General features: G+C 40.5%; 1 protein-coding gene across 1 annotated transcript; it reads right to left on the minus strand.

Annotated features, from left to right (window-relative positions):
• Positions 1–13827: 13827 nt before the first annotated feature.
• LOC143360810 (juvenile hormone esterase-like) lies at positions 13828–60372 on the minus strand. Its single transcript, XM_076799965.1, has 9 exons — positions 60045–60372; positions 56588–56725; positions 46575–46728; positions 44485–44670; positions 40958–41157; positions 37153–37312; positions 20842–21141; positions 20425–20557; positions 13828–14163 (listed from the first exon to the last, which is right to left on the minus strand). Exons 1-9 carry the CDS (start codon positions 60258–60260, stop codon positions 13959–13961), a joined length of 1692 nt encoding a protein of 563 aa, XP_076656080.1. The 5' UTR covers positions 60261–60372; the 3' UTR covers positions 13828–13958.
• Positions 60373–72089: the final 11717 nt, after the last annotated feature.

The raw sequence follows: 72089 nt of genomic DNA on the forward strand, positions 1-72089 counted from the left end.
GACACCCAATGCTCAAAAAAGGCGCGGCCGACCGTCTGAGCGGACGTCTCCTTCAGGGGAACGGCCTCAGCCCAGCGAGAGAATCTGTCGATCATGGTAAGGCAGTATTGAAAGCCTTCGCTGACCGGCAGCGGACCGACAAGGTCGATGTGTACGTGAGTAAAACGTCCGTCGGGCGCGACGAACTGGGACGGAGTCAGCTTGACGTGTCGAGAAATTTTGGATTGCTGGCAATCAACACACGACTTACACTGGCGAGCTATGTCGCGGTGCATGTCGGGCCAGACATATCGCTGTCGTATGAGTCGGTCAGTGACTTTCGCGCTCGGATGTGCGGGAGAATGAAAGAGCTTGAACAACCGCTCGCGCATGGAGGCGGGGATATACGGACGGATGCACTCCTCAGATACGCTGCAATACACAGGAGAGTGATCTGTGCCCCACGTGAGCCTCTTAAGGGAGAGAGAGTGGTCTGGCGATGCAAGAATTTCCCTGAGCTCGGGGTCGTTTTCCTGCTCGCGAGAGAGCTCATTCAAATCGAATTGCGTCGGCAGACGGATTGCCTCGGTACGCGAGAGCGAATCGGCAACGACGTTTTCATTTCCGGGCAAGAAGAGAATCTTCGACGTAAATTGCGCTATATAGCACAACTGCCGAGTCTGCCGAGGAGACGCACGCTCAGAGTTCTGCGCAAAGGCGTAGATGAGCGGTTTGTGGTCGGTGTAGATAATGAATTCGCGACCTTCTAGGAAGTGGCGAAAGTGGCGCACAGCTTCGTAAGCTGCGGTAAGCTCACGGTCGTATGTGCTGTATTTGCACTGAGCCGGGGAAAACTTTCGCGAGAAAAAGGCGAGCGGTCTCCAACTATCGCCACACAGCTGCTCGAGAACTGCACCCATGGCCACGTCGGAAGCGTCTGAGACAAGGCGCACGGTGGCCGATTCGCAGGGGTGCGTTATAAGGGCAGCGTTCGCAAGATCATCCTTGCATTTAACGAAAGCCGCTTCGGCTTCGGGCGTCCATACGATGGGTCGCTTATCACGTTTACGCGCGTCCTGCATGTTCGCGTTCAACGGAGCTTGAGTGGCGGCAGCGTGAGGAATACAGCGCCGGTAAAAATTTACCATTCCTAGAAAACGACGCAGGTCGTCGATCGTGCGCGGGTTGGGGAAACGACTAATAGCCTCGACCTTCTCTGGAGTGGGTTTAAACCCCTCAGAGTTAACTAGGTGTCCCAAAAAAACTAACTCGGATACGCCGAAACGGCATTTATCCAGGTTCACGCGCAGATGAAAGTCACGTAAACGCTCTAGGACGATCGCCAGATGGGTCTCATGCTCTTCCGGAGAGGAAGAGGCGATGAGGATGTCATCGAGAAACGTGAAAACGAAATCGAGATCGCCGAGAGCACGGTTTATATATCTCTGAAAAGTTTGCCCCGCGTTGCGGAGGCCAAAGGTCATTGCACAGTATTCAAAAAGGCCGAAAGGAGTGATGACGGCAGTTTTTTGAATATCTTCGCCAGCTACGGGTATCTGATGATACGCTTTGTACAGGTCTAGCGCCGTGAAAATGGTCTTGCCGTGAAGGTTAGCCGGGAAGTCGTGCGGGTGAGGCACGGGGTAACGATCGGGTATCGTCACGCTATTCAAACGGCGGTAATCTCCGCATACCCGCCATTCACCGGACTTCTTTTTGACTAAGTGGATCGGACTAGCCCAAGGGCTGCTAGAAGGCCTGCAAATTCCTGCCTCGATCAGGTGTTTAAACTCGGCCTTCGCGGCCTTGAGTTTTTCAGGCGATAGACGCCGAGCACGCTCCGCGACGGGGGGACCGGTGGTGGAAATGTGATGATACACACCGCGCGACTCGAGAGGAGTCGGTTGCTCGAGTCCGATGACTTGCGGGAAACGAGCTAATATACTAGAGTACTTGAACGACGGTCCAAGGACGTTCACGCATGAAGAGGGAGAGCTCGCGATACCGGCCAAAACAAACAAACCGGTAGCAGAATCTATCAGGCGACGCCTCTTCAAATCTACCGTGAGACCATGATGCGTAAGCAGGTCGGCTCCTATGATGGGATACGGGACTGCTGCTACGCAAAAATTCCACTCGATCGGGCGGCGCAATCCGAAATCGAGGGCAACGCGAATATCGCCATACGTATCGATACGGGTGTCGTTCGCGGCAAACAATTTAAACGCGCTGGGACGCGCACGCGACGCAGCTGAAACCGGCAGCAAAGACAAATCCGAACCTGTGTCTACGAGAAAGGTACGGCCTGACTTACGGTCGCGTATGTGGAGACGTTTCGAGGACGCATAACACTCTCCAACAGTCTCCGAGGAGGAGGGTGGCCTCAGTTTTCCGACGCTCTAGGAGGACTGGGCCACGCGCACGGCTTAATGCAACGAAACGCGCGTTCGCCGAACTTCGCATGCAGACGGCAGAGACCGGAAGGGTCACGACTCTGGGATCTATTCCGCGTTCTCGAAGCGACATTTCTCCCGGGGCTACGCTGGCGTGTCCGCGAGACACGCTCGATCGCGGTATTCAATCTAGCTACCTCACGGAAGAGTTTGTCCAACTGCTCTTGCATGGAGCCCGGCCGTGATACGTCGGCAGCTGCTGCGAGGACAGAAGCGCTCGCTGGCTGTATCGTCTCGACGATCTTGTCGGCCAGAAGGGCCATCTCCTGCAGGTCGTCATGCTTGGACGCGACTAGAATTGCGCGGCACTGCTCGGGCAGCAGGTCGAAAAAAATCGATTTAAGCACATTATCTGCGCAAGCACCATTGTTTAAATTACGCATAAGTGACAAGATATGCCAAGGTTTGCCATGTGACGCTACCTGCCCCTTGAGGAGCTGCCGGAGTTTCGTTTCGGCCGAAGTGGAGAGAGTGGAAATAATGCGCTCTTTGATTCGATTATACGGCGCGACGGGATCCGGCGACAATATGAGATCGGATATAACCGACGCGGTATCCGCATCCAGGCCGGCAATTACGGTGTCGGCCATTGTAGTCTGGCTCGTAATTCGTGCGTTTCGAAACGACGCCTCGACCTGTCCGAACCATAGCGCAGGGTCGTTCTTGAAAAATGCGGGGAGTTTCGGCGCACGATAACTATCTACGCGGTTCGCGAACGCGTCGGCATCCGATGCAGAACGGGCGTTTAAAAGTTCGCGCGCGGCCTCGAGCTCCGCCTCTAACCGTGCGATTCTATCTTCCGGCGTGGGTTGCGACATTTTTCACACGCGAGACTAGAATTAAAACGGAACGAAAACGACTTAAAAAAATACGCTCACTTCACCACGACGGCAGCTTTTCACGGCTTCGGCAGCGGCGTCAGCAACGGTACCCACGTGGCGGCAGCAACGGCAGCGATAATGGTACCCTCGTAGCGGCAGCAATGGCGGCGACGGTGGTACCCACGTGGCGTCGATGGCTTCACGCTCGGCGGCTGCAGCGTGCAGCGAGCGGCCTGCTCGCCGCCTGGAAACAGGAACGGCGGATTGCAGCGAGCGGATTGCTCGGCGCCAGGAAACCTCTTCTTCGTCAGATCTCCGAACAACGTGCACGGTTTCCGAGCACGTGCAGCCAGGCTTTTCGGTACGAAAAGCACGTCGGCGGAGGTACAACGGCAGCAACAGGCAATGTCCGTTCCACGAGGCGTCCAATGCCTCGTCACAGTTTCGAAAATTTTCCGAAAACACGACTATCACGTCGGCAGCGATCACGTCGGGGTCACCAGATGTAGGTTTACGGTCTGGGGAATTTCCAGACTGCGGCCTACTACCGCCGGGAAACCGGAAACTGGATGGAAGGCACTGTTGCGTGTTGTAGTACAGAAAACTTTATTACGTCTTATCACGACGAAGGTTGTTACAAGAGAGAGATTGTGTAATCTCGGCGGCGGCAAATCCGCCTTGGGTCGTCGGACACGTAGAGTCGAGAACGGCGACTCGCTCTTGCCGCTTGCACGCGGCTGATGCCGGCGATGCTAGCGCTGCGGCAAGGTACGGCAGCATACGTAGCCCCTACAAGAATACGACGATAGCTCCATCTCGTATTCATCAGTCAGCTACACATTTGTAGGTAATACCATTTCTGTAAAGGAAACTGTACGGCAGATACCGACCACCGAATCTTGAAAAGTCACGTGACTGACCCGGGCCCTTAAACCACCGAAAAACCGGGGCCCTTGACAAAACACTTTTTCCATAGGCCTGCCGAAGTTTTTCAAATGTTTCTGTTGCATTGTGTCCAAGTTTGAAGCAAAACTTGATAGCAGGAATTTGACCTTGACTGTCACGCCAATTCTCGAACGGTCCTCGAACGGTCAGTAGGGAAAACTCATTGTGGTATGGTTAAAATTTTTTTGTGGAACTACGTCGCGTCACCGACGAGATATGTATAAAGACTGCCAGCCTTACGGGAGAATGTGTCGCTCGAAAAATGCGGTGTTTTCTACCGCCCTCTAGGATAGATTTTGGCTGGAGTAAGAAACAGAAGGCCAACGACGGTATTTCGTCGGTGCAGAAGCCCACTAAGGAAATTCTCGTCGTTGAGATGGTGAATCATCACGGACCCATGTGTGGGGCGGCTGCACGGTGGCGCGTAGGTTGCACGTTGTGCGCCTGCGCCAAGTCGCAGGCGGATGGAACGAGTCGCGTTCGTCGTCGATTCTTCCTTCTTCTCCGGGTCTTCTTCGAGAGAACCTCGCTGCGCACAGACACGTCTTGTCTTCAAAAAGTTAACTCTGCGGCGTAGTACCGCACGACCGTGCCGACTCCGGACATTGTTGTCGCGATTCGTTCTCGAATGTCGCGAGCTCTCCTTCGGAGTTTGTTCAATAAACCTCGTTATTTCGGTTGCTACCCGACGTGTTCATTACTCGTGAGGAGTGGGCCTCACGCGCATAACCTAGTTCCTCCTTGCCGCGACCACGTGGCGCGTCCATCTTGGGCGCAGTTCGTCGGGACATTTATTCCGAGCGTTCTCGCGAGAGGACGTGTGGCTTCCGGCCACTGGTGACCCCAATCTCTCGTTCGTTACGAGATCTACGTTCCTGGTCCCCACATCCGTGGAGGACCGTCGGAACACACCAATACGTACATCGGTACCCCATTTTTTCCCACACGTGTTTTTCGAGCGACACATTCTCCCGTAAGGCTGGCAGTCTTTATATATATCTCGTCGGTGGTCGCGTCTACGAGATATCGGTAAAAAAGAATATATGCAATGCCGACTTGAGTAGTAGCAGAAGAGAGAAACGAAAATTGAGAGAGATAGCTTGCGACTAGACATGGTTGCCACATATCATCGTTCGCCTCACTGTTGCCATGTCGTCAAACCCGTAAATGTACAAGCGTTTCGTGAAACTGATTCCTGCCTCATGAGCCCAATTCAGCCGACCAACTCATGCTAACACATACATTGCCACGGGCGCGTAGATATACGCAGGACTTGTTGTCACATTACCTCTGCAGTTTTTCGCTAATATCTCTGAAATGAAACTCGAATGGCGGTCACGTGTGTGCAAAAGCTAAGGAAATCATTTGATTTATATTAAATTGCATCAGTTTATTCTTAACATTATAATAATTTTGTACATATTACCAGGATTCCTTGAAAATGAGCAGGAATTTACTTCCTGTCAGAAAGAAAATTATATTCAAATCTCATTTAAATGAAATTTAAAGCAACTCTTTTTATGCCACGAAGCGCATAAATGTAATAATATATTTATATTATTATATATATGTATATTTATTGTGACGTTGCACAAATCACGTCGCCCTTTGGCGCCCCAAACAACCGAACGAAGGGACCGAACTGCCCGAAAACAACGTTATCGCGAATAGAACCACGGCTCGATAGGTTAGGAAGCGCTCCCCGAGGAACTCCCGAATCGACAGGAAACTCGCACTTTCACCCTTTCGCGCGCGCCGAGCCCGGCAAGTTTCAGGTAGGCGAACGGCACCCCGGTATCCAGCCGACCTGAGGAAAGGGCACAGCGCTTCGCGGGACCACCTACGCCAAACCATGGCCAATACGAAAATCCGGTGCACCGGTAATAACGAGGAATGGGCGACGCCACACACGGGCCAGACAACCCGGAGGTGACGAAGCGGGACGAAAGCCCCTGTCGACCAACCGACAACCTATTTCGCGGTCCTGCCGTCGCCTCACCTAGCCAATTGCAAGGGGCCTCGGCGAGGGTGGTGTAGGCGCCCCCCCCCCTCCATACCGGGGGAGATCGCAGATCTGCCCCGCGTTTCAATTTCGGGATGATTTTCGCGTAAGGTCTGGGGCCTAAGGACCCGACGTAGACACGAGCCTGCGAGTTACGAATTTCGCGCCAGTCGCGCGCCCTATTAGAGGAAAAGCCGGACTAGGGCACGGAGTGGGGACACGAGGACCCTGCCGTAACGCGAACGGACCAGGACGAATTACTGTCGCGGTGACTTCCGTATCGAATGAGACCCGAAAATATCGAGCCAGAGTAGACCGCCGGGTAGCTTGCGATACCGCGTGAACGATACCGATTGCCGTAAACGCGAAGTGCGTGCATTCCACTACCGAGCTGCAGCGGTCCCAAGATCTCGATCCCGTCACGAGGCAAGCGCAGAAAACCGGAGACCATCCCGAGCGAGACGGGCAGAATCGCGACCGAAGGCGGAATTCTATCGGGAGGAACGGTGAGTCCCCTAAGTGACCGTATTCGTTTGTTTTTCGCGAGTTGGTTCGCCAGGCTCTACCGGGGAACCGACGAGGTCGGCCGACGACGATTCCGTGCCCTCGCGGCAACGCGAGCTCGCGGATCGCCCGTCGGGCGCGTAATATCGCGTCTCGTTCCCCGCGTTTTCGCGTGCCGGGACGCTTCTTGCCTCGGACATTCCGCTCGTACCGAATCCATCGGTACTTTGAACCGCGGCACCGGGTTCCCGGAAAAATACCGTGCGGAAGTCTTCCTCGGAGGAGCTGCCGCCGTTAACGTTTGCAACCGTCCGTTCGTTACGTTACTTCTCGCGTTATTCCTATCGAGCCGTCGCATAGCCTATCGTGAAGTTTTCGCCGAGCGTTCGCCGTCCGTCGGAACCGAAACCGCGCCGCGACAGTCATACCGTAATCGCGCCGACCACCTGCGTGCCGCGAACCTCTCGCTTCGGCGAAGGGCAATTCTCGTGCCGATCTACCGCACCCCCGCGGCGTATTTTACCGATCGACAACAGCGCGTTGCGAGCCCTCCACCTTATCGCAAACTTTGTACGAAGAGCGCGGGCTCTCGGGTGCGGCCACGTGGCCGCGGCTTTGTAAAATCCGATGCCAATAAAATTGTAGAGCCCAGCCCGACTATCGATCTTTTCACCTGCGCGATCCGCCCTGCCGTGAGGACTGTCCTCGCTCCCTTCCGTGTCCGAACCCCCGACCCTTTTCGCGCCTCTCGACATTCTCGCGGTTCCCGAAGGTTCAACTCCCGCCCCCAGCTTCGGCTAAGGGCGGGCTTCGTCCGCGTTTCGCGTGGCACCCTTCCGGTGCCTGGCGCCCAAGCAGCAGGCTCTTTTCGATTTCCGAGAACCCTCGGGAATCTGTTACTACCGGGAGGACCGCGTATTCATGGCCGTACGCGGCCCGGCCTCTGAGCCCATAAATTCCCGGAGTGGACCCCGCCCCCGCCTTCCCACGCGGCGAGTGGAGGTCCACGTTACATTATATATGTCTCATATTGCGATATTATAAATTGTATATATATATATAAATGTAGATATCGTCTATGTCATGCCGTATTTGTTCTAGACTACAAAAACTGGTGTAGCGCGACGGTAGCGTGCCAAGCTTTCACCCCGACGACCAGAGTTCAAGTCCTGCCTACTAACGCGTTTTTTAAAAAATTTTATTATGTTTTATCATTATGTATTTATATTTTCAATCGATTAACACGCATAAAATTGCATTCTGAATTATAAATAACATGTATTTATTTACTAACAACAGGATTATTTACTATTATTATATATTATTATTTATATAATAATTATATATTAAATTTTATAAATTTCCTGTGATTCTCCGGATTTCGAACAAGTTACTATTACGTTTATATGATGTGACATAAGTTCAACTACCTTTTCTTGAACAAGTGCGGTCTTTTCTCCCTTATATGATATTATCCTTTCGAACGTTGACTGATACTGACATCCTGTCTGATCCGTAATTAGAATTGCGAGGTGATATTTTTTACTACTTTCCGATAATTTTCGGCGGCCTGCTATATTTTATTCCGCGCTTCTTCATTATGGACTTCAAGCTTCATGCATCAGTCATTTGTGTACCGAGGTCATTCCACGCGAAATCGGGCACATTTTCGAGTACTGCTGTGGGATTTTGTTCAAATTTGAATATGTTGTAGTCTTTGGCGACCTATGAACGAATGTCAAAGGATTTCTCGATATCTTAAAAATTGTTGATTTTAGATAGACGTGTTAAAAAAGGATCACCCTTTCTTCATTACATTATAAAGTCAGAAAAGTAAAACCATAAAAGTATCTACTAAAAATGTTTCCCCTTCGTAATGACCCCTTTAGAAGGATGGAGAATTGAACATTGGCTTCACAATGAGCTGGAAAAGGACGCGGAGTGTCCCCGTTTCAGGTAGGTGAGTGGTGCGCTCCGCAATACCTGCAGACTAGACATGTGCGGGCCGCCCGATATTCGGGTTCGGGTCGGGTCGCAGAAAGTCGGGCGGGCTCGATTCGGACTACCCGAGAGTTTCGGGCTGCCTGCTCGACTTCGTCGGGCGGGTTCGGAATGAATCGGACAAGTTCGAGCGAGCGAGTTATCGCGATACCTGAGATTCAACTCTGCGTTCTTATGAAATACATAATGGAAATAATGATACTTCTTTCATAGCTTAATTAACGTAATTTTTAATATACTTGGTTTTTTCATAATTACCGTAGGTATAATTGGCAAACATATGCATAATCTTTATTTGTATTAAATTTTGAAATAATGCACGTTACACGTGAAAAATTTAAGAGACAATATTTCTGGCATTCTGACGAATTTGTTCCTCCGAATGAACTTGCATATGTATCGATAATGTCGTTAAAATATCCTTACGAAATTACATACAACTAGAACGTATGAAAATAAGGTAAACTATGACAATTTTTTACATTTTAAAACGTAAACGTGCATTATTTCGAAATCATATATCATTGTTACCATTATGTATTTCATAAGAACGCAGAGTTGAATCTCAGGTATCGCGATAACTCGCTCGCCCGAACTTGTCCGATTCATTCCGAACCCGCCCGACGAAGTCGAGCAGACAGCCCGAAACTCTCGGGCCGCCCGATGTGTCATGAAGTATCGCGCGCCCGACTTTCTGCGACCCGACCCGACGATTCGGGCGCCCGACAATCGGGCGGCCCGCACATCCCTATTTACGACTAAATGACCCTTTTTTTACCTCGAGAACTATGGGTCATCCCTGTTGTAGTAATGTTTCGGCTTTTATTCAAATTTTAATATATGTAGTGTTTAGTGATCGAATCTCAAAGGATTTTTCGATCTCTTATAAATTGTTGATTTTACAGACATTTCAAAAAAACGTGTCGCCCTTTTTCCATTAAATTCTAAGACTAGAACTCCCAAATCGACGATATGACCTTCGAATGACGAATAAAATTTTTTTTATCTTTTATTCGTTATTTGAAATTTTTATTTAAACATATATTTTGCAGACAGTACCTTGCAGACTGCAAAGCCGACAACATAAAATTCTGGTTTTGAAGTATATTTTATGAAACCCTAATTGTCAAGTAAATAATCACCACGTTCTCGTGGTTTTCATTGAGAAATGACACCTTTCTTGTAGAACATATTCAATTCACATACAAACTAACATCTATATATAATCAATCAGAATTCTCCATTCTTCTGAAGGGTTCATTTTGAAGGGGAAATTTCAGGGAATGTGACCACATTTTTTCCAACATGTGAATCACTGGCTCATCATCGAGAAAAAACGCAAAAAAAGAATTTGTTTACACTTTCCTACATTATAAAGTTACTTGTCATGGTCGAAAACATTATTTTACAACAGCCGTATCCTTTCTAAATTAAACAAAAAGAAGTGTAGCTGAAGTGGAGAAACAGTTCCGGTGATAATAATTCGCAAGCGAAGCCCGTTCATCGACAATGTAGGCAGAAATTGCAAACTTCGCCTGTAATTTATAAAAATAGGTCTCAAGCTGCAAAAGAGAAATTATTGCTAAACCTCTTCTACTGTCACATGGACTACAACATATTTCATTCAAGTTAGTTACTGCAATATAACGGATATTTCGAAGCAACCTGACGTTACGAGACGCGTAGCGACAAGTGCAAGGGTCAGAAACCTTTTCAAACTATCGCTTCAATGTTGCACCGAGCAGTTTATAAATGGTCAATTTTCATTCCCAAAGGTTCAATACATGTCTGTACAGAGCCCAAATTTCGAATTTCCACCTCATCGGGGAGTAATTAACAATATTCGGCAGCATGCCGCCGGTCGCGAGGCGTACGAAACAAGCCTGACGTTACGAGCCGCGTAGCGGCAAGTGCAAGGGTCAGAAACCTTTTCAAACTATCGCTTCAATATAGCAATGAGCAGTTTATAAATGGCTAATTGTCATTCCCAAAGGTTCAATACATGTCTGTACAGAGCCCAAATTTCGAATTTCCACCTCATCGGGGAGTAATTAACAATATTCGGCAGCATGCCGCCGGTCGCGAGGCGTACGAAACAAGCCTGACGTTACGAGCCGCGTAGCGGCAAGTGCAAGGGTCAGAAACCTTTTCAAACTATCGCTTCAATATAGCAATGAGCAGTTTATAAATGGTCAATTGTCATTCCCAAAGGTTCAATACATGTCTGTACAGAGCCCAAATTTCGAATTTCCACCTCATCGGGGAGTAATTAACAATATTCGGCAGCATACATATCGTACATACATAAACCTGTACTATCGATCTGCATTATCGACCGTATTCTATCGCAACGTACAGTGTTTGTCGCGGAGAGACCGTGGCGCTAGTAACCGGAACCGCAAAATTGTGCCTTTTTTTCTAGTCATTTTACGTCTTAAATAAGTAAGTAATAAATTAAAAATGCATACCACCGTGTTTGTACATGTCTTCGCTATGTCTGTATAGAGCCCTTTTTTCGATAAGAACACTAAATCTCGCGAAATTAAGAAAATCTCTCAGCGGCAGCCATCTTGTGACGTCATACTTGCTTCAGAATTCGAATTTTCTGCCGAATATTGTTAATTACTCCGCGATGAGGTAGAAATTCGAAATTTGGGCTCTATACAGACATAAATTGGACTTTTAGCAAACACAAGTGACCACTTTTAAACTGCTCATTGCAATATTGAAGCGATAGTTTGAAAAGGTTTTGACCCATGCATAAGCATATGGATTTCAAAACCTGCCGGCCCCCTTAATATTGAATGGACGCGGGACGCTTCGCTTGCCGTCTCTGGCCAGGCCGCGGCGCACAGTGGTGCCAAGGCGGCAAAAAATCCATTTTATAAATTTTCGATTTTTATAAAAAAAATTATTTTTGTATAGCCTAATAGTGCGTGCATGATGTGCCAAAGTCAGATTTTCGAAAAAAATTTTTTTACGGAGATATACGCATGGTAAATAACCATTTCCTCGCTCCTGGGAATTCATCAGTTTTCAGTGCGATAGTTATGTAATGACTCCGCCTATAATTGAATACTTAGGGGTCTACAAATCATATGGGTTATTGCAAATGGCTTCAACTTTAACTGGCAAAAAAAAATTTCGAAAAAAAGTTGTTTAACATTAAGTTTAATTAATATGGACTAACCTGAAGCCCCTTGGCGTTACGCTCACTTTTTATTTATGGAGGAATATAAAAAATCCTTTGAATAGCTTCGATCTGGAACTAATCGTTTTGGCAAGTTATAATATTGATCTAGCTTTGTGCAAATTTTCATGAGATACTTCGAGATGCTTTCGCCGCAATTTAAGTTTAAATATCAACTTTCGGAATTTCCAAGAATGAATTGCGCGTATGTCACGATTATTTGATGTTTCAGGTGAAATTTTTAAGGGCTACTTATCAGATAATAAAATAAATGTGACATTCGTACATATAAAAAAATATTTAATAACAATTTTTTATATTAAATAAACAAACATTCGTTCACTGGACCACTGTCGCAAAAATGCAACAGGTATTTTTTGGTAGTGCTCCAATGAATTCTATAAAAATAATTTATGTAAGATAAAAAAATTGTTATTAATAAATCATATGCACTTCACATTTTTCTTTATTATTTAGAAATTTTCCTAAAGAATTTCACCTGGAGCATCAAATAATCGTAACTTCCGTACGATTCACTCTTGGAAATTCTGAAAGTTGATATTTAAACTTAAATTGTGGCGAAAGGGTCTCGAAGGTGCTCATGATTTTTTGCACAAAGTTATATCAATATTACAGCTTGCCAAAACGATTAGTTTCAGACCAAAATTTATTAAAGGATTTGTTGTATGCTTCCATTAATAAAAAATGGGCAGAAAACAGAGATTTTCGATTAGCCCATATTACTTAATGTTAACAACTTTTTTAAACAATTTATTTTTGTCAAATAAGCGTTGTACCTGTGGCAATCTCTTCACAAATTTTCAAACAAATTCGTTGGATAGTTTCGTTTTTACAGATTTTTTACCGCTTTTTGGCCATTTGGTACCACTGTGCAGCGCGGGTTCGCAGCACAGGACGTAAACCCTAGCGCGTACTTGCCCGACACCGTTACTCGCTCGCGGGAGTATCCCACAGGGCGAGCTTCGAACGCGGCTGCGGTCGACCGTCGACTAAGCGTACGAGGCGCGAGGCACGGTCGCGGATCGGAGAGCGAGTCGCAGGAATCGGGAAACGGATCTCTAGGAGGGGGGAAGAAGAGCCGGAGTGTCGCGGTGTCGTTATGCTGAGAAGCACTGCCGACGAGCGACTGCCAACCTCTGGGCTTGCTCGCGGTCTTGACTTTCCTCACACAGGACGTAAATCCTAGTGTACGTACGGCCAATCCCGGCGTTTCCACGTACCCACACGGTAGTATACCGTAGTACGCACGCTTCCACGCGGCTGCGAGAAGTCCGGAGCTCGGACATGGTACCCCGAGAGCTGCTCCAGGTCAACTCCACTTCTGGCATGTTTCGACGCGATATTTATAGGCGAGGCGCGGACCTTGCGAAATGTTCGCGAAGCTTCGGCGCTTACGGATTGGTCCGCGCTTGGGTCTACTTCGCGAATCGGTTCGCGGCTGGGTCTCGGCGCTGATTGGCGCGCGCCTGGTTCGCAAATACGCGACGGAACGCGGACGACGTCTCGTCGCAGAGTCACGCAACGCGACGCGAAAATATCGGTTGGTGAAGAACGGAAAGTCGTCGAACAGTTCGACGGAACAAAGTAGCAATAAAATCGCGGAACGAATGCTAATAAAACGAGAATTGAACCTGAAAATTACCCGAGCGAGAACTGAGAAGAAGAGAGCTGCTTCGCCAAGGGAGAGCCGTTTAAATGTTCTTCAACTAGCAGGCGTGCTCATACGTGATTGGTTCAGGATCGATCGCATATACATATATTACAATATATGTATATGCATATATACAGACAAATATTATGCGACCCCGCCCAACGGTAACGAGTGATCACGACGTGACTCTAAACACGGTCGAAAAAAAGGTAACTGGAGCAAACGCTCGACGGTGGTCGTAACAGCCGGCAAATCCACAATTTGAATCCCCAACACGATATATATGTATATATTTATATGTTACATGTATGTTTATATTAAAGTCACATCAATACTTAGACAATTACCATATGATATTATATATAATTTATATATAATTTATTATATATAATTACAATGGTGTACGACGGCAGCCAGATTCTCCAGGAAGCCTAGTGGCGTATCCTTGCTTATAAGCCATAGTCAGTCCATCAATCAAACGATTTTTCATAACTGCTACTTCGTTAATATCCAATTGCACACCTGTCTTAGTACTGTCTAACCAATTCACGCCAAACTCTGCACTGTCGTTTGTAACGTTCTTTGGTGTTGGATTCCTATACAAACGAAAGTAAGATATGAACTCATAATCAATTCTTTTTTTGTTTCATCTGCAATATACAGTTTTCTTTCGATATAACGGATGTGTACATCAACTGACATGCGATAACGTAATGACGGACGTATATGCGATTGCGGCGACCGTGCGTTCCTTTGGGGAACTGCGGGAAATATTGCACGTAAGAGCGACATGCGACACCGCAAGTACGGTTCAAACAAATGTGCAGCGTTTAATTGAATCCATAGTGCTTAAAATCGCAGTTCCGGTACCGCACGGTTGCCGCACGTTAAAACAACGAATGTGTGTAGCGGGCCTGAGACGGCGATGTTTTTTTTGCACAAGAAAATCTCTATCTCCTCTTCTTCTTTTGTCCGCTAGACACCGCATAGTGCCAGAATACAGTGTTGCTAGATTAAGATTCGTCTCCCACTCTACCCTCCCCCTTCTACGACGCTATTTCTCTGCGCTTCCACCACGACCCGGTCGCGTAACGCGTTTCATATCTTACGTGCATGTGTGACAATATCATGTGACCAATCCGGTACTGGCTGGAAGAAGGTAGTTTATTCCCCTCAAATCGAATCAATTCCCCTGATCTGACGACACTGCCAGAACGAGAGGGTATGTTATATCCTATTCTTTCCCAACCAAAGATATCGCTACCGGACAATTTTATGGGACCCATACACTTTCAGTCCACTCAAGACCAATGTCAAGCCGAATAAGTACCTTCATCTTTAATACGTCGAAAGCCGTCCGGAGCCATCGTCTTATATCGAAAGGAAACTGTATTTCCTAATTTATTTTATTTATAGTCGCTTTTACAGAAACTCTATTGCTCGACGCCTAATTGGATAAACCATCTCCATTACCAAAATTTGCAAGATCAGTTATTTCTGTAATTTTTTATTTATAAAAAGTTAAACTAGAAATAAAATATATAAAATGACTGGATACTGAAATCTTTATGTTCTCTCTCACTTCCTAAAATATTCTCAACCCACACGTTGGGAAACTATAATTTATTTATCTATTTAATTGTTCAGTATCAATTCAGGTAAATGAAAATGTAGTTTTATACATTGGTAACTGGTTGACTTCGTTTCCGGTTGTGTGAGAGGTTGTCGTAAGAGTGAGATGAGCGAGAGTGTTGTACGAAACAGTGGTGTTGAAAAAAGGCCGAGTGGTGAAAGTGATAGAGAGGGGTTAGTGGGGTATAGGGATAGAAGAGTGAGGAAGGGCTAAGAGTGAGGGAGTGAGAGAAGGAGCAGTAGGGAAGGGAAAAGCGAGTGGAGAGTGTAGGTTAGGTTACCGTGGCGGTAGACAGGTGGGCGCGGGAAAAGAGAGTAGGAGCGAAGGTGGCGCGATATGAAGGGAGAAAGTCAGACTGGGAAGCGGGAAGTTTGAAAAGGAGTAAGAGGGAAGAAAGGTAGAAGAATATCAGAAAATGAGTGAGAGAAGAGAAGTAGTCAAGGAGATGGGGAGGGTGGATGGGAAGGAAGGGAAGGGTAGAATAGGGATGATATTGAAGGATAGCAATATAGAGCGGTGGCTTAGCACAGAAAGCATGGAAAACGTTGGTAGGAAAAGGGGAATAGGGGATGTAGAGGGAGGGGGGAGGTTGAATATGCAATCTTCAAAAAAAGTGACACGACTAAAAGGTCTCCGCAGAAAGATAAAAGGGATGGGGTAGGGGATTTTAAAGAAATGGAGGAAATGTTTAGGGGGTTAATGCGGGAGGTGAGGAGGATGAGGGAAGAAATGAGGGGGAGAGGGAGGAAGGGAGAAAGACAATAGAGGAGTGGAGGAGGGAAAGGGAGAAGTGGAGGGAAGAGAGGAGGGAGTAAGAGTAAAATAGGGAAAGGGTGAAGAAATGGATAGAAAGCATAGAGGGAAGGGCTGTAAAGGTAGAGGGGAGAATAGAGGAAATGGGGTGGGGGAGGGGGAAAGGGGTGGGAGGGAAAAAGCAGAAAAAAGAATGGAAAGAGTAGAGGGAAAACTGGAAAAAGTGGAGGATTGGATAGGGACAAGGAAAGGGGGGAAAGAGGGGGGACTGGTTAAGGAGAGAATGGGAAACGGAGGAGAACAGGAGAAGATTAAGGATGTTGGAAATTAGGCCGGACAAGAGGGAAAGAGAGGAGAAGAGGAATAACGTAATAATTAGGATGATAAAGGTGGATTGTAATGATATAAAAGTAGAGATCAGGAGACTATGGGAAAAGATGGAGTTGAAAGATGACAGAATTAACGAGATTAGAAAGGTAGGGAAGGTAGGAAAAGACGCAAGGGGAATGGTGCTGGTGAAATTAGCGGGCAGGGAGACCAAAAGAAGGGTAATGGAGGGGAGAAAAATGCTTAGGGGGCAAGAGGAAAAAATAGATGATGATCTAACGGAAGATGAGAGGAGGGCAAGGTGGAAGATTGAAAGAGAAGCGGAAAAAGAAAGGAGGGAGGGAAGAAATATTCAGATCGGGTATATGAAATTATGGGTAAATGAGTAGGTGAAAAGATGGGATGAGGTTGAGGAAAAATGGATGGAGGAGCAGGGAAACGAATAGGGAAGGAATCGGGGGGGGGGGGGAATCTGGAAAAGGAGGAAGAGGGAGAGGAAGATCTCAGGGAATAAAATAGGGTTCTGGAATGTGGCAGGGCTGATGAATAAGGACAAGGAGTTTTGGAAAGGGCTAGAAGAATGGGACGTCATTATATTCATGGAGACGTGGGTAGAAGAGGAGGGATGAAGCAGGGTAAGGGAAAAACTACCAAGGGAGTTCTATTGGGAGATACAATGGGCAACGAGAGAGGAAAAGAAGGGGACGGCAATGGGGGTCTGGCATTGGGGGTGAGGAAGGAGTTGGATATATAAAGAGGAGAAGTAGAAGGGAAGGAGGGTATAATGATGGCGAGAATAAAGATGGGGAGGGTTGGTGAAGGGTGATAGGGGTATACGTTAACAGGGATCTGGATAGAAAATTGGAGGAGGTAGGGGAATGGATAGACGCGAGAGAGAAAGGAATAAGGGTGATCATAGGGGGGGATTTTAATGCGAGAACGGGACGGGAAGGGGGGTGGTTGAGGAGGCGGAGGCAGGGGGAAGAGGGAGCAGGAGGTCTAAGGACAAGAAAGTGAATACGGAAGGGAGGAGGCTTTGTGAATATATAGGACAGAGGGAGTGGGGAATACTGAACGGAAATACGAAGGGAGACGTGGAAGGAGAATGGACGTTCGCGGGAGGAAGAGGGAATTCGTTAGTAGACTTTATTTTAGGAAACGAGGAAACAAGAGAGAGGGTGGAGAAGATGGAGGTAGGGGAAAGAATAGATTCGGACCACGCACCATTGACGGTATGGGTAAAAGGGGAAAGACGGGAAAGAGGAAGGAAGGTAGGGGGAGGGAAGGGGTTGGGTGTAGGAAGCTGGTCGGATGAAGGGATAAAGGAATTCAGGGAAAGATTCGGGAGGAGAAAAGAAGGGGAAGGGGGGCTAGAAGAAGACTGGAAAGTGCTAAAGGAGAAGATTCAGGAAGCGTTAGGGGGCGAGAAAAAGGAAAAAGGGAGGAGAAAAGGGTGGTGGGATAATGAATGTAGAGAGGAAAAAAGGAAGGTGAGGGAGGAAATGAGGAGATGGAGGAAGAAGGGGGGAGGGTATAAAATATAGGGAAATGAAGAAGACGTACAGGGCGATGTGTGAGGAGAAAAAGAAAGAGGAGAGAGATAGATGGGAAAGGGAATTAGAGGGGTAAAACGGAGAAGCAGGTGTGGCAGATAGTGAACAGGGAAGAAGGAAGAGAACTCGGGTGGACGAAAGAATAAAAATGGATGAATGGAATGAGCATTTCAGGGGATACTGGGTGGGGTGGAGTGTAGGGTGAGGATGGGAGGAGAAAGTAGAAGGAGGTATGACAGGGAAAGGGATAAAGAAAAATGGGAGGTAATGAGGGTGATAAAGGGGCTGAAGGAGAAAAAAGCGGCGGGAGGGGATGGGATCAGGAATGAGGTATGGAAGTATGGAGGGGGCGAGGTGGAAGAGGGACTGTGGAGGGTGTGTAATAGGGTATGGAGAGGGGAGGGCTGGGTGGAGGAGTGGTCGGAGGGGATAGTGGTACCAATTGCGAAAAAGGGGGACAGCAGGTATACGCAGCGATTCTGTCAGAGAGGTTGAGGGAGGAGGTGGAGGGGAAGGGATTGTTGCCCGCGAGCCAGACGGGTTTCAGGAAGGGAGTGGGGTGCGTGGACAACATCTATGTGCAAGATAGAAGTTGGTGATGGAAGATGGTGATATTTTTCGTAGATCTGAAGGCAGCATTCGATTCGGTAGATAGGGAAGTACTGGTAAGGGCAATGAGAAAGAGGGGGTAACGGAAGGGCTGGTCGAGAGATGCGAGGAAATTCTGAAGGGGACGAAGAGTAAGGTTAGAGTGGGGGAAGAGAAAGGGGAAAGTTTTTGGACGGCAAGGGGGGTGAGACAGGGGTGCCCGTTAAGGCCGCTATTGTTCAAGCTGCTGTTGGTGTACATGGACGAGGTGCTGGTGAAGGGGCGTTGGGGGGGGGGTATAGTTAAAGGGAAGGATAATATGCACACTGGCGTACGCGGATGACGTGGCAATGGTAGCGGAGGAGGAGAAGGGCATGAGGGGAATGATTAGGGGGTTGGAAAAATATCTGGACGAGAGAAAACTGCAGCTGAACGTAGAAAAGTCAAAGCTAACGAGGTGTAGAAGGGGGGAGGCAGGCGGAAAAAGATAACTTGGAGATGGAAAGGTAAGGTGTTGGAGGAAGTGAATGAGTTTAGATACATAGGGTATGTTATCACGAGAGATGGGGGACAGAAGAAACACGTGGAGGATAGGATTAGGAAGGGGGCGGCGGTAATGGGGCCAGTGTGGTGGATCGGGAAGAGAAGGTTCGGGAACGACTGGGGAAGGAGGATCTGGCTGTTTCACAAGCTGGTATGGTCGGTGGTCAGCTATGGGGTGGAAATTTGGGGATGGAAGGAGAGGGAAGGGCTGGAAAGAATGCAGGATAGGTATCTGTGATGGGTGCTAGGGGTAGAGAGGTGTACGCCGGGGTACATGGTCAGGGAAGAGTTGCAGAGGGAGTTGTTGAGGGGGAGAGCGGGGTTAAGGGCATGGGGTTTCGAAAAGAAACTGAGGGAGGGAAAAGGAGGGGAATTGGCAAGACTGTGTTGGGAGCAGGTAAGGGGAAGGGGAGGGACGGTAGATGGGTGGGAGAAGGAGAGACGGGGTTTCTGGGAAGGCAGGACAGCAGAGACGGAAGAAATGATGGAGGAGAGGAGAGAGATAGTGAGTGGGGAGATAGTGAAAATGGAGAAGGAGATGCAGAAGGGCGAGAGATGGGAAAAGATAGGAAGAGCAAAGTACAACAAGTGGTATGGGATAGTGAAGGGAGAGGGGGTACCAGGATATTTGAGGAAAGGGTGGGGGGAGAGCAGATGACAAAGGGTGGCTAGGACAGGATGGATAATGGGATGAGAGGTGGGAAGTATTGGATGGAGAATGACAAGAAAATGTGTAGGGTATGTAGGTGGGAGATGGAAACGTGGGAACACGTATGGGAAATGTGTATGGGAGGGAATGAAGGAAGAGGATGGCAGGGGATGGTGGGGGAAGTGCTAGGGGACGAGGGGGAAGAGGTGGAGTGGTTGAGGAAGGTGGACGAATGGAGAGAGAATATGAGTGGAAGAAGTATGTGAGAAGTTGGAATGAATGAAGGAAAAATTTAAGAAAGGAGTGAATGAGGATCAACCGGAAGAGGGGGTCCATGAGGTTAGGGAAGGGTGTGTGAGAGTGTGTGCGTAAGAAAGGGGGAAAGGGAAATACGGCGAGCGTGCGCGCGAGCGAGCGAACGATGGCGAGCAGCGAGTGAGAGAGCGGAGGCGAGTGAACGGCGAGAGAGTACAGGGCGGGGGCGCGGATAGGGAGAGAGGGAGTAGAGATAAGGTAGAGGTAAGGATTAGGTTAAGGAAGGAATGGAAAATGCATTTGTAACCCTAAGGGGAAAAATAAAGAGTACTACATCGGTAACTGGTGGTACAACCAAAAATTGGGTGATTCTACATGAAAAATAAATCGGCGAACGCGCGCGATATTGAATAGGAATCATCTGACGCGTCAGATTCATGACGTTAGACTTCTTACAAATGCTAAGCGCGCGAACTTGAAAACTTGCATCGGTTGTACGACCAGTTGTCAGTCACCCTCTATTATCCGAGCTGTCATTTTGATTACTTAGCCTTACCCATATTTAGCAAAGTTCGTCCACAACCTGACAAGCTTCTTTCGGAAGACGTTGAATGGATGTTTATGGTCTGTCGGTGCATTCAACGATAGCACATTAAATAAGTATCCAACATCATCCATATGGGCCGTTCCTGGAATTAAACAGGTCGTTTAAAAGCGTTCCTAAATTTAAAAAAAAGTTAATTTGATATTAGTGTGGTTCATTTCTGTTATTTTATATTTTTTCGTTCAATCTGTGAAGTTAAATGGAATCTCTTAAAATTTTCAAAGTACGTAAGTAAGTGTTTACTCTACATATATTCCAAATGCCTAGCCGATAAAAGATTACGTTTCCTTCTTTTTATACAAATTAATACATCAATGCAGGCTTTAAATGACTTCTATGTATAAAGAAAAACAGGAGATTTTGTTTTACCATTTATCGTTTCGCCCTCCATCGAGTGCACACTGTATTCCGACAAGTACGATAGTCGATAATAAAATATGGGATTTCCTTTATTCCATTCCGAGAAATATGTCTGCGTTAGATCGATGGGAGCAATAAATAATATATTGGTCATAAGTTTCACAAAAACTTCAAGTAAGGCATCAGGCATCATATTGAATATCGTCGCTCCCATTGATCCAAGTATCAGCTCGGTGATCGCGTCAACATCGATTTGTTGGTCTATAAAGTTTCCGATTGTTGTTGCGTGATTCGGTTGTCCGACATAATCTGTAAAACGATACAGACACATGAACAAAGATTTAAATATCAATGATTTACCCCGTGATAGAACATGACGTCGAAGTGCAAACAAACTTGACAACTATTTCATGTAGATGATGTTAGTGTTAGTTATTATTATTATTACTACACAACATAAGAATAAATAGTTCGAACTTGGAATAGGAATATTTAAAATATTAATAAAAGGTTGTAACCGTATCGATTACGTATCGTTCAGGCAGTGCGTTGCATGATCGACGCGGGCCCCCAACACGACGTTCTGGCCGTCCTGCCATCCTTGTCTTAATGAAGGATCGCAGGATCCCCCACTAATTAGTATGTGCGCGCATCGATCCCCACGCGATACGGATCGAAGGAGGTCGATGCGCGACGAAACTGTAGCACTCTAAGTCTGGGAGCGGCCTAGCACGCGTCAATAGTTTCGGGCGGTCCGGTACGCGGCGATCGAGTCAAACCGACTCAGGAACGATATAGTCAAACCGACTGCGTTCCTTTCGTCTCGAGCACGCCTCAAACAGAGGAGCTTGTCGTGCAAACCGCACGACAGTGTAGCCGTAAATTTTGCAGGCCGTAAGATACGGCCGTGACCAAGTAAAGTCAAAAGCGAGACTAGAGGAGTTGCGTCGATCCCGAGTTGGTTACGCGATAATACGGGATCGAAATTCACGACAGGCTTGGTACAGTCGAGGAAGGTTCACCGAACCCGAAGCGCACCCGAATCCGCTGCCTAGTGCCGGCGGGTATGATTATCAGGATTCGTTGGCCGACTGAGGCTTGGTACGAGTCGCCATACGTGCACTCCTCCTGATATTTCAGCAGAGTACACGTGTGCTACGACCATCGTTCGGAATAATCGCGGTACGGAATACGAACGGGTCAGTGAAGTCAAAGTCATCCCACCGACACCGGAAAGCATCCGAACTCGCGTCAAGTGACGACGGATGCGATCCTCAGGGTCGGCAGCCTGACCTAGGCTTCGTACGTGTCGCCATACATGCACGTCTTCTGAGATATCAGCAGAATGCATGTGTGTTATGACGACCCTCCGTCGTTCGGGAAAGTCGCGTCGCGGTACGCGATAGGGTTAGTGCCGTTGAAGTCATCCCACCGATACCGGAAGACATCCGAAACCACATGGAGGTGACGACGGAGGCGATCCTCAGGGTCGGCTGCTTGACCGACGCCTTATAGGTGTCGTCATACGTGCACATCTCGTGAGTAATCAGCGGGGTGCTCGTGTGTTAGGACGACTCACGTTCGTTCGGGAAGGTCGCGATGAATCTGCGCCGCAACCGACAATATCGCGGCGTGAGAAACGCGAAATTCTTAAAGAATACAAGGACCCAGACGTGGAGTTAGAGCAGGATTAGTGCGAGTACCTACGCGGTGGCAAGATAGCTCAGGGTCGCGCAACAATAGGCGTAAACACATTATTACTATCAATACAGTAATATATGACGACGAATGTAAACAGTTCTGAGAGAAGAATATATTGTCATTCTACCTCCGACATCGTCTCCGAATAATTCAAAGAGTACTTAGAACCTCTCCGTCTTCCAGTGCCTGGAGGCACGAACCTCGTCATACAAGGGTCGTAACCGTCCCTTTATCGCTATCGGTGTACGCGCATACGTGCAGGCTCATCAATAGCAAAATAAACGGTTACAAGATGTGAATCTTGCGATAACAGTATTGACAGTTCAGTGGCTTTGACTGCAGATTTTCATGCAACAAAAAATCGTTTGCATTAATTGCAAGATACAGGAGCTACATAGACATTCATTGCCTTTCTTAACAGTTTGGCTAAATTTCCGAAAATCGGTCATGTAGGATTGAGCTCATATTTAGCAAATAGCCTCATTGCCTTTTACCTCATTTTTTGGCGACTCGAAAAAAATTTGTATCATTTTATTTTTTACCATACCAACATAACATTTTGTACCTCACCGGCATTTCCGTACCAACTTCATGATTTTGCATCAAACCAATGAATGTGATTGTGTCTTTTTTATTGTCTGGACACATTTCTAAGCGATATCTACCGCCACGCTCAATCACCCCTATAAAGCAATAAAAAGTAAATATAAACGCAGAGAGGAAATGAGAGTGCTCACGTCCGAGATTTTAGTGTTCCTGTGGGGACGGCTGCACTTACAATTAGACGCATGTGCCGAAGAGCATGCGCTAGTGCGCCTGCGTTAACCGCGCGTTCGCGGCGAGGAGCGCCTCGCCGGCGATTCGCTCGGTCTTTTCTGTGCAATCGTCGTAGCATATAGACGTGTGTCTTTCTGTATTCTTCCTGACTCTGCGGCGTAGTGCCGCTGGACCGTGCCGGGTTTTCATTTTGTAACTACTGCGACTCGTTACCGAGTATCGCGTCCTCCTGACGAGTTAAGTTGAATAAATCTCGTTACTTCCGTCGTTACTCGACGTATACACTATTCACGAGGAGTGGGCCTCATGTTCCTAACCAAATTCCTATTCGTCGCGGCCGCGTGGCGCGTCCATCTTGGACGAGGTTATTTCGTGCGTTCTCAGTAGAGAGCGTGTGGCTTCTGGCCACTGGTGACCCCGATTTCTCGCTTGGTGCGAGATTACCGTTCTCAGTCCGGCACTTCCGTGGAGGACCGTCGGTCCACATACCATTCCCTCACATCGGTGTGTTCAGTGGTCGTAATCCCCACATTGATGTGAGGGAAATACCCACATTCCCGGTATAGTGCTGCCCCCTAGTCTAATTTTTAGCCTGGACCAGAACCTGCATCATCTTTTTAGCCTGGACCAGAACCTGCATCAAAAAGATGATGCAGGAAAAGTGGGGACACTAAAACCCCGAGCGTGAGCACTCTCATTTCCTCTCTGATAAACATATCCGAAGCTAACCCAGACCACAGACTTATGACCCGTATAGACGTTGCACCTTATGGGCTTCTTTGTCTAGGACTCGGGGAGGCAATAAGAGCTCCCGTACTATTTAGATGTCGCGTCCAATGTTACCGATATTTGATGCATTCATGTGTATTAGCACAGACGAGGTATAGGATAGATCTATCATCCAATGTATTTTGGTGGCCCACTTTTGTGAGGTCACGTAACCCCATTACCATTTTCGTGTCACATCCTGTATTATCAACCGGAACTAAAATCTGCTGACAGCGTCGTTAGTGGTAGGAAATAAAATTAAAAATAGCTATATACACATAGTCAGTGCAGTCTCGCGAATACAATAGAATATTGTTTTCTAAAATGCTTCTACGATTTCAAATACTAATTTCGATTATGATTAATTAAACTTTATGTTGGGTATAAATAATAAATGAATGAAACTGTACGTACAATAAAGAATATGTTTAACAGCAAAATTCGAAATCTTGTAAACAGCCAAATATTAATATGTACTTTATAAATGTAATATATACACGAATAAATTCATTGTTTAGAACTATATTGTTATTGTTATAGGATGACATAATTTTGTTCCTATTATTGATTAACTATGTTGCTGTCAACAATAAGAAAAGAAACAAACAAGATTTCGTTATATGAATCATATGTGGATTATATAGCAAGTGGTTTTTATGAAAATTTTCATGAACATTACACAACAAATATTTTAATAACTTTCTAAAAACTACAAAGCTAAGCTTTGAACGTAACTTGGTTATATGTATATAAATAGCCTCTAATCAGTAGATATTTGAAATTTGAACACCAATTATTACTACATTTGTTAAGAATAAATAAAAGATTCGTTTTGACATCAGCTACAACCATATGTAATAAAAAATACTTAGTGACCTTTAAAAAATTAAGGTGACCATAATTTTTTATTAAAAAAAATGTTTTGTAATTTTTTTCTATTAGGATTTATAGATAACTGAGTATCGATTAACTATTGTTATAAACATTTTTCTGCCAAATTATCCGAAATGTTCAAAACATACCCAGACGCCTTCTTTTGGATCACTGATGATGGGCCCAACACAGTTGGGCATTATTTAGATAAAAAATTATTTAAATAACGATTCGAATAAAAGATACTTTATCTTCATTCGTTATTCGAAGCGGATTTATTCAAACTACGAATAATTTTTTCATCTTTTATCTGTATCTTTTATTCGAAAGCTTCGAATAAATCTTCGAATAATTTTTGCCAGCCCGAATAAACGGCGACGAGGTCCGACGAGCGCCGAACTTAAAGACACAGTGACCGACAAACGGCATACAATGTAAGCAGATGGAGAATCGCGCACGAATGAAAGTTTAAACTTTTAGATTTTTCAATATACCTTCATAAAATTGTGACGAGTGAATTGATGGGATTTTCCTGATGAAAATGAGTTCAAATTCGAGTGTAATCGAACAATTTTTATTGATACGTAATGTTACGATAAAAATTACAGTTGTAACGCGACAAGAAAACAATAAAGCGTCAAGACCCCTCGTCACCCCCCGATGTAACAGAAGAATTGCGCCGAGGCAGCGCAATGGGGAACCGCGGGGTCTGGAACCTTCTAGACCCCTAGTAACGCGTTATTGATAAAGATAGCAACGAGTCCATATAAATATCGGTAGATTACCGCGGAGCAAGCACTCTTGCTGCACCTTTAGGAGAGGACGAGGTAAGACCACGGCCGCCTACAGGATGGGAGAGTACGAAGCAATGCTATCGGACGCCCAGCAGCCCAGGAGAGGACAGGGGTTGCACCTGGACGCCTGTCTGGATACATGGGAGAGGACGGCCATGAAGGCCGGCCGCCCGCCGAGAGGAAAGAACAGGGTAGCTTCCTGGCCGCCTGAGAGTAGGGACGCCTAGTTCCTCTGTACGTTTCTGAGAGGACGGCCATGAAGGCCGGCCGCCGATCGGACATGAGAAAACAGGCGAAACCGCGTCGTCGTCGTATTCCCAGAGGGAGAGTACGGTTGAAATAAACCGGACTAACGTGTCCTCATCCTTTGTACTAACGTGTTTGGAAAATATATCCAATGTCTCCAGATATTCCGACTCCTGTCATTCCGCAACCACCGCAATCCTTTACTTTACACAGTCTTATTGAAGATAGTCCAAATGATATCGTGTTTGGACTCATTTTCATCGGGATAAGCTCTACAACTTATTCGTATTAACAATGTTATTCTAATTACAACTGGAGAATCGAGCATTATTGGCAATTTATGCTTTTATATTTTGAATCAGAATAATATTGTTAATACGCATAAGCTTTGTAGCTTCCAATAAAAAAATTATCTTTATTCGTCGGATAAATTCTCGTCAAATAAAATTATTTATTCGATACTCGTCGAATAAAGATACTTTCTTTATTAGAACCTTCAAATAACGAATAAAAATTTTGTATCTTTTATTCGTTATTCGAAATTTTTATTTAGATAAATATTTTGCCCAACTCTGGGGCCCAATGCCCCAATGATTTCGAAACTCTAATCTCCTAGGTAAGAAGACCTAGTTTCAACAGGCGTACCGTCCGTCCGCGTTCGTTTGAAGAATCGACATTGTCTCGCACTAAAAAATTATATCGAAATTGTACACTACTTTGAATTGAAAAGAACCTAATGAGTCGTGTTGAATAATGCCAGGAAAAAGAACTCTGGAAATTCCGTTGCAGAACGGGACAAGTATATACATTTAATGGAATTTGAGTACGGAAAAGTAGAATTGGAATAAACGGATGACAGAAATTAAAATTAATTTAACGTTATAAAATATATTATTTATATTTGAACCTTCTGCTATCAAATACAATTTTCAAAAGGACGGAAAATTATTCAAAAGGTTGTCAACAAAAATTTTAATGACAGTTGTTATGCGAGGTTCCATATTCGTTACAAGTTGCGGCATGTCTGTTATTATCGATAATTATTATCGATAAACAATTGTTTTAAAACTGATAGCAATAATGGTAAAAGATCAACTAAATCTAAACTCCTGTATGCTTTTACGACATAACGATAAGTCAGATCAGCAATAAACAGAATTTTATATAAATTTAGTGTTTATGATTAATAAATTCTTGTACAACTTATAAAAATATTTGGGAAAAAGAACTAATAATTGTATACATATGTAATGTTAACATATAATAAAAGACACGCCGCAAATTGTAACAAATATGGGACCTCGCATAACAATGTCATTAAAATTTTTGTTGACAATCTTCTGAATATTTTTCCGTCCTTTTGAAAATTGTATTTGGTAGCAGAAGGTTCAAAGAAGCCAACAACAGTTTATATGAATCAATTTCAAGATAAAAATAGCGCCAAATAGGTATATCAATTTTCAACAACAATTGTTTACTATCAATAAATAAAAGTTTGTTTGTATAAATTAAAAATTCATTTACTCAGCTTTAAAATGTGTATAGAAACAGAAAGCATTGTATTTAAACAGAGATGAAATATTCAGGTTGAATTAATCATTTATTGGCTCGTTTCGATTACTTTTCCAGAATTGCGAGTGTAACTTGTAAAATAGCCGAAATACGCGCTGTGTCTATCCTTATACCTCGTCTGTGCCAAAACCTCTGATTTTTAGAACAGTCGATATTTCAGAACATGAGACATGAAGTCCAATAAGATGATAGGTCTATCCTTATACCTCGTCTGTGGTATTAGCAAGCACCGAATATTTTGTACACTTTATCTCTACTAGGGGTGCTTAATCTAATTTGAAGATTATAAATGTATATGACGCGCATATTTGAACGGTAGAAATGATGTAGTATAATAGTAATGAAGTGTAGCACTACAGTAACGCTGATTGATACATTTATCACCATAAATATCCTTACGTATATTAATTTTAATGTTATGCGTGTGATTATTTGTATCTATTACAAAATTAGAAAACATTTATTTAGAATAATTTAATTTCAATAGTTATTCATTTTGTATTCATCTTACGCTTTAAATCAACGTTTTAATAATGTCAGTATGATATTTTTATGCAGTTATACAATGGGTACGTAATTATGTTTCTCGAATTGTTAGTTTTTTTTAGCAAATCTTTACAAATTTATGGTGTCTGCTTTGATTGTTTTTGCATATCAGCATGTACATTTTTTTTTAATTATGGTATTGTTAACGATGCGATTAAATAATCATCATCCAAATATAGATTATATTTTTTATTTATTATAAATTTTTTAAATTGTAACTTAAAATATGGGTTACTAAATTAGCATTTTTTATGTAATTGCTACTTAGGATGCTGCTGAAACGGCATTTAAAATATGATGTTGATAGGTTTCAAGATTCTTAGATTATAATACAGTGTGTCCCACGAGCTCTGTCCACTTGAATATTTTGGTTATCTCAAACAATACGAAAAAATTTTACTTGGAGAAGTTATAAGGTTTAAGAAACTACATAATATGGTATAAATGATATTCTTGCAAGTGAAAGCGTAGAGAGGTCACCTTTGTTTTTTTAAATGGAATGTCCAATTGTTTATGCTCGATTTCGATAGATTAGCGTATTGTGAGTATAAAAGTACTAAAGTGTATTTGTTCTAAAACTTACCGTTGCTGAGATATTTGACTGTTTTCATGAAGAATGTTCGAAATGTCGGCCATCTGCAGCGATGCAACGTTGTAGTCTTTCAACTGTTGCGTCTCTTACACGTCTTATTGTTGGAGCGTCTATTGCAGCACATGCTGCGGTAATTCGTTGCTTCATATCTTCCGGAGTTGTTGGTGCATCTCGATACACTATATTTTTCAATGTTCCCCACAAGAAAAAATCTAGGGGTGTTAAATCTGTACTTTATGCTGGCCAGCAAATAGTGCCACCGCGTCCTATCCACCGGTTTGGGAATATTTCATTAACTGTACTTCTCACCTTTCGGGCGTAGTGTGTTGGACATCCATCGTGCTGATATCACATTGTCTGACGAACGCTTAGTGGCACGTTTTCTAATGGCATGTATTTCTTAAGAACGTATCATATTTTTGTCCAGTAAGAGTGCCGTCAATGAAATAAGGCCCAATTATTTGTTAGCCTATGATTCCACACCACACATTAATGGACCAGCGTCTTTGATGATCAATTTCTCATCAGCGAGGATTTTGTAGTGACCAATAATGTGTGTTATGTAAATTAACACGCCCAGTGCCATCGGTAAATACTATTAAAGAAAAAAAAAGTGGATTGATTTGTAGCTGCTCTTGAGCCCATCCACAAAATCTAACACGATATACATAATCCATGTCATGTAATGTTTGGTCAAGACTAATGAGGTACGGATGATATTTGCCACGAGTGAGAATTCGTGATGCACTACTTTTGCTGACTTCAGATTCGCGCTGAATCTGACGTACACTGATATGAGAATTATGATGTACCATTGCAACAACATTAATTTCATTATCTTCACCACTACATACAGGTTTTTCACGATTCAACTTACGAACAGAGAGACTTCCAGTTTCTTTTAATTTTTTATACAATCTTTCAAAAATCTTGTGTGAAGGGCATATGCGGTTTGGATATCATTCACCGTACAAATTTCGAGCCACAATTGCGTTTCTCTTACTTTCTCCATAAATTAGAAGCATCTCTAATTGTTCTTCGAATGAAAATTTCATATTGACTATCTTGTGTTCACTAATTGAGAAGCTGACTGACACTGCGAGACGTCGATAGCCTACCAATGTTTACATTTGACGTAGTGAGCATATCCTTGAATACGTTCCATAATGAAAGTAATCGAATGAAAACAGTCAAATATCTCAGCAACGGTAAGTTTTAGGACACTTTAGTACTTTTATATTCAGAATACGCCAATCTATTGAAATCGAGCATAAAAAGTTGGAAATTACCATTTAAAGAAACAAAGGTGACCTGTATATCTTCTCTGCGTCTCCACTTGCAAGAATATCATTTATACCATATTATGTAGTTTCTTAAAACCTACAACTTCTGTGCGTAACATTTTCTCGTATTGTTTGAAATAATCAAGATATTCAAGTGGACAGAGCTCGTGGGACACATTGTATATTTTGGATTAACTTTTTGTTGTCATACACTCCGGCGGGAAGAGAAAGTGACACTTCAGGATGTCATAAATTAGCCCTTCCCCGATATTGTCCCGCGTAAGACAAAAGGACTGTCCTGCTACCTCAGTGCAGAACACAGTCATTCTCTAAAATCTGAAACGTCGACGCTTCGGTCGAATGTACCAGAGGCTTGTAGTCAATTTTTAATCATCAAATAAATAAGTAAATATGATCCAAATTGTATCATATTTAGTGTAATTTTTATCAGAAAAATTCCACGATTGTGTTCGTAAAAGTTTCATGAAAAAATAATAAATAACAAAAAAATGTTGACACTGCATTAGTATCGTCTCACTGATATATGTATGTACCTGTCCCTGGATCATGTTACTAACTCGTGAGGTGTACTCTATTCCTATACGATTATTGTAAAATGTTTCTTACAATCCCCAATTCTGACATTGAAACGTTATTAATAGATTGTAAATGGTTTGCTGATGAAAACAAGTCTAAACAAATTAAAACGTTCCCTTCAGAGTTCATCAACGACCTTTATTTATGACTTTCGAGGACGTATTCTAATTTGCGTAATTTTTAATCCACGAATATCAGTATAAGCGTATACGTGTACACTGCAACTATTATTATGCTGCGATTGTTTACACCTTTCTTAACATTTTTGTATTGGACACTAATATCTTTCCTATTAATATTCAAATTAATTACATATATTGACATATTAACATTCAGGAAGGTGGATGAATCGAGGAAGAGCATGAATGGAAGAGGTATGGGAGAGGAAGTATAAGGAGAGAATGCATAGGAATGGAGTGAAAGAGAGAGCAGCCGGAAGAGGAGGTCCAGGAGGCAGGGGAAGGATAGGTGAGGTGTAGGGAGGGGGGAGAGCAGAGAAGCATGTGTGTGTGGGAGAGGGAAAAATAAGAACGCGGCGGATACTAGTGTAAGATCGCTCTCTCTCTCTCTCTCTCTCTCTCTCTCTCTATGGCGTGTTTTTAGGATAAGTTTAGTTAAGTTAGGGTAAGTTAGGATAAGTTTAAGGTTAAGATTAGGGTGGGGGGTGTCGGTCCGTCCCTCCCCGATTGGGGAGGGGGATCCGTGGGGGGTTTGGGGAAAGGAAGGGTCGGGGCGTGCCGGATCGCGCCTCCGACGGCCCTTCCTTCCGGTGGCGGCGTCTTCTTGCCTCGGCCGGGGCTGGTTCCCTCGGGACACCGGCCCCGAGCGGGGCACGAAGACTCCGGGAGCTGTGGGTGGACCGAGCTGGGGCTCGGGAAGCCCAATCCGAAGGCTCCAGGGATGGGGACACCGGGCGGGTCCCTCCGCCCGGGGTCTTATAGCGTAGGCAGTGGGGGAGGTTAACCCCTCCCCCGGGGCATGATGATAGCTGGGAGGTGTCCTGTTGAGTACTCGCGTGATCCAGGCACCTCCCATGTAGCTTAGGTGGGCGTGAGGTTTTAGTGGGTAGTCTCCGGGGGTTCATCCTCCGGGGAGAATCCCACATAACCCCGGCTTCCCCCAGGGAGTCGGGGTATGTATAAAACATTTCCTCACGATAAAAAAAAAAAAAAAAAAAGGGTTCGGTCGCCAAGGATGTGTGGCCTTGGCGAACCCTGGGCCTGTCTCAAGCACTCAGCCCCTAGATCCTCCCACCAAACCCCCGAAGTAGGGTTGAGACTTTAGCGTAGTGGGGAGAACCGAGCTTAGATTTTTTGTAACTCGTGTTCTCCCAGTCAGATCGCTCTAAGAAGTCAACCATTAGCAAAGTCACTTAGTGGTCTTCGACCCATACTTCGGACCGTGACTTGACTTCCTCTAGACGTTCTCACCTCATAGTCGAAATATAGTTTGTTTAAACCTATAGTTTCACCCTTAATTCATTTCCTTCCGATCAAGGAAGGTGGTCCTTCGTGCCTAGTAATCGTTAAATAGCGGGCACCTCGCAGTGCTAACACAACAGACGTCCGACAGATCGCACAAGATCAATCGCGGATATATAACACTTTTAAATTTGAACTTAAAAATTTCGAAACATTTAGCAATTTTACGTTTGCATAAAAAACTGTAAAAATTAAAAAGATTTGTAAACAAGTCCATGAATATTTAGATGATCGTATAATAAAGTTATTTACGATTGAAAATTCTATACTTTAAATTAAGAAACAATATGCCTCCAATTTCGACAGCTCCGGAAAGCAGGAAAGGAACCCGTCAAACGATTTCGATGCGAGCATCGATGGTTTTGGACGAATATAATGCGGCAACATTGCACTTGTAAAGCTGACAAGGCTGTAAAATCTAGCTTCTTCGGATATACATCTTTTGTGTTGCAATTTTCCCTAGTAGCATTTATGGTTGGCCAACGGTGGCCAACGGTTGGGAGTTAATTGGGATATAGTTAGTGGTTTTGCAGTAAAGTAAAACTTAAAATTTTCATTGATATACCATTCAGTGTATTCGATCTAGCGGGTGTTCGTAGATTTTTCTCATAATCACCGCATAATTACCAAAATTTACCACGAATACCACGAATATGTTGGTGAAAGTCCCATAAAAAATAGTGAAAAGTAAAGAAGTTTTATTATTGTAATAGTAGTGGTCTTTTGGTTTCACACCGATATACCAGACCGTGTTATGTTACACGTAGTTTAGGGACCTTTAATCTTTAAGCTTATAGAGACTTATATCGAGAATTCAGTGTAGTTTGTACATGTCAACTGCTGCTTAGGGCATTTGTTTTCACATACAACAAACAGGACGTATCGGATTGTGTCGTGTCGGCTTGATTGTGCTCACACATTCAAACATCGATTACAGCCTTTTCACATAAAGAAAGGCGAATTGGGATTCACGTGTCGCATACGTATCGCCATACATATCGCGAGCCACGTTCACGCTACCTCAAGTATGTATATGGTCGAGAATGTAATGTTCTTGTTTTGACCATTTTCTCACGTATCTCATACGCGTGAATGTAGCCCACGATTTGTGCCTCCGTGTGAAAGAAAGGCCTTTATCTATAGTGATTACCTATTCCTATGACGAATGTTAATTGGAAATATACATTTACGATTATTAATTTCTGATTTTTATAGCCTGAAGACGCGAATAATATGCAATGTCACATTTTGTCACACTACGTAGAATTATATACTATTAAAAATGATCTGAACATAGATTCTAGATTTATTTTTATCGGGTGATTTTTACTAAAGTGTTTAATTTTTTGCGCAGTAAATTCTGCTTAAAATTAGAATTACTAATGAATAGATGTATTGAGAGATTTAGGACGACAGCTTCGGGTTCAACTAATATTCCGAAAATCTTAAGTTTGATTCTTTGTGAAAACAATTTTTTCTACTCTTTTTTTGTATACTTTGTTTTGTTCTTTTCCACTTTTTATTTCCTCTACTGCTGAGACTACCGAATACGTCCCAGGCTACTGAATTCGTGCGCTAGATAAAAGATCATTCTAGCGCGCCATTTCTCTCAAAAGCCCTACTTTTGCGTTTTCAAAAAATGCCTACGCAAGAAGCATTGCCTGTCAAAGAGACTTTGTGAACAACCGTGACGTCACAATATACAGTGAAATCTTATTGTATGTCAGTCCCGCCGTTCTTTTTACTGACACTCATACGAAATCGGTGGTTCTCGCCGACCGTCCCATTTGAAATACACAAGGCACGCTGGAAACCTGAGAGTCATACCGTTTGAAAGTCATAAGAAACTTATGACATACAAACGGAAGGAATATCGATCTCCGATATAATGTTGCACGGAGAAGCGGACAGCGAAGCTCGATAGCCGTCGTCGCCGAGGAGTGTGCCACACATTGTCGGCTATATCAGTGTGAGACCAGAAGACCAGTACTAATCCAATTACAAAACTCCTTTATTTTTTTATGAAACTTTTGCCAACATGTTCGTGGCATTTTTCTAATTAAAATGAAACCAAATATGATATAATTCCGATGATATTTACTTGTGTAACAATCGATAAAAGTTTCGAACACTGAGAAGGACAGCGTATGAGAAGGAAGGAGCCGCAGAGAGTCGTGGCCGCCGGCACAGATCAAAGCCCGCGTGAGCGCAGGCCTTGAAATGAAAAATTTAACTTCTTTATTATTAATTATTTTTTTATGAGACTTTCACCAATATATTTGTGGCATCATTCTGATTAAAATGATATCAAACACGATATTATTCGGATCACATTTACACTAATTTTCCGTTAATGTAATTGTTATGGAAAGACTTCCATCGTTCATTACACACGTAAATATCATCGGAATTACATATATCATATTTGGTATTATTTTCATTACAAAAATGCCACGAATATGTTGGTAAAAGTTTCATAAAAAAATAACGAAAAATAACGAAGTTTTGTAATTGGATTAGTAGTGGGCTTCTGGTCTCACACCAATATAGCCGACAATGTTGTGGTTGCGACGGCTCTCGAGCTTCGGCCACTCACGGCGGTGGTGTGAAGTTTTCCACTGACTTGGAAACGCAAGGTTGGCACTGGCATACAACGAGATTGTAGCTGACGATGACATTTTCTTAAATATCGGGAGATGTAGCATTGAGATGTAATCCAAACGGTATACAAGTTACCTACATAACCGATCTCATCGATGCTCCGATTTTTCGCGTCAAAACGATGTCAAGCAGTCATCGGAAACACAAATCAGCGCTCGTAGCGAAAAATAGCAGAACTGCGAGTCGGTCATTTTGGGATCTTACGATTTACGTTTTAAATATAGAAATAATTAACAAAATATACGTCGTATCGACATTGCACATGTCTTTTCTAGCGTAGAAATCCCCTGATGTTACCATAAAAACGTTAAATTTCCTGATATTTAAGAAAATGTGTCATTGACAGCCATGTTGTGACGTCACGCTTGTTTTGGATGCCTGGCTGTTCAGTATGTTCAGTATCGGGCAGTAATTGAACAAAATGAAAAAGAAAAGAAAGAGAAAGCAAGGAAAGAGGCGACAGGGAAGAAGAAGAAAGAAAAGAGGAGATATTTAGAGAAAGCAAAAAAACAAAAAGAACATCGAGAAAAAAGATAGAAGAGAGATGAGAAAAATTTGATGAGAACGAAGAAGAGATTGGAATGGAAGAGTAAGAAAGAGTGATAAAAGGAATGAAAGGAGGAGATGCTGCGGGAGAAGATGGAATAGTGAGTGAGATTTGGAAATATGGTGGAACTGAAGTTAAGGAGGGAAGTATCGGAAATATGCAATAGGAAAGGAGAACGATAGCCGGAAGAGTGGAAGGTTAGCGTAATAGTACCGATAAGAAAGAAAGGAGGTGGAAGGTTAGTAGAGTGTTATAGAGGGGTGACATTACTAAATACGATGTACAAAATAGTGTAGACTATGGTACTCAAGGAGAGATTGGAAGGAGAAATCGAAGAGAAGAAAATGGTGCCGGAGAATCAATTAGGGTTTAGAAAAGAGAGAGGAATTATGAGCAACATATATGTTTTAAACTATCTAATAAATAGAGAGTTGGCGAAGAAGAAAAGAAAAATAATAGGATGTTTTGTGCACTTAAAGGCGGCGTTTGATAGTGTAAACAGAAAGAATTTAGGGATAGCGCTAAGGGAAAGAGGGGTAAGTGAAGAGCTAAAGGAAAGATTAGAAACAGTGTATGGAGAGACATGATTAGGGAGGGGTGGGGTGAGATAAGTCCGAAGCTGTTTATTCTATTTATGCCGACGATCTAGTACTATTGGCGAAGGATGAGAATGGAATGAGGTTAATGATGGAAGAGTTTTGAAATTATATAAGAGAGATAGGGCTAGAAGTGAACAGCGAAAAGGCAAAGATGATGAGGTTTGAGCGAAGAAGGCAGAAGAAAAACTATAGAGATGGGGAGAAGGAACGGTGGAAGAGGTAGAAAAGATGAAATATCTAGGGCACATATTCAAGAGAAACGGGGGCAAGAAAGACAGATACAAGACAGAAGCTGGTAGGCAGGAAGTATAATGAGGAATGTGTGGGGTATAGGAATGAAGGTATTTCAAAGATAATTACAAAAGAAGGGAATAGTATTTCGATGCTCTAATATGGCCAGTTATGGGATACGGAGAGTAGGTATGGGAACGGGGGGGGGGGGGGTAGAGGCAACACAGGAACGATATCTGAGATGGGTACTAGGAATAGAATCGAATAGAATACACCGGGATACATAATGAGGGAGGAAAGGAAAAGAAAGAAGTTGAGTGTAAGGAGTGCAAGAAGGGCATGGAAATTTGAAGAAAGGCTAGGAGAAAGAAAGAAGGAGAAGTGAATGGGCAAGACAGTGCTCAAACGAGATAGAAGCTAAAGCAAGGGAAGGAAAGAAATTATCGAAATGGAAGGAGGGAAGAAAGAAATTTAGAGAAGATAGAGGAAATGGAAAAAAATCAGAAGAGGGGGATAAGGAAGAGAGAGAGAGAGGAAGAGTGGAAAAGGATAAAAAGTAGAGAGAGGGCAATACAGAGAGAGAAGGACTGGAGAAAGGCTATGGAATCGAGATATAACAGATGGTGCAAGGTGATAAGGATAGAGAAAATGCTGGAGTACCTGATGAGAAGATGGAAGGAAGAGAAGTGGAATAGAATAGTGAGGTATAGACTAGAAAATTAAGTGAGGGGAGGAAGATACTGTAAAGAAGAAGATGACAGATGGTGCAAAAGATGTGGAGATAAAAAAAAGAAAAATGCAGGGAAGAAGAAGAAATGGAAGAGGGGATACAAGAAAAGATAAAAAAGATATTAGCTGAAGACGGAAAGGGAGAGGGGTGGATGTCAAAGTTAGATAGAGAGAGAAAAGAACCGAAGGATGGAAAGTGTGAATGAAAAAGAAAGAAAGGAAGATTGGGGGATAAGAGGAAGGGAGTGAAAAAATGAGAGAGACAATGAGAAAAATAAAGAAAAAATTTGCAAAGGGAGCGAGATATATATATATATACTTACAGTTTAAGAAGAATAGTGCTTCATCGTGATTATAACCTAGTAATATAGGAACTCGACTAAAGTTTCCAGATTTGTATTTCTCTACAGGGCATTCAGTCAAAAATGCGTCCTCCTTAGCGAACTTAGGATTTTCCATCGTTGGTCGGAATGGCAATACACCCTGTAATAGTTTACCACACATGTTAATGAAACCCTTGTGTTATTTTCCATAATTTTTTATAGATCTTTCTTTCTGATTCTTTATCTTAACACATAGATTTTTCGCTCCTTCGCTTTTCTCCCTATTTCTGTCTCCCTATTTTCAACTTTTATAAAACAATAGCGAACCAATTACTTTCATGGAAATGCAAATTAACATTTAGAGAGAAAGGATATTTAATACTTTACTGTTTTCAATTTTTTAGTATAAGATTCTAAATTGTTAGTTACATTGTATTAGTAAAACTACTAAATGCACTGTGTCACAACTTGTTTGCAAAAATAGCTGCCATAAAAATGTTCACAATCTCGGAGGAACTCATTTAACACTAGATTGCCGGACCGGGTCAATTTGACTCATTTACGATTTTATTGATATATATATATAACTTAAATAACGATAACGAAAAACTTAAATAATCTTTTTAAAACATTTGTTGGTTTGATCACCCACATTATCAAATAATACCATCAATCTGTCAGAGGGAATCACTAACTGACTAGATACCTTCTTCTTCATCCAGCAATCTAGTGTTAATAATGTAAGAATAAGACTTATTGTAATGTCTTCTACTACCTTTTAGAATTCGATAAAGATTACTAATAAGAATGCATATTGAATTCAGTCGCACTGATTCCGAAGAAAATTTTCTACAAGAAGTATTTGAACATTAAATTTCCGATTTGCGGAAAATCGTCGATATTTAAACAGTGATAATTTTGTATTAAAAAAATAGTACAACAATAAACCAGGTCTCATTTTACAGCTTCAGACTTCTACTTTCGTAGGCGACCATTGATTTTTACCTAAGACAGTTTTACACGATGTAACGGATGGAAAATTAAAGAGATGTATTTCCTCGAAAATTAAAGCGTTTCTAAAAATATTAAACAATTTTTTTCGTAAATAAATCAACGATAGGCGTGAAGATTGAAGCCTCCCCTTTGCAACGACTTAAAGAAACTTCAAGTAGTATTTACTACATTCCTTTTGTTAAGTTTTGAATGGAAGGTTTATTGCTAAGGGACGTAGCCGGATAGGGAGGTGCCCCAAACCAAATTGAGTTTGCAATATGCCATTTGATAGCTTATCCAAAGAAAATGCTTTGTGCCAACTTTCAGCCCTATATGTCGACATGGGGGGGGGGGGCAGTAATGGGGTAAAAAAGAAAATCAGGTTTTTCTGTAATTCTCGAATCCTCTTCAATTGAAAATTCTGAAAAAATCAGGTATATTTTAGCTACTAAAATGCACATCTACGAAATTTTTAGAATTTTTAGCTTCGAAACCGAATTTTAAAAAATAAAAAAAGAATTTGAAATGCCGATTTCTTGTAGTAGTTATGAGATACTAAGTTTATATTTTCAGAGTTTTAACATCTCGTTATGGTTATTAACAAATAATTTTTTCTCATTTTTCAAAGTGGGGGCACATAGTTAAAAAAATAAAAATTTTATTTTTGTTATTTGGTTATTTTATTATTTTTTACTTTTTCCATACCTGTATAAGTACTATGTTAATACGACTCATATAATTAAATTGTTAGATGGATATCACATCAAATTCTAAATAATATGCATGTATTTCCATGGAAGAGTTCTTACCCCTCTGCTGCATTATCTTCGTCGCAGCCATCCTTGATTGCAGGGTGTATTTCTTCCGTAAAAAAATTTTGGAGAGAATTTCTACCGGCCTTACAATTTGTAAAAGATATCGAGCATGCGATAAGTAATAAATTATCCGACACCCACTGGTGCGATTACCATTTGCACAGTTACAGTAATAACGTTTGAATCCAGCACAACCTATTGCATTAGATGTATATTCCATTATTTTTTTAACTATGTGCCCCCACTTTGAAAAATTTGAAAAAATTATATGTTAACAACCATAACGAGATGCTAAAGCTGTCAAAATAGAAACTTAGTATCTCATAACTTCTACAAGAAATCGACATTTAAAAATTTTTTCATTTTTTAAAATTCGGCTTCGAAGCTAAAAATTCCGAAAAAATGCATAGATGTGATCGCTAAAATATGTTTTTTCGGAATTTTCAATTGAAGAGGATGAGAGAAATTACGGAAAAATCAGATTTTCTTTGTCACCCCATTACTACCTCCCACGTCGACAAATAGTGCTGAAAATTGGCATAAAGTTTATAAAAAATTGTATAAATAGATAGATATATCTTCATATGGTCCATAGGTCCATATGGCATAGAGTAGACCATAAGGTCTTTACACGAATGAACTGGTCCCTCATTTTTGTTCTACAAAACAGTGAATAAAGATCGTAAAACAATTTTTAAAACGTTGTTATAAAGGGGAGGCTTCAATCTTCAAATCTGCCGTGGATTCAGCCACGAAAAAATTTTTGTAGTATTATTACAAAGGTTTCAATGTGTAGGATTTTTGAGGAAAAATGAGTCTTTTTCCCACCCTCTACATTATGCGAAAATATCTTTAAAGATAGGAGAAACGTCAAACTTTAAAATGAGTCCAAATTTATTTCTGTGCTATAGTTGTTTACGAAATGACCACAGGTTAAATATCAACAATTTCACCAAAATCGAAAAGTGTGCAAATGCTTTTTGGATTCTCTGTAGGTGTTATACTAAATACATATTTAATTATTGACAACGGTCCATGTTAAAGGGTGAAAACAGTTGTCAAAGTTCTAAATATCTAAAGATCTAAAGTGATATTTCATAGAAGTAATATATCATTTTTATGTCTTTCCAATAAAATGTTTATAACTTTCATACTCCTAAAATGAATCCGAAAAATTTATAAAATGAACCTAAAAATGTAGAAATGAGGAAAGTAATAATAATGTACCATACAAGTATTGGAAAGGAATAATATTCATTTCTCATAGTTTCTATGTATACAGGGTGTCCCAAAAATGTCGGGAAGCCTTGAAGGGAGTGGTTCCTGAGATCAGTCGAATTAACTTTTTCCTTTCCAAAAATGTTCTCCGCGGCTTTGTTAAGGAGTTACTGACAAAAAACACGGACCAATCAGAGCGTGACTGTAGCGAACGGATTTCGATTCGGCGACGGGTCCCGCTGAGCGTAGCGTTGCTTTTGGCCGTGCCGGAATCCGTCCACTGCAGCCTCGTTCTGATCCAGCCTGGACCACCCCTTCCAAGGATTTCCGACATTTTTGGGACACCCTGTATAATTACTTGAGCCAGGTAATCCATTACCACACGATTTCTAAAAAAATGTTCTTTTTACACCCTTCAGCTCCTGAAAAATTCACGAAAATATACTTTTCATCCCCAACTTTGGGGGTCGTTTTTATCTCTTTAACATGAACGATTACCGATACAAAGAACATGTGTCAAATATTCTTCCAACATCTATTGTTCACATTTTCATGAAAATTAGTGTGTCTATATTCGGTATATTCCTTTGTACGTACAGTATACAGTCTAGTGTACTTACACTACAATAAAAATTGTATTAAAAGAATTATATTACATTTAAGTATTCAGTGTTAACTTATAGTGTACTTTGAATCGATAAAAACAGGGACCTTGAGTAAAATTTCTAATCCAAGTGTTTAAAGTATTGTACATAAAGTAAACAATTGAGTGTTATTACCAAGTCTACTTGTTGAGCTTTTTTAACCATACTTTCCGCAGAAGCTTGACGAAGGAAGTTCAATATTCCGACTGTTGTCAGTCCCTTGTAGCCAAGACGGCCGGCTAGATTACGAGCATTTTCGAATGCTTTGGCATGCGTGTGATATCCCCACTGACATAAAGGTGACCCGCTCTGCAGGATTACTTTTTTAAAGAGTCCTAGTAAAAAGAAATAATAATAAGCATGTTACATTTTATTCGAGAAATAACCCTCCTGCTCATAACCGAAAAATTTTATACAATTTCATGACTGGGGACGACGGGTAATTATCCACCCGCCAATGACTATTATTTAAAATCCTTTATCTGATTTCAATTTTCGTTTTCTATCCGAAACAACTGCATGATGTGTTTTTTTAATTAAAATAACAAAAACAGCATATTGTAAGAGTGGGTGACTTTGTGCGTCATGGATCGACGACAAAGACTTACATACAATTAGTCTCATAATTGATAGTACAAACGGCTTCAGTTTTTCTACCAAGCTAGATGGATTAGTTTACTATATGATGTAATGAAAATTATGGAAAAATTATGGTGAGTTTGAATTATGGAAAAACAAAATAGGACAAGTTACTTTTCACAACTTTCTTGTTTGGGTTTGTAACGAAAATTTAAAAAATGTTTTTTACATTTTATAGATACATACCTATATAAGTTATATACACGCTGAAAATGTCATCCAAACTGATTAATTGGTTTATGAATTGTAAACGATTAAAAATGGTAGAAATTTGTTTCTTTTCCACGATTTTCAGCCTATTTTTGTTGTTTGATTCTATTATTCGGCGATTTTCACCATTTTTAATCGTTTATAACGCATATACCAGTTAATGAATTTCGATGAAATTTTGAATGTGTACATAATTCATATGTATCTACAAAACGAATTTTTCAAAATTTTTGTTACAAGACCAAACCAAAAAGATATAAAAATCAACTACTACCATTTTTTCGTAGTTTAGCCTAAACGCAATTTTTCCATAATTATCTAAAAATAAAGTCGTTTGGTCCATTTATAGAAAAGTTACTTTGATTTAAAGTGTGTACCCTCAATTATGGGATTGACTGTATGTACTGCAATACTATTGAAGCTCGGTCGTCACATTATGAGACATTTCTCGACGAAGCTTGGTATTTATTGTATAGCATATTACAGCTTTATTGTTAAATTATATGTCAGTTACGATTCACTTTTATATGAGTACCAAACTTTTATGTGAGTTTTATGAGTACCAAAGTTGACTTTTATGTGTGTTGCAAACTTTAAAGTTTATTACTTTTTATTGATAAACAATTTATTCAACTATAAATACGTAAATCGATTGGAAATGAGTTAAATAACGAGATTCTCAACGGGTTTAAAAATATTTTAGTATTTATATTTAGTATTATTTGTCAACATTTTATTCCCACCACTAGACGATCGCGCACGAGCCAGCGAGGAATCGAGTATCAGTAAGACCCACGCTAATGCAAGCGAGCAAAAAATTGCAATTTTTCGAATTTTTTATTTAATTTATGAATCTGTTACCATTGTCTTTGTTTCGTTTTTCTAATTAAAATGACAGCCAACATTATTATATAATTATGATTATAGTTACTCGTGTAATAAGCGATTCAAGTTTCAGGCGTGAAAGAGGACAACGAACGGAAATGGAAGGGGGTCAGAGGGTAAACGCGGCGAACCTGATTCCCCCTTTCTTTTTCAATCGCTATCTTTCTCTACGTTCGGTACAGTACAAAGAATGTAGCATCTCTACCAAAACAGTCGCTCGGCAGACCTGACGGTACGACAGTTACGGAGATATACAAGGTGAGTCTCGTAGCATGACGATCTCAAATAACTCGTAAGTTATTTGTTGTGCGAAAAAATGTTTCGAACAAAAGTTTCATGGTTTTCTTGGGGACATACAGTGCTCTAATCTATATTTTATTATTTTGCTTTTTTATCGAGATATGAGGGTCACCTTCAGTTTTTTAAATGAAATGTCTAATATTTTTTCTCAAATTCGGATTATTTATGAAGTTCTCTATAAAAAAGTATTATACAAAGTGGGATATAAAATGCAACACGACTTCGTTTGCAATGGCAGGCCATGTTTGTAAACATGTTCCCGGTTAGATGCTAGAAATCATCAGCATGAAATGCCTATCTACTATCTTAGTAAACGTTAAAACGTTTGGTTAACGTTATATATAATTATATATGTATATATATGATATTAAGTATACAGGGTGAGTCACCAAACGTTAGCACCTCAAATATCTTTGTTGTTTCTAAAGATACGTAAAATATGGTAAGGACAAAGTTGAATGGTACAATGGGGCTGACACGATGCAAAAAAAAATTTTGTTTTTATGTAATTTTTTTGGAGATATCAAGGTCACCTTGGCTTTTTTAAATGGAACCACCCTTTTTTAAACACCTACAATGATAGTCCCTTTCATTAGGAATTCAGTGACTATAATTAGTCCAAGGTCATTCAAGGTCAAGGACAGAAAAAACGTATAAAACTAAAATATGGAAGCAGAATGGTATTCAACATTCAAATTCATTCAGCAGCTTTAATGTTATTCAGCATTCTTATTTACTATCAGTATGTTTCCAAACGCGATTCCGCTATGTTATATTCGATGACTGAAAAGTGTGATAGATCACGATTTACTGTGAATGTAGACAAAATGCAGTGCAGGCCCGACTACTTTATGAAGAAAGGTACCCCGTGCGAAACACTCCTTCTAAACAGACTTTCATTAATACGTACAGGTTGTTTCTAAGTACTGGAAGTGTACATGCAAGACAGCACAAACGAAAGAATCCCACGACTAATGAAGACAATAAAATTAATATTTTAGCAGCTATAGCTGTCGATCCTCACGTGAGTACGAGAAAAATTTCCCGGAAACCAGGCATAAGTCAAAGTAGCGTAATACGAATTCTGGCCCGACATAAATTTCATCCGTTCCACATATCGCTCCATCAAGGATTGCACGGGAATGATTTTCAAAATAGAATTAACTTTTGTCAATGGGGATTGCTTCAAAATCATTCATTTTTTTAATGTCTTGTTTACGGACGAAGCAACATTCACTAATCATGGCCCAATTATACATTTATAAAATACAAGTATTCTGCTTCCATATTTTAGTGTCATACATTTTTTCTGTCCTTGACCTTGAATGACCTTGGAATAATATAGTCACTGCATTCCTAATGAAAGGGATTATTATTGTAGGTGTTTAAAAAAGGGTGGTTCCATTTAAAAAAGTCAAGGTGACCTTGATATCTAAAAAAATGACATAAAAACAAAATTTTTTATGGCATCGTGTCAGCCCCATTGTACCATTCAACTTTGTCCTTACCATATTTTACGTATATTTAGAAACAACAAAGATATTTGAGGTTCAAACGTTAGGTGACTCACCCTGTATATGATATTAAGTTTCTTTGACGTCGAAGAAAGTGATTATTGCACAATATACCTTCCGATTTTTCCGATATCATGTGATACCCTACGGAGACTGCGCCAGCACTTTCGCCAAAGACGGTCACCTGATCGGGGTCTCCGCCAAACGCAGCAATATTGTCTTGCACCCACTTCATAACCAGAAGCTGATCCTTCAGACCTGCGTTGCCCACAGCATCGGGATGATCCAACGATAAAAATCCTGAAAATACACTTCATCAAAGAGAATACCACTCCCATACAATCCTATTCTTAATAAATACAACTACTAATGGGGCCAAGATTACCATCTTAGACTTCAGGTTATACAATATTATTAAATATTATTAAAAACATAAAAGTATCGGATGAGTGCAAAAGATCCCGTCCGATTTTCAGAGGCAGGGAACCACATCGCAATTTGGCACAGATGGTTCTTTTGGTGTTATGTTACGTTGCTATCGAAAGATAGTACCGGCATGAGACAGTTCAGCGTCAGTCACCGTTGATTTAAGCCTCAATATGACCGAAGAGAGTTTTTCAATATGGAGAACCAAAAATTACATTTTCTTTGTGTAATATTATACGAGTTTCGGAAATAAATAAATGTTGGGATCGCTACAAAAATGTTCGCGGTGTTTATTTGTATCTCATACACTCCTGCTTTCTGAATAATTGAAAAGTGGTTTGGTAGATTTAGAAATGAAGATTTTGGAAGATGTTCCGGTAGTAATGACAACATTACGCGTGGAATATAATCTCACTGGAATAAAACACAAGAATTACAATTTTAGAGATTGTTGAAAGGTTGAATATTGACAATTCATCTGTATTTCGAAATTTACAGAAACTCGTATTTACTTCCAAGCTAGACACATGGGTACCGCACAATGTCGTTAGACCGAAGAAATTGAGAGGTATACAGGCCGTATTCGGGAATACGGGCCGTGGAGAAATCGTGGGGTGCCCACCAAGGTTGTGTCTTGCAGTTGCCAATTCCAAGAACAGGCTGCCGCGTGCAACCGTTAGAATTGGGGTAACAAGAGCGTATTGGGGCGTTTTCATAATAATTATGTGGACACCTCGCCACAGCTCTTCCGGCCACTAAAGCGAGCGAGAGAGCATGAATTGAGACAAAGACTCGTCTCTATGTGAAACAGAGTTCGACGTCTGCTTACGTCAGGCATGAGATTTAGTTGCTTAATCCGAGGCTTTTTTCAAGTTTTCGATCCATCTCAAACCCGTACGACTCAGGCGACTTTCGTATCGATAAATTTCCACATCACCCACGAGTTGTTATTGTCAATGCGTTTTTTCGCAGTGGTATCTCCTGTACCCCTACTCCACTGCATCGCATGATAATTCTCAGTATTCATAATTTCAAGTCTTCGATCTCGCCAAGCAGGTCTAAACGAGCGCGAAAATCTAGTTTCCCTAAATGTCAGTAAAATTTTGACAACATAATAAAAAACTATTTTCCAAATTTATTTTCTCGGAATTATCATGCGACGGAGTGAAATAGGCCCACAGAGAATACCACTGACAAAAAACGCATTGACAATAGTATTTACCTTATGAGTGATGTGGAAATCTATCGACACAAGAGTCGCCCTAATGCGCTACGCACAGTTCATATGATACAGGCCTGAGGTGGCTCGAGAACTAGGACTGTCACGAAGAACGAGATCGGCGGCCGCAACAAAGGGGAGTAGCCTTCGAAAAAGCCTTGGATCGAGCAGTTAAATCCCATGCCTGACTTACGTCATGCCCTGCAAAGCGGCGCCGATAGACCCGGATAATTAGGAGAGGTGCTCACGTATAGATGGCCACAGTGTGACACTTTTCGCATTTTTTGATGTGCGTGGTGAACGCGTCATATTGGCTGCCGGTGCGCGTGGCCAATCCTAAACACACTGTGTTAGATGTCGTTAGTTGTGTTTCGATAGTATGTACCAAGTATTAGGGCAACAATTTTTTAATGTCATCAATAATGTTGTAAATACATAAATATACGAGAGACTTAATTTCGATAGGGTACTCTGTACATACAATAAAATAAAATCTAGATAATTCAATGGCTTGGTACTTCGAGTCTTACAAAGAATTTCATAAAATAAGTCCACATACCTAATATGCCGAGACGATAATTGAAGCTGACAACGACGACGTCATCTTCGAGGAAGAAATCGGGACCGTAGAAGGATGGGTTGCTGTGTCCACTAAAGAATGCTCCACCATAGATCCAAACCATGACTGGTTTCAGTTGCGTTCCATTGCCAAACTGTACAAACCGTTCAATACAAAAATTGTGTGAGTCAAAACAGATAGTCATTGGAGAATGAGGAATTAAGTCAAAGTTCTAATAGAGCACAATAATATCGAAGGATGTGACATTTAACTTGTACTGTTACGTGCGGCCCCGGAAGACTGCAACTGATCTTGCAACTGCTGCGTCAAGCATCAATGGCTCAATGCCCTCATCAATCCAACTTCCCCACCATTGTACCCCACGCATTGTCCATAGCTAATTATAAAATAACCACGCGACCACGAATGATCCCTTCTTTCGAGTCCAGTCATTCTGTGACATTGAACTGTAAAGCAAATACAGGTGTCTGCACCAGAGACCCAATTTTCTGAGCCCCTAATCCGGATCCCGGACCATCTCCACGCCTATGAGGCCGCGGCATTAACAGTACAAACCACACTAAGATTACATTGCACTTATCATATTTAACAACGACTTAACCCTTGAGATGTGGTGTTAAATCAAGCAGACAAATATTGACTTACAACGCTTTTGCATTAAACGGCTCATATGTAGCGTAATTGGAACGAAAATTTTACTCGTTCTTTTTGTAATTGAAGGACGCTTTATAAATTGTAAGCTATTATGTCCACGGTTATGTGTTATAGGTGTACTGCAGATCAATGATTCTAATAATTTAAATATCAAACTAACATCGACATTAAAAGGTATAGCCGGATAATATTGTCAAAAGTGCTCCCCAACCGAATTAATTTTTGGTCACACCATTCGATGGGGCCACGTTTATGTGTATTATACTAGTTGTATCACATCGGGATAATTAATGTGAACTTTTTTGCAAATATGTTTAAAAAGAAGTTAAAAAAATAAGTTAAGAAAGCACAAAAAAGTGTTTAACGGGAAAAAATCACTCAGTGCGGGATTCGATCCGGGATCAAAAGATTTGTAGCCGGACGCCTTACCGTCTACGCCAACCGGTACTGTTGAGAGATGTGCTCATACAGGGTGTTCGACTACAAATGGGAGGAAACTTAAGGGATGATTCTCCATGACAATATAAGACGACAAATGAAGAATAAAAGAATTGCGATTTCGGCTTCATTTTTTAATCATTAACAGCTAAAAATCCGCCTAAAATGAAGCAACCCGATTAAACGAGGTGTACATTGAGTACGTCATAGTCGTGTGACAGTCACGTATCAAGTGACAGATACACTGTGTGTTTCACAAGAAGTTACCTGGCAGGAATGCGGATGTAAACTGTCCGATTGGGTCATTCCACACGCATTTTCGGTTCTAGCCGAAGTATTGGCTAAAGTATGTGACATCAAAACCTAACAAATGGGCGCGAGCGAGGACCCCCTTACGACGTAAGCAACGTACATCTGTAATGGTCGAGTTGCCGCATTTTAGGCGAACTTTAATTGATAATAATTAAAAAATGAAATCAAAATCGCAATTTTTTTATTGTCTTGGAAACCCACCCCTTAAATTTTCTCCCACCTGTAGTCGAACACACTGTACATGGAAGGTTTGGACGCACGCGTCTAGACGAAGACGTCCGAATCCAGATGCAAGACGAACAGACGCAAACGTATGCGATCTTCTGATGAAATTTGGCGAATGGAGTATAAGAGGCTTTAGGATCACAAAACACTGTGTCCAGACGTCCTTAGAAAATGGTTTTTATGTATTATTCACATTTACGTTTCATGTATTATTCACAATAATCGAATTAAATTAAAATAAAGTTAAATTAAAATAAGCACAATTATAGTTATTTATGTCCTGGGGCATCATATTGTAAATTTTATTCACGTTGATTGGTAATTGGTGGTACAACCGAAAGGGGAGTGAATCTACATAAAAAAATTAAGTCGAAAATGTAGAATGTGGCGGCCTGTGCAAAGAGCACACCGACGAACCGCCAACATACATACATTGTAGACGCGGCGGCGACCGTCCTCAGAGAGCCGCAGAGAAACACGCGAAGATCGGTCCCGAGGGCGGTCGTCGTTTGTTAAACAATCGACTGACGAGAATAAGGATTGGTCAGTCGAACGTATGCGATCGATCATTCGCTCGGGAGCATCGGTCCAGGACGGTCGACGGTCTGCCGACAAATAAAGCGAATACAAGCGAACAACGTCTTATTTATTACACCCGTTAGCTGCATAGAATAAAATTGTTTCATACGAGGCTTTGTTTTCGATAAAATCGAGTTTGAAAATTCGGCGAACACGCGTGCTTTATAGAACGCCGAAATTAAATAGAAATCGCCTGACACGTCTGAACAGCTTCAGTTTTTCTGCCAAGCTAGATGGATTAGTTTACTAGATGATATGTAGTAAAAATTATGAAAAAATTATGTTTAGTTCGAAATATCAAAAAAATATCACAAGTTACTTTTCACAACTTTTTTATTTGGGTTTGTAACGAAAATTTAAAAAATATGTTTTGTACCTGTTGTAGATACATACCTATATAAATTATATACACGCTGAAAATGTCATCGAAACTGATTAATTGGTTTATGAATTGTAAGCAATTAAATATGGTAAAAATTGGTTGCTTTTTTATGATTTTCAACCTATTTGTAGGGTTATGAATGTGACACTGTGTTAGAGTTATTGCTTAGAGTGACTGTGGACGCGACATCGTGACGCCAACGTGTTTGGGTCCGGCGTGAAAGGGAGTCTGTTTGTGCCGAAGTGTGAAAGAAGAGTGTTTGGGTCTCGGTAACAGGAGTAAAATGTTTAGGGCCACCAAGCGCAGGGCGTACGTAACTGATTGGGTTTTCCGAATGGATGTGAGACTGATAGAGGGAGAATGAGAGTGCGAGAGAGGAATAATGAAAGTGGGCCTTGGATAAAAGGGACGAATGCGAGGGATGTTGTGTCAGTAGAGCGAGATTCAGAAAAGCGAGAGTCAGTAGAGCGAGATTCAGAAGAGCGAGAGTCGCGACCGAGTGCGTTAACGAAGTATTGAGTATCGAGTTGTCATTGAGTATCGAGTTGTCGAAAGAGAATAAAGGACTTTAGCGAAATCGGTGTCCGATCATTCCACCCGCTACGCCGTAAGGCGTAGGAGTTCCTTTAAAATAGTCCTACATATTTTTGTCGTTATATTCTATTATCAGGCAATTTTCAACATTTTTAATCGTTTATATTCATACATCAATTGATGAATTTCAATGACATTTTCAGCGTGTATATGTAACGGTCAATGTGTCAATATAGAATGCCCTGGACACTGTATGGAATGCCCAATTTTTTGGGCAGTGTGTATAATGGGCAGGTATTTCACAAATGGCCCGGACATTTTATATAATGTCCAGGGTTCGTTGTGTCATGCCGCATCATCCTCCAACCTTATCTTCGTCCTTTCTGCCCGGTTGAGTCACCTATTTGACTGGACTAGGAACGGCGGAGTTACGTGTCCAGTGACACATACTAGGATTCCGAAGGTCTTTGAAAAAGGGCCATATAAGGAGCCTTCTCATCAAAGGACGATCACTTCCGAGTTAACACTTCTATTGCACGGACGCATAATTTCTGTAAGCGCGAGTTTCTTGTAAGCAATCTGTTGGCGTGTGTGTGGCCTACTCAATAAAAACTTCAGGTTATCAAGAAGACAAGGACTATTTCTCGAGAGAATCCCATCCTTCTTTCTTCACGGCATAACAGAAGCAAACTTTTTGGTGGCAGCGGTGGGATAGGTCTACCAAACTCAACAGAGTGACTGAGGTCAACAAGGAATTTCGCCTGGAAGTAGAAATATGAAGATTTGGCTCGGTAAGTCATATGACATTTGATACTTATCGCAATTCGAAGCCTATAATTGAGACTGAATCAAAGACTAAAGCTTATTTATTGAGATAAATAAGAGATAAAGCTGAATTAGAATGTCGCTAAACGGTAAAAACACAAATCAAACCGGAGCTAACAGTGGCTTATCGATAGAACAGAAATTGGAAAAACTTCAAGAAGATCATGTTAAATTATTGCGAATTATTGAAGAGCAACGCTCAGAAACCGATAGACTTCGAAGATCTCACATCACGGAAGATGAATCGGATGACTTATCACGCGTCACCGACGAAGCTAGGAGAGAGTTGGTTAGAAATACGAAAGAAACAAAGCACGCACTTGAAATGATAGGAGAATTCGATGGTTTTAACAGGCCCGTAGAAAAATTTATAAAAGAAATACGCGAAATGAGTCAACTCGTGCAGGATGAAAGAATATATTTTAATATGCTTAAATGCCAGAAAATAAAAGGAGATGCGAGGAAGCTATTAGACCAACACGATTTATTCGGTTTGGAGGACCTTTACGATATCTTGACAATAGAATATAGCTTGACTAAAAGTTTTCATTTACTGGTACAAGAACAAACTCAGCTTAAACAAGGAAAAACAGATGTTAGAGAATACACTAGACGATTTAACCTGTTGCAAAGGGATATAAAAAGATCTATTGATCAACTACCAAATCTTTCTGCTTCTGAAAAACGTGCTGCATTACGTGTAGAAGAAATTACTGCTTTAGACGCATATATACAAAATCTTAATGATACGCTTACTAAAGACGTCCAGTACATGAAACCAAATTCGCTACGCGAAGCCCAACAGATAGCATATGAACAACAACGCCGTAACGAATTAAGAAATATATCACAAAGACAAACAGTTACCGATAGTTCATGTCGCTGTAATCTAAATTTTGCGCGTCAACCCGCTACGTCAGGAAAAAGAGGTCTAGATTACACAGAATCTGAAACTCGTAGTCGTCAACCATTTTCAGCGAAACGTTTAGACAATTCAGAAATGGGAATCCCTACGTGTTTTAAATGTAACAAACCGGGACATATATCCAGAGATTGTACGCGAAAATTTTCAGCTGAGACCACCAATCTCGAAACCCCCAGACGTCAAATTTTTAGTCTCAACGGAATCGGTAATTCAGGAGAACGATCAGCAAACGGAAATAGCGACTTTCGACAAGGAGTTAGAAATAAAGGAAAACTTGCAATTAGTATCAGAATGGGAAACAGCTCTTCAAGCAGAATATTCTTACTCGACACGGGAGCCGGACTTAATGTAATAAAACAATCAGCATCTGTAGTTTTACCGACACGAGCTAAGGTCAACGTATTCTACGGAATAAACGACGAAGAAATACGTACTGAAAGAGAAGCCAAGTTAATAATGGGAGACAGAACACATGTATTAGCAATAGTACCAGATAGTTTTCCTATAGAAGAAGACGGGTTACTCGGCATGCCGTTCCTTGAGGGGGAGGAAGCCAAGATAGGTACTAAGCATAGGACGATAGAACTAACAGGTACTTTGCATAGGATCCTACACTTTAGTAAGGACTCGATTGAGGGTCGAGAAAAACGTTTAAAATTATTCGACGAAAATACACGGGTAGCCCATTTGACAGATCCGAAAGCTATTGAATTAGTCAGGAAGGTATCGCGAGAGTTTGAGGACATCTTTGCTTTGCCAGGCGACGCACTGCCTATGACAAAACTGACCGAGCATAGCATACCTGTCACAGATGAAGCCCCTGTATATGTTAAGCAGTTCAGATATCCGCCGGGACATCTAGACGTGATCACAGAACAAATCACAGAAATGAAGGAAAAGGGAATCATTCGTGACTCAACGTCACCATACAATTCACCGTTGTGGGTTGTCCCGAAGAAACAAGATGCAAGCGGGAAGAGGAAATGGAGGGTAGTCGTCGATTTTAGAGGTTTGAACGAGAAAACTTTACACGATGCATACCCGTTACCCAATATTGAGGAAATATTAGACCAATTGGGGCGAGCCCGGTGGTTCTGCGCATTTGATTTGGCAAGCGGCTTTCACCAGATAGGAATGATGGTTTTCGCCGAAAGTTTAGAAGAATTAGAGCAACGTCTGAGGATTTTGTTTCAAAGGTTTCGGGATGCGGGATTAAAATTACAGCCCGACAAGTGCGAATATTTGAAGCCAGAACTGCAATATTTGGGACATTTGATTACAGCCGAAGGAGTAAAACCAAATCCGGATAAAATAAAAGCAGTAAAAGAATTTCCACGACCTAAAGAGAAAAAAAATGTAAAGCAATTTTTAGGACTGGCGGGGTATTACCGCAGATTTATTCCGGAGTTTTCAAGGATTGTGAAACCACTGAACTCTTTATTGAAGAAGGATATGAAATTCGAATGGAAAGACCAACAAGAGAAGGCATTTCAGCAATTAAAAACGGAACTATGCGGAGAACGAGTTCTCGCCTATCCAGATTTTACTAAAGAGTTCATCTTGGCAACGGATGCTTCAGGAGAAGCATTGGGAGCAATATTAGCTCAAAGAGACAAAAATGGAAAAGAGAGACCAGTTAGCTTTGCAAGCAGGACCCTGAATGCTGCTGAACAAAATTATTCTACTACCGATCGAGAAATGCTCGCAATAGTCTGGAGCGTCAAACATTTTCGACCATACCTGTATGGGAGGAAATTCACAATAATTACAGACCATCAGCCTTCGAAATGGTTATCAAATTTGAAGAAGCCAACATCGATGCAAGCTAGGTGGCGCGTAATACTAGAAGAATATGAGTATGAGATACAGTATAAGAAAGGTTGTTTAAATTCCAATGCAGATGCATTAAGTAGAAATCCTGTTTTATTGGCCACAGTTAATAGAAATCCATGGTTAAGAAACATAGTTTTTATGGATCATAAGCCGGAAGGAAGTATTTATGTAGATTTCAGTGTAGGAAATCAGGAAGAAGTCAAATTTATGTTAGAAAACAAAATCATAGAAATACAAGATGCAGCCTTTACTAATTTAGAACTAACTAAACATTTCGAACGACTTTGTGACTACATGATCGCAGAAAATATACAGGATAACTTTTCATTTGACTTCGATAATTTAATAAGTATATCTAGCTTATCACAAAAAGAATTAAAATCATTGTTAATAAACACTTTTAGAGGGGCAGATCAAACTATTATTTTAATATCTAAGCCATTAAAAACACCAGCGACTGAAAGTGAAAAACGACAAATAATGTCTAATTCTCACGGTTCATTATCATCGGGTCACATTGGTATAAAAGCCACAGTAGACAAGATATTAGAGAATTATGTATGGAAAGGTATATATTTAGATGTAACTAACTTCATTAATTCTTGCGAGAATTGTCAAAGAGCAAAAATAGTTCGACATCCTACACGAATGCCATTAACCATAACAGACACTCCTAAACGGTTTAATGATAAGATAGCTTTAGACATAGTAGGTCCATTAGCTGAAAGTCTAAGAGGTAACAAATATATTTTAACAATTCAAGACCAACTGAGTAAATACATGGAAGCAATACCATTGGTCGACCAAAGGGCAGAAACAATCGCAACAGTACTTACTAATACTTGGTTGTTAAGATACGGTTTTCCAAAAACAATTTTAACCGATAGAGGAGCTAACGTTACCAGTAGAATATTACAAGAATTAACTAAACTTTTCAAAATAGATTTAGTACATACCACTGCATTCAGACCGGAATCAAATGGATCCTTAGAAAGAGCGCATGCCGTAATTAAAGACTTTTTAAAAACCTATGTTTTATTAGATGAAACTTGTGAAACTTGGGACGATTATTTACAAGCCGCAATATTCACCTATAATACTACGAAACATACTAGCATTAATTATAAACCATACGAATTAGTATATGGACAAAAGCCACCCAGTCTAGATCAACTTCAGCATAATGAGACACCTGAGACTACTTATTGTGATTTAGTAACGTCGATAGAAGTTCATTTAAATAAACTTTGGAAACATGCAGAAGAAAACCTAATTAAGATAAAGGAACATGTAAAAATTTCCTATGATAAACACTTAAAACCTTTGTCATTAGAACCTGGTGATTGGGTATGGGTAAAGAACCAGGGACGCGATAGACTAGCCGGGTTAACAATGCCATGGTTAGGACCCTACCCTGTTAAACTGATAGACGGCGTAAACGCAACAATAAACATTAGAAATAAGGATTATAAAATACATTTAAATAGGTTAAAATACGCTAACATGTATTCTGTTCTAGATTTCTCACAGGAATCCTCATGATGTATTTCGTTTACTTAAACCGATAGTTTAGACGAAAATTCTTAACCTTAAACTGATTAAGAATTTTCTTATTCATAAGGGAGGAGGTGTCATGCCGCATCAACCTCCAACCTTATCTTCGCCCTTTCTGTCCGGTTGAGTCACCTATTTGACTGGACTAGGAACGGCGGAGTTACGTGTCCAGTGACACATACTAGGATTCCAAAGGTCTTTGAAAAAGGGCCATATAAGGAGCCTTCTCATCAAAGGACGATCACTTCCGAGTTAACACTTCTATTGCACGGACGCATAATTTCTGTAAGCGCGAGTTTCTTGTAAGCAATCTGTTGGCGTGTGTGTGGCCTACTCAATAAAAACTTCAGGTTATCAAGAAGACAAGGACTATTTCTCGAGAGAATCCCATCCTTCTTTCTTCACGGCATAACAGTTGGACAGTGTGTTGAATTCATAGTTGACATTCTTTTACATTTATCTTCATCACTTTGTATTCTATCTCGTTTTCGACAAAGGCGAGTTTACAGATTCAACGAGATTAAGGAATTTATTGTCTCAATAAAAAACACATTTAATTCCCCTGTAAGAGCGATTCAATACGTTGACCAGCATCCTTTAGACTCTAGGCATTCTGTATAATGACCGGCCATTTTATAGATTGACCAAAACTTGTTAAGGGCATTTGTACAATGTCTTTTCGAACGGGCATAATATATTTTTACTTTGTCAAAATTAAATGTATAGTGCCGGGTAATTTTATACAATGCCCACGCTAAACATATTAACCGTGACATATATAACATATATATGAATCTACCAAACGAATTTTTTTTTAAATTTTCGTTACAAGTCCAAACCAAAAAGATAAAAAATTAACTTCTATTTCTTTACGTAGTTTAGACTTGTGGCGACCATGGTGCGTGGGAACGTGGAATTTTCGGACGCGGAAATTCCATCCTTCTCAAGTGCGTACCATGGGAGGTCGGGTTGAGGGCTTAGTCATTTAAGTGACGATTGCCAGAACCTCGGCCCGACCGTTACAGTACCCTTAAGAGTGAAGTCCCCGGATGCAATGTGTGGGGGAGGAAACTTTCTCCATGCCCTTGTGGGGGTGGAGAACCTCTCCCAATTTTAACGGTTTTTCGGGGACATTATTTAACGCGCCTCAGACACGAGAAGGGCAGAAAGCTTTGGACTCTCGCGGAGAACGATAGCTCCAGAGAGTTTTTAGTCTGAGTCACCCGCGACGGTTTTGTTATACGCGACGTTGAGTTTCCGTATATTTTGTCTTCGCATTTTTCTCGTGGACTCAAGTTTTCTCGTTTTGTTTTATAGTCTTTATTATTTGTTAATTGTTAACCAGTTCTCGTGAATAAACTATATTTTTTGTTACCCGTGAAACCATCGCGTCACATATCATTTCATTTACCCCACGTCACCTAAAGACTAAAGGCAATTTTTCCATAATTTTCATTACACACCATCGAGTAAACTAATTCATCTAGTTTGACTAATTCATCGAGTAAACTAATTCAAAAGATTGACTTTATATCGGTTCTACTTCTTACAAATACTAAGCATGCTGAACTTGACGGATTTTCAACGTCGATTTCCTCGAAAACAAAGCCTCATATGAAGTAATTTTATTGTATATATTCAACCGTTGTACCGCCAGTTATCGATCACCCTGTATAACAGCTTGCTCGGGATTAAGAAAGCATTACGAATGAAGGGTAGAAAAATATTCACCTCTCGAGTAAACACGTTCAGATACAAACAATCCTCGACACCCAAATATTCTTTTGAGAAGAAGTCCATCTGTGGGCACGCATCAGCCACCTTTACAGCGTCAAAAACGTTTCGCCATGGTGTTATTGGAACAGGAGGCTGAAAATCGACAAAACGGAATAATAACAATTATTAATTCAATTCTCCTCCATTGTTTATTTATTTATTCTTTTTTGAATTCTTCAAAACTTATATAATTTACGATTTCTTCACTACCGCTTTCAACAGCATAATGAAGTGGGGTATAACCTTCACAAAAATATCTTCTGGCCTTTAAGTAAGTTATGGCATTAACATCAGCACTATATTCTAAAAGATGCTCAACAATTTGTAAACATCCTCCCTCAGCTGCAACACAAAGTGGACTTTTACCATTATTGTCTCTGGCGATTTAGAAGATCTTCAGCAATCTGCACATATCCATCCTTAGCAGCAATATGTAGTGGGGTTACTCCGTATATTGCTACAGTATTAACGTTGGCATTATTCTTGAGTTCAAAACTTATATATATGAGGTCAAAATAAGAAGGTCAAAAATCAAATTGAATTTGTAATAGGCCATTCGATAACGTGTCCAAGGAAAATACTATGTGCAAATTTTCAACATTATATGTCGACATGGGGGGTAGTAATGGGGTGACAAAGAAAATCAGGTTTTTCTGTAATTCTCGTATTCTCTTCAATTGAAAATTCTGAAAAAATCAGGCATATTTTAGCGACTAAAATGCACATCTATGAAATTTTTCAGAATTTTTAGCTTCGAAACTGAATTTTACAAAATAAGAAAAAATTTGAAATGTTGATTTCTTGTAGAAGTTATGAGATACTAAATTTACCGTTGAAAATTGGCACAAAGTATTTTCTTTGGATAAGCTTTCGAATGACCAATTGCAATTGCAGTTTGGTTTGGGTACACTTTTGACCTCCGTATCCGGCTATACCCTTTGAATTGAAAACAAAGCCTCAGATAACTAACTTTAAGGGTCAGGAATTAATTTGTACATCTAATATTATCCGAGTGCAACCAGAGGCTGTTGTTTGTACAGTGGATCTAACAAGTGTTTGAACACTAAATACCCGATTTTCGAGAAATTGTCTATGTTTGAACTGTGATAAGTTTGTGAAAAATGATGTGAAACCGGGCAGCCACTAGGTTGGAGAAATCTTTGTTGATTTGAATTTAAGATTAGTAAGCCTCGTAACTTATATATAATTTAATTGATACAATCCGAGCGGTAAGATTGTATCGTGTGGGAACGTTCAATTATTAGATTAGGATATTAGGCAATAATTAAGGGTTGTAGATTATGCGAGTTAACAAACAAGACAAATATATTCTGAATTGAAATAATTACAAGTGTTGTTCTTCGTGTCGCGAATGAATATAGTGGGTGTGCAATTGGAGAAATTGTTACCTACGATGCACGGTTTTGACGCACTGGCAATGCGGGGTCAGAGAGCAATTATTGAATGCCAAATAGAATATATACCGAACGAACGGAATCTATAAGGTTACGATTTGATTCGAAAGGGACTTTAACCCGATCTCACTAGAATTGATTCTTATGCGTGTAACGCGACGTGACTGCACGATTACTGAAACGCTACTGAACCACTTCTGAACCTCGACTAAACCGAAAATAATGAAAATGAACGGGTTTATGTACCTTGAAAATGAAAGGTGTATCCTGTTTAGTATCCATTTTTTGTCACTTCTAATGAAAACCAGGCCTCAGTTAGATTTTCGTTAAAAGGGGTTAATGAAGGTTATCCGGGCTATTTCCTATCAGAATATTAATTAACGGATGCCAGAAGGGAGTGTCTAAAGATTTTAGACACGTTTTTTGACACTTTTTTTTTTCTTTATATAAAGAAGACATACAGTGTCTTCCATTAATAAAGGGGCCTGTTGGGGCGCTTTTCGTTCCCAGAAAAGAGATTAGAACTTCTAATCGAAATGAACGTGGAGAACGTCTCCATACGTAATAAAACATCAAATACACCGTAACTTCTTGGAGTTCACATCGTGAGTATTCTATTGTAACTATTCTATAATGCTTCTGTTAGTAAATAAATATATATTATTTATAATTCAAAATGGAATTTTTAGTGAAATCTAATTAATTGAAATTAATAATATACATATGAATCGAGATAAATGATTCTTAAATATAAAGTATGATGGAATTAAAAACAAAAAATTGAGACAGTCGAAGGATTCACTCTTGCTGTAACCTGGAAAGAATGTTGTTGTAGCGGCCAGCCTGGGACATCTGGTTATGGCATGGGTATTGCTTTACGCTCTTGGAACGTGACTTTGGGGATTTTTAGAAATTAGGTACGGAGTGGCCTTGTCACTGTTTTAGCTAATTTCCCATTCGTGTCCGTTCCCAGGGCGTAGCACTTGTATATAGTTTTCTAGGCCCATGCCATAAATCTGCCAGAGGTCCCATCCTGCCCTTCTCTAGTTTCGCACTTGACGATTGTCAGACGCCCTGGGTTTTCCCCAGGCTCTGGCAACTCTTCACCCGTGGTGAGTGGTTGATGGCTCTTGGTTCATCATGATGGCCTTGGGGCCATCAGGATGTTCCTCGGTCCCATCTCCCACTTTCCAACCGTCCACCCCCCAATTGGTCCTCGTCTTGGCCAATCCGGGATATTTCTTGTCATCCAGGGAAGGGAGGAAAATCCCGAAGTAGAGGGAGGATCTACCCTTACGTGGGTTCTTGGCTCGATCCTCCCAATCAATTCGAGTTCAAGCACGCTAGGGAAAACGTCGTTCCATAGCTGCTCACTTGTACACTAATTGTAAGTCTCAATTTGTATTCGGTTACGGCTCAACTCATTATCGTAAATACAGTCCACTGCTTTAGTTTCGTTACACTTGGTCTCCTTTTTTACAAGAGGAAAACTCCTACAACTTAGTCGACACATCGCGTGCAAATCCACATCATAGGCTCGAACATCCTTCGGGATAACCACGAGCAATAAACAGTTGTATTTCACTGAAGCAATGAAACTTTAATCGCCAATATGTATTTCTAAAACTGAGTGTCTGCGCCTATAATGGTATGTATTCGTAAACAGGTGAACGAGATTTACAGATACGTGTGCGAAGTTTCAACACCATCGGTGTCCCGAAGGTCGCGATGTCTCCTTATCAGATAAAAGTGGACGCACTATGGATGACAAAATTAGAGGTTTCAAGCTTTAAAACGAGTCCAAGGTTATTGTTGTATTATTTTTGTAACTATATTATCACAATTTAAATGTCGACAATTTTTCGAGAATGGGAAATTTAGTGTTGAAATGCTTTTTGGATCCACTGTATATCAATGAGCACTGCAGTCCGAAAAAGATCGCACAATGTCATTGTAATATAGATAAGTGAACAATGTTGTTGTGCATACAGATTTACCTTAAATCTAAGTCGTCCAAGAGGTGGCATCGCGTACGGAATCCCCACGAAGGCCACGTATGGGACCGAGTGCCATACTGTTGTGTTCCGAAGACCTCGTACGGGTCCACTCTTGGTGTACACTATATCGGATAAGTTAGGCCTTTGATAGTTTCCGATTGGATCCTGCCCCGCTGACAACAACAGCCCCACAGAAGTCAACAGTTTATTCAGCATCGTAGTGCACCAACAAGTGCATTCAATCTATAACTTGTAGACTAAAAGTGTCTGTCTGGAAAAATGTGCAGAATTACAAAACGATTGTAAGCTGAATATAAAGTTCGGAACGTTTGGTCGTCATTGTATTTATATTCAGATGTCGATAGTCTGCACACGTTTCGTAAAACCCATTCATTTGGTCGATAGCGTTTGCAGAATAAACAGCAAATGTCACATATGGTTATGATTCATTATATTGATATTATTGCGCAATGGCGCAGCGCGACGCACAGTGGTCGGAATCGGAAAACTTAGTGACATTCTCACTCAACTTTTGAACCACATTTGATATTTGCATGGAACTTGGGCCACGTAATGTAGTAATGTTAACTTGAAAGTAGGCTAAAAGAAAAAAATATATTAACAATTGCATATTTTTATTTAACAATCAATTTTTTGGCGTCTAATTTGCATCTAAGGAAGTACAACACATTTGGGACACCCTATATAGAAGAGAAGACCTTTCTCGCGAATATTGCTATTGTCAGATACTCTCACACTCCTACGATCATACCTACCCTAGCCTACGCCGTTTTAACCATAAGGGCCCCGACCCCAATAAATCACCTTCCGGAACTGAGTTTTCGTCGCCCATAGAAAAGTCAACCGTCCTCTCCGTCCTCTCACTCTTCCCCACCCTTTCCTTCTCTACTTTCTCTTCTTAGAACCAAATCGCAACAAGACTTTAGCCATCCTTGAAATAGACGAAAACCAGACATCCTCTCCAGCGACCATCCCTTGACTTGTTTCCGACTTTCACTTTTCCTCCCCCACAATTCTCCTACCCTAAAGTCATCCTTCTCCCCATTTTTCCTTGCATCACCAACTCAGAATTCATTCGCACTTCGAACCGAACGCATCGTGACACTAATTGTACAAAATAAAGAAATCAACTAAGAACGAAAGACTTTCTCCTTCCGGGATCACGACACAAAATTTGGCGCAGTCGGTAGGACCTGTCAGTGGTGGAAGAATAATAAGACTTTATTAAAAGTGTTCTTCATCTGTGGATTTTTATCCTTTGTGACGGGAACTAATAGTGTCAACCGGAGAGTCTACGGATCTGATCAGCCCCTCAGAGAAGGAAGTCAATCGCTGTCACGCACAGGAACTACTTCGCTGGTAGACGACAGGTACATACACCTTTGAATTTTGTTGCTTGTTGATCATCTTTTGTACTCAGATCACGATGTCTTTACCATATCCAGATAATTCCCCTAATTCCTCTAATTCCCCTAATTCCTCTAATTCCTCTAATTCCTCTAATTCCTCTGATTATCCAATACAATTTCTATGTAACCTAATTCCAAAAGAATTTTCTGGTAACCGGTACGAACTCGGGCAATTTATAGCCAATTGCAATAATGCAGACGAGCTCGCTTCAGCGAGACAGAAAACGCCTCTTTTGTACTTCATTCTTTCAAAAATCTCGGGAAATGCTAAAGAACAGCTTGCCCTTCAGAATTTTAGTACTTGGACAGATTTAAAAGAACAGCTTAAAATATTATTTCAAGATAAGAAACATTATTGTCAAATAATGGAAGAACTAAACAATAGTAGACAACATCATTCCGAAAATATTACCGCTTTCTACCAAAGATTATTAACCTTGTCCTCAAGAGCACTTAGCGCAATACAACAATATTCAAATGATCCTCTAGAAATTCCAGGAAAAAAAAAATCCGTTGAAGAAACGACCTTAAATCGATTCGTTTATCATAGTTGTCCTCAGATTTCTCAAATGCTGAGATGGAAAGAATTTAGTTCCTTAAATTCCGCATATTCCGCCGCCGTCGCAGAAGAACGAGCCTTAAATATGCATAAATACGCTAGGCGAGAATCTTGTACCATTTGCGGTAGAACAAATCATGGATCATCACAATGTAGATCAAGATTACCTGGCCCTGATCGTAATAGAGTCATTAATAACGTACAAGTTTCTAAACCAAATCAAAGCTCTTATCGAAACCAACAGCAGTATCAATCTCCGAATGAATTTCGCCAACCTCAAATGCAAAATCGAATTCAACATCAAAATCCTATTCATTCAGACACGATTCAACATGCTAGCCAATTAAAGTTTTGCAATTATTGTAAAAAACAAGGTCACGTAATTATAGAATGTCGGAAAAGACAATATAATAATAATCGAAGGCAACAAATAACTAATAATACGACTCGACAGACCGAAAACGCCGCGGTACATTTAAACTCCCAGGAACCCCCAGCAACGAACACCGAGCTGGAGGGTCCGATCTCTCGCTTAACGGTGTTCGAGAATTAACCATGTCCATACCATGCGATAATTTAGATTATATTATAGTACCATCGTTACACTCGAAAAACGCAAATCAAGCCTTCACATTCTTGGTAGATACAGGCGCAAACATATCGTTAATTAAAGCGTGCAAATTAAATCCTAACACGTATTTCAATTCTAGAGATAAATTAGTACTACAAGGTCTTAGCGTGAATACCCCAGTCGAAACTGTAGGCAGTTGTTTGATTCCTGTACAAGTAGGTGATTCCACTATCGACATAAAATTCCATATCCTAAACCAAGCAACAAACGTCCCTTTCGACGGCTTATTAGGTAAAGATTTTTTACAGAAAGAATCTGCGATTATCGACTATCAATCACGCACTCTATCTCTTAAGTCATCAACGATACCAATTAACTTAAATCATCAAAAATTTGAAAACCAAAATATAAATTTAATCAAGCTTAAGGCGCGAACTGAAACCCTCATTGAAATCGAAATACAAAATCCCGAAATCCAAGAAGGTATTGTTCCGGAATTAGAATTACAAAAAGGAGTTTATTTGTCAAAAGCAATCATTAAAGTAAACGAAAATAATAGAGCTTATGCTACGATTTTAAACACGCGCATAATAGATTTACAAATAAAACCAATTTCGGTATACTTAGAGCGACTTCCGCACAGCTCCGCGATCCTTGTAACAAATAATTCAAACTCACCTATACTAAAGCGACAACAAGTATTAGAAAACAACATGCGGTTGGAACATCTAAATTCAGAGGAACGACGATCAATTTTAAATATTTGTAAAGAATATTACGATATATTTCATCTTTCCGACGATATATTAACTGTAACAAATACTATGGAACATGAAATTAACTTAACTAATCCTACTCCCATTTATACTAAATCATATAGATACCCGGAAATTCACAAACACGAAGTAAACAACCAAATAGATAAAATGTTAAAACAAGGAATAATACAACCATCTACTTCTCCATGGTCATCCCCCTTATGGATAGTACCAAAAAAATCGGATTCCTCCGGTGAACGAAAATGGAGAGTCGTAATTGACTATAGACGCCTAAACGACGTTACAATCGGTGACGCCTATCCCTTACCCAATATCGAGGATATTTTAGACCAACTAGGACATTCAAAATATTTTACAACCCTAGACCTGGCATCTGGGTTTCACCAAATTCCGATGCGAGAATCCGACAAACAGAAAACAGCCTTCACCACCCCTCTAGGACACTATGAATTCACGAGAATGCCCTTTGGGTTAAGAAACGCTCCTGCAACCTTTCAAAGGCTAATGAACTCAATCCTAACTGGTTTGCAAGGTCTCCAATGTTTCGTTTATCTTGACGATATCGTCATTTATGCATCATCGATCGAGGAACATTCAATAAAATTGAAATCCATTTTTGACCGTTTAAGAAAAAACAATTTAAAACTACAACCTGATAAATGTGAATTCATGCGACATGAAGTGGCATACTTAGGCCACATTATATCGGACAAGGGTGTCCAACCAAATCCTGACAAAATTAATGCCATTGCTAAATTTCCTACACCTAAAAATCAAAAAGATATCAAAAGTTTCCTAGGCCTTGTCGGCTACTATCGAAAATTCATACATAATTTTGCTGCTATCGCTAAACCATTAACGATTTTATTAAAAAAGGATACATTTTTCGAATGGACCTCCGAACAAACGAAATCTTTCGACAATTTTAAGCAAATATTAACAACACAACCAATTCTCCAATATCCCGATTTTAATCAAGAATTTATTCTTACCACCGATGCCTCTAACTATGCAATCGGTTCTGTACTAAGCCAAGGTCCTATCGGAAAAGATTTACCAATTGCATACGCTTCTCGTACCCTAAATAAGAGTGAACAGAATTACAGTACAACAGAGAAGGAGTTACTTTCTATTGTTTGGAGTGTTAGGCATTTTAGGCCCTACCTGTATGGCCGACGGTTCTGTATCGTAACAGACCATAAACCGCTTACCTGGCTATTCAATTGCAAAGACCCGGGAAGTCGACTACTACGTTGGCGACTGAAATTAGAAGACTACGATTATGAAATTACGTATAAACCAGGAAAACTCAATTCGAATGCGGACGCGCTATCCCGCGCTCCATTAATAAATGTCATTCAAAATAGCCAACCTTTCGACAGTTTTATACAATATCATTATAAAAATCTGGACATCCCAAAAATCAAATCTATTCCCTGTGACAAATTTAATTATTTCCCAAATGTCTTATTTTATTCGAAAGATTTAGACGAGAGCAATTTATTTTCAGAAGCGTTACGAAACAAATACGACATGTCCAAAAGCAAAGAACCCGATGACCTGTACTCATGTATAAAACTCGTTAACGACACGCAAACCACATATATCTGTATTTGTAAAGCATTTCACTTCGATAAATTAGAATATAAAGAAATATTTTACTCACTACAAACTTTGAATAAACATTTGCAAGAAAACAATTATTCCGGAAATCTTTATATCCACGATGTTACAATTAATAATAAAAATATTAAAAAAAGCATGTTCGGTGAAATTATATATTATATTTTCAAGGATACGAATATTACACCTATTATCTTAGATACTGAACGCGTCACTCCTAAAACAAAAGACGAAATCATACAAATCTTACAAGAAAATCATGATTCCAAGTTGGCTGGTCATTCAGGTTTCCTTAGAACATATAGAAGAATCAAGGAATTTTATAAGTGGGACTCAATGAAGAAAGACATAAAAAATTACATAAAGAAATGCCCCTCTTGCCAAATAAATAAAACCAATTTCCGACCCTCTAAGGCTCCAATGGAAATCACGTCTACGTCCAATAAACCCTTTGAGAAACTTGCAATCGATATTGTCGGACCTTTACCGCAAACCTTAAACAACAATCGTTTTATACTCACTATGCAAGACGACTTAACAAAATTCTCATATGCTATTCCTATTCCGAATCATGAATCTGAAACCGTTGCAAGAGAATTGTCGAAATTTATAACCTTATTCGGAATTCCTAGATCTATACTCACCGACCAAGGAACTGATTTTATGTCACGTTTAATAAGAGATCTAACTAAACTATTCAGCACCAAACACATAGTATCTTCCCCTTATCACCCTCAGACTAATGGCGCTCTAGAGAGATCGCATTTAACTTTAAAAGATTACTTAAAACATTACATTAATGACAAACAAACCGATTGGGACGAATACATAAGTTTTGCAATGCTAGCATACAATACGCATGTACATAAATCAACCGGATTTTCTCCATACGAAATACTCTTCGGAAACAAACCATATTTACCGAGTAATATAACTCAGGAACCTACACTCAACTATTCTTACGACGATTACGTAGTTAATTTGAAACAAAAATTAAATCATACACAAAAAATAGCAAGAGATAACTTAATACAGTCCAAAACAAAATCAAAAACTTATTATGATAACAGAATCATTTTACACAAATACAACATCGATGATTTAGTATATATTTTAAATAAACAAAATACCCCTGGATTAAACAAAAAACTTACGCCTAATTATAAAGGCCCCTACAAAATAACAAAGGTTAATCCTAATAATACAGTTCAAATTCTAAAGAATAGGAAACTAATCACATACCATACTAATTTACTGAAACCTTTTGTTTCAGGCAATGAGGATGATTAGGAACTATTATTCTCGATTCACGCTACCATTGCTAATACTCCTCTCACTAACTCCCACCTATCCTCGCACAATTAAACCCTATTATGAAATTTTTAAAATAAATAATAACGTAGGATTATATTACAACCATGTAGGCAGCATAAAACTATCAAACTCGCAATATACTTTATTGACTCATATCAATCTTACAATCGCAGAACGACGATACGACCAACTTTTTAGATTTTATACGAAATCTTTAAATATGTGTGCAAATAAACCCACACAAATACTTCATAATGATAATGAGTACTTTTGTCACCAATCTCTTCAAACTATACAATCGCGTATCTCAGTAATTAAGGATAAAATTGAAACTTTAAAGTACATGATAAACAACGAATCAATTAAAGGTAAAACGATAACAAAAAGAGGATTATTTGACAGCACTGCTTATATTCTACGTTGGCTATTCGGCACTCCTAGTATCGAGGACGTCGAATTTTATAAGAAAACAATAGACTCAACTACCTTTGAAAACAGAAATGTCCAGTTATTAATGAAACAACAAATCTCAATTATTAGCAACACCATCCAAAATTTCAACTCATCTATTCAAAACCTCCGTGCTGATGAGGATAAACTTAATGAAAACATCAAACTATTCAATAACTTTTCTAATTTGACCACTAATTACCTTAACGATATTTTTAAACGACATCTCATTCTCGAACAAATATTTTCTCTATCACAAATATCTTCGGAACTAGATGACTACTACAACACGATTATCTATTCTATCACATTAGGAATTCATAACATATTACACCCACAGATAATCACCCCTCAAAACCTACTCCATGAATTGAACAATATTACTCTCAGAGAAGGATTGAAATGGCCTATTGCATTAACATATTCCAACATATACAAGTACGAAAAATTGCATCAATTAAACATTGTCTGTATCAATAATATACTAATATTCAATATTAAAATTCCATTAATCGAGGAAACACATTACGAGCTCTACGAAATGTTACCGTTCCCTGCTCCTCTCAACCCTTCAAATACCTACTCATATATCCAACCGAGTTCTCCCTACATCTTACTGAGTACAAATAAGGTGTATTACACATTGCTTCAAAATCTCGAAGCATGTTTATCAGTCGATACCGGTGAACGCATTTGTTCCATCAAACACGTGACTCGAACATCTGGACAACCAACATGCGAGTCAACGCTACTCACCTCCACTGTCAAGAGAATACCATCATCGTGTCAGATTCATACAACCGAACCTGATTTCGAGATGTGGCACTACATCCAAAACAACGAATGGATCTTTACCGCCGTGCATCCTTTACAATTAACTCTGACATGCTCTCCGACACATATTGAAGACGTCGAACTAACATCCGCCGGAATTATTCGACTTCAACCCCAATGCAAGGGTTATACAAAAACAATAGTTTTGGAACCGTCAGAAAAAGTCACTACAAATCGTAGTCATAATTCAACACCGCACAACATCGTTGAAGATGATTGCTGTCCCAAAACACACGGGAATTCCATAATTACGCCAGTACGTTTGACACCAATCAAAATCACAAATACGAGAACAGAAGAATTTAAATATCTAAATCACAAAGTTACTCAACTGGATACTCTCCTACAAGAGCAACTAAAAAAACCGACAACCATCTACCATAACCAATGGCACACGGTTCTACTAAGTGTCACAATATCTATTGTCGGATTGATACTTATAATCAACCTTTTACGCTACTGTGGATTACTGCGGCCTACAATGAGACACCTGTGTTTCGCTAAGGAATCAAAATCAATAAAGGATACCTGCTGCTTCAAAGTAATCAACACGAACATCAACACTGCACCTGTGGCGAGGACACAGTTGTCACAAATTCTGGAAGAAGAATACAGGGCCAAGTCAGAAGAGAGGGAATTTGACCCTCGCTCAACCCATAATTTTGATGGTTACCGCCAAGCTGATCCCTCGATCCAGCCGACCTTACCACATGGACTAAGAAGATCATCATCCCGTACCCCTTCCGTAAATATGGATTAATCCCATTGCGATTCATTAATAATAATAAAAATATATATATTATAGATAAGATTACATCATATCGCGATCCTTTTTATAGTTTAATATTGACATCATTGCGTTAATTTTATTATCCTTGCGTTATATCATCCGCATCCCTAATTCACAAACTCGTTACACATTCATAATCTTTCACATGCGAACTACTTACTAATACTATCATTATGTAAACCAATATCATTAATGTAAAATTATTGCTAGATATTATTGTCATTCCGTATTACTAATTTTTACCGTACCACGTTTATAATGTCGACCGCAGCGATAGAATCTAATTAATTCACGTTTTGATATCCGTAAATTAATCTACAGGAGGGAGGTGTCAGATACTCTCACACTCCTACGATCATACCTACCCTAGCCTACGCCGTTTTAACCATAAGGGCCCCGACCCCAATAAATCACCTTCCGGAACTGAGTTTTCGTCGCCCATAGAAAAGTCAACCGTCCTCTCCGTCCTCTCACTCTTCCCCACCCTTTCCTTCTCTACTTTCTCTTCTTAGAACCAAATCGCAACAAGACTTTAGCCATCCTTGAAATAGACGAAAACCAGACATCCTCTCCAGCGACCATCCCTTGACTTGTTTCCGACTTTCACTTTTCCTCCCCCACAATTCTCCTACCCTAAAGTCATCCTTCTCCCCATTTTTCCTTGCATCACCAACTCAGAATTCATTCGCACTTCGAACCGAACGCATCGTGACACTAATTGTACAAAATAAAGAAATCAACTAAGAACGAAAGACTTTCTCCTTCCGGGATCACGACACTATCCTCAAAATGTGTCATCTTCTATGTTTATTAGAAACATAATCATTATGTCCACGGACATTCAGCAAACTTCACTGATAAGATATCGATACAAGAAAGTTCGTTTTTGGACAAAATGTCAACATTTTCTCCGATTCCGACCACTGTGCAACGGCGCGAGGAAATAGCGTCGACAAGACAGTGCGGCGATGTGAAGCGTGAATACGAGTAACGATGATATGGAAAAAAGCCAGCACATTTCGGAAATAGTGAATTTCCCATGCAATTTAAACAATGCGTTTCAAGGGGATTGGTCGAACAATTATTGTCTTTTTTCATATAATTTCGAATTTCTCTCATAGGAAGGAGCAATGCTATTCTTTGATACACTGCCGAATTTAGAAAAGGACAGCGAAGCTCGAGTGGCTTTGATCGCCGAGGAGTGAAAACATAATACGGGTCGGATATATCGGTGTGAGACCAGGAGACATTTACTAATCCAATAACAAAACTTTTTTATTTTTCGTTATTTTTTTATGGGGCTTTCACCAACACATTCCTAGCACTTTTCTAATGAATATGATACCAGGTATGGTAAAATTCCGATATTTTCTTGTGTAATGAACGATGAAAGTTACTTTCCATTACAATTATATTAACGGAAAATTCGTATAAATATAATCCCAATGATATCGTGTTTGGTATTGGTGAAAATCTCGTAAAAAATAATTAATAATAAACAATTTTGATTTAAAGGCCTGAACCCACGCCAGTCTTTCATCTTTCCCGAACGCTTCGACTCTCCGTGTCTCTTTCTTTCCCATACGCTGTCGTTTTTGGCGTCCGAAACTACTCAAACGAAATCGTTCATTACACAAGTTGTAAAGAAAGTAATCTCTGTATGCATGTATGAGAGAGATGCCGAAGCAACCCGAGCGTTGCCGGACCAGGTTGAGGTGGTTCGTGCTCTAGCAGTAATACTAACACCACTAATATAATAAAGCCAAACTGTTCCGAAAAAAGTCAGTTTGTGACGTCATGCCATAGACTTATATAGATAGACTGAACCGTCTTACGGGCGAGTTGAAGCCTGCAATTGTGTCGCGGGGTATAAAGAATGAGAGAGAAAGCAATAGTGACGGTCATGCGCTCTCTTTCTAATTGGCGAGTTGATAGGGAGAGAGTCTGCTTCCCTTACTTGCTTCTATATAGCACACAGAGTAGTTAGTAAATACTCTGTGCTTACAGGAAAAACACTGACTCGTACATACGAAGTTACAGAGTATATTTTCCTCGAGATATATTCATATACAGGGTGGCCCACATAACCCTTAACAGCTCAATATCTCGAAAACCATGCCATCGATTTTAAAGTTTTTGATCTTAAATTGCATGGATCTGAAGGGCCTTTCTAATTACATAAGCGTGAAGTGGTGCCCCCCTTTCCCTTTAAAGGGGGCTGGGGTACCTTTATAATTTTAAATGGAACCCCCTATAAAACGTTACATATTTCGATTCTACAGGAAAATACAAGTACATTTTGTCTGAAACATTTTTTTGTCAGATACTTCCATGATCAGATATAACAGTTTGAAGTTTCGAGTTGTAAGTATTTACTTGAAGCGCTCATGAATATACTAAAACTTTTGCTGATGACAACAACAATACTAATAGTAATCCAAAAGTTATTGAAGATTTTTCTGTTTCTGCTAATGATTTTGCAGCCATTGACGAAGATCTTCCTGTATTACCATACATAGCTGGTTATTGTTGCCATTCCCCAATAAAAAAAATTAAAATGTGATGACTTCAAGACTTTCTTAGTTATTGATAATAATTTAGAAGCTACTAAATTGTCAGAAAGACTAGTCGTAAAAATGGATAGAGGAGGTTTAAAATTTCCGTAAGAACTTCCTTTATTTATTGTTATGAATACTTTCATAATTTTGAAAAAGCTTTTGGAAAATGAACATTTTTTAAGATTAAATAATCAAAGATCTGCAGTTATAAATAATAAAGATCTACACTTAATACTAAACAACTTTTTTTAAAAATTATTTTGTCAGTTAATAGTTTAATATCTCGGTAAAAAATTTTTTCGTAAACATCAGACTTTGGCCACATTAAACACTCACTCTTAGGCGATACAAAAATAATTTTTTTATAATAAAAGTCGAAAATTTACAAAATGGATTTTTTGCCACCTCGGCACCACTGTGCGTCGTATTGATAGATTTATGGATTACTTTCAATATGTAAACATATTGGAAAATACAATGTTACCGTAAGCATATAAGAATACCAAAGGAATATGACTGGTGATTACATGTTTCAAAATGATAATGATCCAAAATCACAGCCCAAGTTGTGAAAAATTGTTTCCAGAAAGATAATATTAACATTCTACCATGGCTAACACAGTCATCCGATCTAAACCCTATCGAAAACTTGTGGACTATGGCAAAGAAAGGTGTAAAAGATTATAAATCAAAAGAATCTAAATGATGTTTACTCTATAGATAATAAAAACGGCTTGAAGTAACATTCCTGTATATAAATGTAAGAGAATGAATGGATTCGATGCCGAAAAGATGAGGCTGAAAATGTTGAAGTGATACAAAATAATGAAATTTGAACAAAATATCAAAATAAAATTAAAATTTAATATCTTTTTCGTTAAAAGTTCTTTTTTTATGTGTATGTAGTCTTCAATTTTTGCCCATAGAAATATAATACAATTTTCCTTTCCTTTTGTACCATATATCATATCTAATATGTTCAGAGACATAATCTTTATTATTAACAGGTAAACAAATGATTAATTTGTTACTACAAAAATATGAACACTCTGTTTATGTTTTTCATATAAAATAAATAATTGCTTTCTCTTTTCCTTTTCTTCTTGATTGTTTGCAACTGTATAAACACAAATCTTG

The sequence above is a fragment of the Halictus rubicundus genome, chromosome 14, assembly GCF_050948215.1.
Source record: "Halictus rubicundus isolate RS-2024b chromosome 14, iyHalRubi1_principal, whole genome shotgun sequence".
NCBI lineage: Eukaryota > Metazoa > Arthropoda > Insecta > Hymenoptera > Halictidae > Halictus > Halictus rubicundus.

Coding starts and splice junctions, on each gene's coding strand:
- LOC143360810 (XM_076799965.1), bottom strand. CDS start 60,260: ATGCTGAATAAACTGTTGACTTCTGTGGGGCTGTTGTTGTCAGCGGGG. Junction 21,142..37,152: donor AGCACTATTCTTCTTAAACT/GTAAGTATATAT, acceptor ATCGTTTTACAG/ATTATGTCGGACAACCGAAT. Junction 20,558..20,841: donor GGAGGGCGAAACGATAAATG/GTAAAACAAAAT, acceptor GTTTAATTCCAG/GAACGGCCCATATGGATGAT.